This window comes from Papaver somniferum, chromosome 6 (genome assembly GCF_003573695.1).
Source record: "Papaver somniferum cultivar HN1 chromosome 6, ASM357369v1, whole genome shotgun sequence".
NCBI lineage: Eukaryota > Viridiplantae > Streptophyta > Magnoliopsida > Ranunculales > Papaveraceae > Papaver > Papaver somniferum.
Window position 1 is genome coordinate 167,869,334 of NC_039363.1, and position 72,089 is coordinate 167,941,422.

Below are 72,089 nucleotides of genomic sequence, written 5' to 3' on the forward strand. Positions count from 1 at the left end.
GGTATGCATACCAGGTATGTGTACCAACCATATACGTGAATTCATACTGCCAAGGTATGTGTACCTCAAGGTCAGGGCATTTTGCTATGCGTATTGGGTGTGTATGTTTTCCCTATTCCAGTATTTTAGTAGTAGTTCTATAGACTCTCTTTAATAAACTTGAAATATTCCCAAATGACATCCATGATGAATATAATTGCTCGGATTATTTTCAAATGATTAATCTTGACTTAAAAACTTAGTTTATAAACGATAAATTTTTCTTCACTATATTTTTCAAGAATATGAACAATAAATGCTTGTATTTCGAGATTTTAAATAAGATAAGCTTGAAATCCAAATTTCTTCTTTGCGATTTACCAAAAACATCAAGTCAACGGCATTGTTTGTTTCTTCAAACCTGAACATTTAAGAATCGTAAACAAAAATAAAGTTAGGTAATCATGAACGATACACAAGTCCATGGATCATTGGCCGCATTGGTTTGTCTTTAATTAATACTTCACCTACGAACTATTAACTCTTAGCTAATGGCGAAACATAAGAGTACAAAAACAAAAACTTTTTGATATCAATAGATCATGGCATCAAGCATATAATAATAATTGAAATCATAAATCTTGCTCAAGTTTGTAGATATTACTTTTTGTAAGAATCCATTCGTGAATCCTACGGCTTTACCAAGTGTTCAATATCTTATCCAATATGATACGTGCGCCCTAATTCTTTTGCTTCCCTCACTGAAAAGATGAGGGTACCCAAATACACCATAATCTTTAAATTATCCACCTATAAGTCTTCTTACCGAAAGTGATTGTCTCTGGACAAAATCGACACCATACTAGAAATGGGTATTCACACTTTGTGTGATTGTCTATGGATACGAGATTGAGACAATAGGACTACCAAAGTGTGATTACTTGATAATAGTTTTGGGTTTAACCAAACTCTATAGGATCAGTATCAAGTAAAGCGGAGTTAACGTTTGTGTTATTTACTTTTAATTATATAAACAAATATAATTACGGAAATAGAAAAGTAAATCACACTGCAAGATTTTTTTAACGAGGAAACCGCAGATGCAGAAAACCCTCGGGACCTAGTACAGAATTGAATACTCTCATAATTAAGTCGCTATACAAAATCTAAACTAACTTCGTACAGTTGAGACCAAGCAACTAACCCTAGTTCACTTAGTTTCCTTAGTATCCATGCGCTTCCGACTTCGATGAAAGCACGCGGAACAATTCTTTTGGATCGTATTCCAAACAGTAAAGGAAGAACAAATATATTTGGTAACAACTCTGTTGATTCTTTAAGATAACATATCTCAAGTCATATGCAAAGGCTCTTTCGTTTAAGTTAATAAACTCATTTGTTTGGTTAGATCAATTTATTCAATAACTACCAAAGTAGTCAAGATTAGATTCGTACTCAATCAAAATAAATCTTAAAGAGATATACTGAGAATGCCGATCTCACGCATCTATCAATCAAATAAATCTGATTCTATTTGGATCCCAGCCTATCAAGGTTTGCACAACACAAAGATATGAGAAACCAATAAAAAATATTCTTCGTCTTCAAATCTTCTTTAATCTTCAATTAAACATGCACAACACCACTAGAATCTCTTGTGATCAATCACGCACAGAACGGATTCTGTTAACAATATTATCACGTACAAGACGTCTTTAGAACTACAAACAGTTCTAAAGATCCCGTCGATACTTCGATCTAGTTTGACTGAATCTTATATCAGAAGAGAAGATTCTCAAGAATAAACAAAGTATGTGCAATCAAAGTTTCAATAACCGTTAGTCAATCAAATCAATTGAAAACTAATAATACTGCAATTATCAAGTTTCCTACCAATGGTACTCGTAGAGCTTCTTGATCCCACAAAAGTCTTTAAACGAGCGGTCGTAAGAGATTTTTCCTAATTAGGGTACTTTCCTCTCCGATTAGACGGCTCCACCAGAAACAAAAAAAAATGAAGTTTGCCTGACTCTTAGGATACTTTGCTAGGTATTTATAGACCAAGGAATTTTGGACACCAAGGAATTTACAAAACCAAAAGTATTCTCAAGATATGCAATAAATTCCCATTCGGTTTTCATAATTCCGGTGAATGTTTTGTCCAATATTTTCCGAAACCTCTCAATAGAAAATCTTCAATTAGTAAATGCACATTACTAATTTTTATTCTCTAGTGATATGCATTTAATTGCTAGTAATTAAAGCATATAAAACTAATAACCTTAATTAAAAGATTCTTCATTTATTTCGGAATAGGATCTCCTTGATTACTAAGGAATATCTTTGAAAAATAAAAGATAAGAGTTATTGTACTTATTCAAAGAATGTTGACATATCTTCTTTGTAAATCCTCTTTCATATTTACAATCTTGGAATCGAGTATACTACACTTCCAAACAAGTTCAGGATTGGTTCATCTGTATTCCAAGACAACTATGTGATTGATCAAATATCAAATCACATCCATGGGTTCAATCGGTTCTACCAATCACCGGATCGGTTATACCCTAATATGGAAGTACTTATGATCGGTCACACAAGTTACCAGTACCGGTTACATCAGTTACCAGGATCGGTCACATCGATTACTAGGACCGGTTACTCCAATTACAAGGATCGGTCACACCAATTACAAATATCGATCATACCATCTCAGTTGATTACTTAGGATCGGTTACACTAATTAATCAAAACTAGTCATACCAAATCATAAGTCAGGCATTGTGATTAGTTGTACCAAGATACATAACAAAGTTACGATCGGTTCTACCATCTCACACATATTGGTAATCCAAAAATTTGCAATGAATAGCCGTACCAATAAGCCTAGCGATTTCCCTTTCGATTCATAAAATTGTTTATGGTGGTTTTTAGCTCAGGGTTAAAATTATAAAATCTTACATCTGATGTGACGTCACTCTGTAAGGAAACGGAGCCATGAGTGTTAGCGTCTCCGCTGAAATATTTATTGAGCAACTCAATAATTTCTTATGAAATTTATCCAGACTGGCGCATGTAGCAACCATCCCATTTTCTGTAAATTTCGGTGCCTTGCCCATATTCATTTAGTATAAGTTTCTTTGAATTCTTTCTATGCTATGTTCCCCGGCTAAGCCTTTAATGTTGACATGGCATGACAATTTGTGTTCACTCGTAGCAGAGTAGCACGAATTTCCAAATATCAAGGATAAGGTCTTTGCATAAAGTATTCAATCAGAAAGCATGCTGCTCTCTGGCTATGAACTTAAAGAACTCTGTGTCAACACATAGAATTCAATAAATTACTTTTGCTCCTTGCGCAGTATACCAGACCTTGCTTGTCGAAAATAAGCCTAGGCAAACTAGGTAATTAATCCTCCATGGATTAATAGGTGCAAAACCTTTCCCGAAATCAGAAAACGGGGAGCCGCAACAACAAAGGGAGGCGTGGCCATGCCTTAGGCCAGCTGGCGCCACTTTCCATTGGCCATGCCCCATCCTAAACCAGCCACACTTCCCTCGACCAATCAGGTCGCCTTAAAACCGCCACGCTCACACCAGTTGCGGCTGGGTCCATACCTGCTGGCCCCAGTTTCCATCGACCAATCAGGTCGCTCTAAAACCGCCAGACTCACACCATAAGTGTATCCACGCTCATGCTTGGCCGTCCCCTCTCCTTCCTACCGACCAATCAGGTCACTTTAAAATGCGCCACGAGCAGTAGAGGTGTGCCCCCGCCTTATGTTTGGCCGACCCCTTTTCTTGACCAATCAAGTCGCTCTAAACTCGTCACCAGACATTAAAGGCCAAACGCACCCTGCCGCGCCAACGCGCCCTGCCACAACAACATATTAATTGGATTCCCAAAAGCCGCACCAACATGTCGAACGTGCCATGTTGCGCCAATAAGTTGAGTGGCACGCCAACATGCCACTCCGTCGCACCAACATGCCGAACATGCCAGTTCGTGGCAACATGCCATAAATAGCGCCCTACGTGCTAACCTACCTCTTGTTCGGGGCCAACGCCATGATAAGCTCAAATTAGGGTTTTCTAGTCAGAAGCACGACCCTACATTAACCAAAACCCTAATTTTCGCAACACAAATTATGCCACTTCGGCCCCACAACATGCCACGAGACGTGTGGGGCCCAGGAAGCCCAATGAATGGCGCCATATCATAGCCACCCACGGCAATCCTTACTCCTGTGACATTTTCCATACTACGGCCTTGCCATAGTTCCTTTGGCATAGCTATGGCCCCGTTTTCACAAAAAAGTGTCGCCATGCCACGGCCGCATGCCACACGCACCAATTAAGGTTTCGAAATGCCAAACCCTAATTTAGGCAAAGTTGTTACGCCAACCAAGCCAAGTAACGTTTCCCATAGCGTTGGGATTGATGTGGCAACAGGGCCAATGTTGCCACGCCACGTGTGGGTCCAACATCGAGGTGCCAAAGTCTAGCGGCCATGGATTGCCAGATGTTACTTTGTGCTACTGACATGTGCTAACTATGCCAGCCACGCCGCCATGCCGCAGTCATGCCGCACGTGCTAAATAGAGTTGCGATGCGCCAAACCCTAATTTGGGCTAAAAGTTTCCATGCTAACTGAGCCCAGTGACTCTCCTAAGGACTCAAGATTAACTTAGCAACAAGGCCAATGTTGCCAGAAGCCATATTTGGGTCTAACACCAATATTCCAAAATAGCCGCCACGACTACGCCACTGACATGCCGCCATGCGCCACTATGCCAATGGCGCCACTTCGCTATACAACAAGATGCGACCATAATCAATAGACATCCTTCCTCATGAGATGCAATCTCAGCCATCCAAGTTCGTCACCGAACTGATAGACTTGTGGCAAGTTTCAGACGACCAGCTGCCTAGATCTAGTGGCCATGGCTACGCCAGGTGCCACTTGTATCACCGTGGCACTGGCATGCACGAGCCATGCCATCCATGCCACACTGCCACTGGTGTATACCAAAACACCACCGCGCCATTATTAGGCGCCAACGCAAGGTAGCCATAATCAACGACTACCCTCCTTCATGAGATGCGATCTCAGCCATCGAAGTTCACCACCGAACTAACAAACCCGTGGAAAGCTTTAGACGACCATCAAGCCTAATAGCATTACATGCTATTTTTCTGTGGTAAGTCCCTTGAATTTGACTTTTCACACGTATCAAAGTGCTACATATTTTCCATGAAAACACTCGAGACATCAAACATGTCACAAATTGGGGGAAGCTCATCAGGGTATTGGTCTGGCGGTTTACAGCGTGCGGCGTGCAATGCGCCCGTTACAAGAAACTGTCATGAAGCAGGATAATTAGTGGTGGTAAAAAAGTAACAGTGTAAACGAATTAACTTCCTTCATCATGGAAGCATAATGACTGAAGGTTACACATTACTCTTTTCTTCCACCACTCAATCGTTTCCACTTCCTACAAGACCAGGGTACGTTTCAATATGACTTGTATAAATAGGCTTCACCTATTTTCACCAAACGACAAGTTTTGATCGGAAACAACACAGTATCTAGAAATCACCTGGTAGTTTTCCATTCTGCTAGCCAGCTCTACTTTCAGATACTAGTCATAAACAACCACACCTTCAGAATTAACCATTCTGGTCTCAACACTCTCTTCGCTTCCCTCCTTAAGACCAACCCTTCTCCTTCACTTTGTGAGTGAAGCAAGCCTGGAACGGCCATTTCTTGGTTTAGGCCAGGACTGTACAGATTGATCTCTCAAATCAAAAGTACTCCCGTGCAGCGCATTATTTAGGTTTTAGATTCGTTTCTCATCCACATACCCAAAATTACCAAAATCAGCAGAAACAGTTTTCACCCACAAACAATTGGCGACCACGGTGGGAGATTAATCTCTCGCTTGCAAATTCAACTCTCAATTCCATCATCCTACCAGTAAATGCAATGCTTCGAAGCGCATCGTCCAAGAAAAGATGGATCCAGGAGAATTACGTCTGGGGACTAGAGATTCTCCGCCTTACCACGGATCGACATAAAGATGTTCCACAGACAATAAAGAATGACTGCGGACTTCTCGCGGCAAGGAGGGCGTCACATAAAGACTCGGATTTACTCCCTGAATATTCAGTTTTGTTGGAAGACCCTAAAGTAAGTAAGTGTTGTCAGACAATATTTACACGATCTATTGTTTGGGTTTTCACATTTGCAATGGAAGTCGATAACCCAATCATCTCAAGATTTCATATTTTTCCTTTTCTCATGCAACATTCACGGTTTCACAATTTTCCCGAATGACTTTGCTACCTACATTCGCAATTCAGATTTTGACATATTGATTGATCGAAGGGCCATTATTCCAAAATAATCCAAAAACTCTTATAAGAAACAATCATCTATCAATCCAAAAACCAGAAAACCAAACCATAAACTAGGCGTTTCTTTTTCCTTTCAAAAAAAAAACCTAAGAAAAGGAAGTTCAGAAAATACAAGCATTCAAGGAAAATTGCCCAACAACGGCTCGTTCTTCTTGGAGAAAATGTCCTTCATGATTTGAAGAGCCTCCTGTTTCAACTTCTCGATTTCTGCCTCCTGTTGATTAATCAAATCCGCGGAAGGTTCATCAACTGCTTCAGCCTGCAACCTTTGGATCTCAGAAAGACCTTCACAGAACCAGGAGACGTTGAACTCAAAGCCTACGCATATATCCCGGTGAAACTTCCAGCTCGAGATTATATCTCCGGAAACAGTATGTCCAGTCACGTTGCACATATTATGAATTGAAGATAATGTTTCTTCCACCCGCTTAACCAACGCAAGCCGGCTGGTGATCTTTTTGGTTGTTGCGATATGACCGTACCTTTCCCATATTCTGGTATACAACTCCGCATACTTAGCTGGTACACTGAATCCTCCGATCAGCACATGATCTTCATGAGGAGTCAAAAATGGAGGGTCGAAAGTGGCGCCTGCAACTGATTCCGCGACCAACAGGGATTCCTTGGCAACAATCGCACCTGCAGCCATGGGAGCGTTTTCCATCATTTGAAACATAGCAGCATCTTCACGACGATCAATCTCGATCTTCAGATTGCTAGTAGGAACGGCTTCCATGGTTGGAGGCAAAACCACATCTTCATCACGAGGAATCTCCATCTCAGGGTTATCTTCGATGGCCTTTTCCTGTGATAACACCGATTGAGTATTTATTCCGAATAAATAAATGGCCTAAAAAAAGTGTGGCAAATTCACCGACTCTATTGTGGGCCCACTAGAAGAAGACTCGCTATTGCACTCAGAAGTGCTCCTCTCACCACTGGATCTCGAACTTTCTTCCTCCTCGGATTCTTCTTCAAGAGATTCAGTCTTGTCGTCTCCTTCCTCAAGAGGCGCCTCCTTTTGTCCGTGGGCAAGTCTAGCAAAGATATTCGAGTTTTCAAGACCCTGAGTCAAAAAAAAAAAAGGGAAGTCAGTGACGAAATGAAAATTCGTGTAATTCAGCCAAGTCAGCGAGGGAATCATACACACCTGCGTGTTGAAAGAACTGAAAGTCACAAGAGCTGTCGAATCCGATTGGAAGCCACCTGCACGATTTTTTGACCTTTGCTCCTTTTTTTGGGGACCGTATGCATCCGAGCTAGAGGATTTTCGCTTGCCTGAAGAAAGCGGTTTCAACAATTTATGCTTGGATAGAACCGCAGAGGAAGGTCTTCCACGTGGATTTGTCACAACATCCTGCACGAACTGATGAATGGAGAGAAACTCATCTTTCCAGAAGATATTATATTTGGGAGTCACCACAGGTTTTCGTTTTGAAAGCAAGAAGGGAAGACTTTTACCCGATGCAAAGACGTTGTAATCAAGAATGACGGGTAGCAATTCATCTGGAGTTGTCAGTGGGCGACGGAATGGGACCCCCTGATAAAAGCCTATATGTCGAGCAGCCATGTCAATGTTGTAAGAAACTACTCCACAAGATCCTCTGAAAAAAGATGGCACATACCCAGGTATGCAGCTTCGCAAGAACACAGTTTCTCCAATGCTCATATTCTCGTCAGCAGAACGCAATATCATTTTCGGTGCGGAAGCAAAAGTGTTTGGTTGAACTATGGAGGTGTGAACCAGATCCCAGGGACGAAAGTTAACTGCATGCGTGTTGTCAAGAAAATCAATGAGCTTTGAGGCGGGCCTTGGACGCCTATCCAACCAACGGAGTATCCTAGAGCCGCCATATGTATCCGGAAATGAGGTTTTCGGGTTAGGTGCGTAATTTTTGGAATTCTCCCACAACCATGCTTGGAGAAAGGCGACATGGATATACAAGTCTACTTTCATGTACCAATTAGATATGTATATGTCCTATACTAAATGATCCAGATGGGTGTACAAAGAGCCAAGAAACAAGTTGTCGATGGGAAGAGCAACGCCTTTCGCTAGTTTGATAACAAATTTGATGAGCTTCTGCCTTATCTCTTTTTTACCAGAACCATCGTCAAAAATGTCTCTGGATAACCACATAACTAAAAATGCAGCAACATGGAGTGTATCATCCAGCACTTGATCCAACTCCGGCTCATCAGGGAACCACTCAGACACCCACCAGTTATAGAAGCACTTTTCCTCATAATTCTTTCGTACATACCTTGTTGCTTTCGTGACCAAAGCGACATGTATTTTTTCTTCTTCCTCAGACAAAATAACGTCAAGTTTCCCAATTATTGGAAGACTCAACATAACGGCTATACTTTCCAAAGAAATAGTCATCTCACCCCATCTACATATAGCCGTGTGAGTTTCCGGACACCATCTGGAGATGAAAGTAATCAAGCCTGCAGCGTCTTTTCTGATTTGAAGTGCTGCATAAGCCATGACAGCATTCACGATTTTTGCTCCAGTCAGATTAGCTCTTACATGGTCTCGGCTCATCATGAACTTCATCCATTTGTCGTAGGAGCGCAATGGACTATGACAGATTTTGAAGTCTATGGGAGAAGCCAGATATTCTTTCTTATGAAGGCAAAACCTCATTATACGCCCTGGACAAACTGATTGGGCTTCTCCATCATTTTCTGAATCAGTCAGAAGAGTTGGAACGAATTTGGGATGGGTCCTCGTAACCGTAGGAGACTTCGTAAAAAAACTCATCATCTGTGTTCGTCTTGGAGTTGTTATCACTTCTCGATGCAGCGGCAGAACTGCTTTCAGGTGACATCTTAACAAAATTCATTATGCTTTTAAAGTAACTACAACAGAGCAAAACAGAAAAGTCATTACCTTGAAAGAAACCATACATGGAGATTTTGTCAAAAATTGGGTACAATAATCAAGAGCCGACAACAAATTTTCTACGGGAAAATTTTCCTTTGGCCACATGTCATGGCACCCACGGCTAAAAGGAATGGGGACTGATGCCTGCTCAGTGGGATGCATGTGATGCCGCGGGAGATATGCTCTTGGCCGAAACTAGACTATACCGCGGGGGACATGAAAAGCCGCGGGAAGTATGCCCTCGGCCAAGTTACGCTTGGCCACGGGAATTGTGCTCATGGAAAAAAGGAAACCCTACATCTAGGTTTTGATAGAGAAAAGAGAAAACGAAATCGTCCACCCATACATGCTTACTTAACATAATAATTGGTTTCGTTGCTATGGCTAACGCTACTACAATACTACTGGCAAAGAGGAATCATTCATATTGAAGTATTTTTATAAGCTCATGGAGGTCGTGCCTATGGCTAGGGATTACAGCAACATGGAGGAGCAAACAAAGGAAGAAACGTTGGAATACATACCTGAAATATGCTTGCTCCATCTTGATGTCGTTTTCCTCCTAATTCTCACGATCGACGCACCTTACTGCCAATATGAAGACGCACGAGCAAAGCCAACGATACAAAAATAAAGAAGCTAGACAACGCCTTTTATATGAAAAGTGATTTTGTAGTTTGAGTAGGAGGAGGTTTCCTCTTTGGGCCATGCGCCGAAGAAGGCATCTGGACCCGCAGAGGAAACGCTCCATGGCACCAACGGTCCGCGGAAAGGACAACACCAACAGTCCGTGTCCAAGCCAGTAGCCATCTCTGTCGTTCCGCGTCCATGCCCGCAACACCACGGCCTTTCCAAAGTCTGCGTACCAAGAAAGCCAGCGCCAACGCTCCATGGATCTATCCTCACTCGCTCCACAGCCAAAGCAGTGTCATCTTCATCGTTCAAAGTAGCGTCATCTCCGTTTTCTCCTACCCAGCCAAGAGCTAATTCACATCAATCCAAGCCAAGCGCCATCTCCATACGTTCCGTGCCCAAGCCAGCTAGCGCCATCCACCGATTCACGGACCAAAATCGCAGCGCCATCTCTGCCGATCAGTAGCCAGTGTTCCAGCGCTAACGCCAACGCCAGCACCCTATGGCCAAGCCGGATTTACGCAAAACCTCCAATGCAAGGATCACAAATTCCTCATGCCTTCCACCAAATATTAGTCGAATTTCCTTGGAAATCTCTTCATGTCTTGCCCCTTCGATTTTACTCTTGTCTGTCACAATCTCATGCTTACCCCGCAACAAAGCCACTATTACGTGCTAAGCAGGGGACTTAATGTTGGTGGTGGTTTTTAGCTTAGGGTTAAAATTGTAAAACCTTACATCTGATGTGACGCCACTCTGTAAGAAAACGGGACCATGAGAGTTAGCCTCTTCGCTGACATATTTATTGAGCAACTCAATATTTTCTTATGAAATTTATCTAGACTGGCGCATGTAGCAACCATCCCATTTTCTATAAATTTCGGTGCCTTTCCCATATTCATTTAATATAAGTTTCTTTGAATGTTTTATATGCTATGTTCCCGGGTTGAACCCTTAATGTTGATATGGCATGACAATTTGTGTTCACTCGCAGCAGAGTAGCACGAATTTCCAAATATCAAGGATAAGGTCTTTGCATAAAGTATTCAATCAGAAAGCATGCTGCTCTCTGGTTATGAACTTAAAGAACTCTGTGTTAACACATAGAATTCAATCAATTACTTTTGCGCCTTGCGCAGTATACCAGACCTTGCTTGTCGAGAATAAGCCTAGGAAAACTAGGTAATTAATCCGCCATGGATTAGTAGGTGCAAAACCTTGCCCGGAATCAGAAAACGGGGAGCCGCAGCAGCAAAGGGAGGTGTGACCATGCCTTAGGCCAGCTGGCACCACTTGCCATTGGCCACGCCCCATCCTAAACCGGCCCTACTTCCCTCGACCAATCAGGTCTCCTTAAAACCACCACGCTCACACCGGTTGCGGCCGGGCCCATACTTGCCGGCCCCAGTTTCCAATCAGGTCGCTCTAAATCCGCCACACTCACACCAGAAGTGTAGCCACACCCATGCTTGGTCGTCCCCTCTCATTCCTACCGACCAATCAAATCACTTTAAAATGCGCCACGAGCACTAGAGGTGTGGCCGCGCCTTATGTTTGGACGACCCCTTTTATTGACCAATCAAGTCGCTCTAAACTCGTCACCATACATTAAAGGCCAAATGCACCCTGTCGCGCCACCATACTAATTGGCAAGCCAAACGCGCCCTGCCACAACAACATATTAATTGGCTTCCCAAAAGCCGCACCAACATGCCAAACGTGCCATGTTGCACCAATTAGTTGAGCGGCACGCCAACATGCCACTCCGCCGCACCAACATGCCAAACATACCACTTTGTGGCAACATGCCATAAATAGCGCCCTACGTGCTAACCTACCTCCTGTTCGGGGACAACGCCATGATAAGCTCAAATTAAGGTTTTCTAGTCAGAAGCACGACCCTACATTAACCAAAACCCTAATTTTCGCAACACAAATTATGCCACTTCGTCCCCACAACATACCACGAGCCGTGTGGGGCCCAGGAAGCCTTAGGAATGGCGTCATATCATAGCCACCCACGAAAATCCTTACTCATGTGGCCATTTCCACACTACGGCCTTTTCATAGTTCCTTTGGCATAGCTATGGCACCGTTTTCACAAAAAAGTGTCGTCATGCCGCGGCCGCATGCCACATGCACCAATTAGGGTTTCGACATGACAAACCCTAATTTAGGCAAAGTTGCTACGCCAACCAAGCCAAGTAACGTTTCCCAGAGCGTTGGGATTGATGTGGCAACATGGCCAATGTTGCCACGCCACGTGTGGGTACAACACCGAGGTGCCAAAGTCTAGTGGCCATGGCTATGCCAGACGCTACTTCGTGCCACTGACATGTGCTAACTATGCCAGCCACGCAGTCATGTCGCACGTGCTAAATAGAGTTGCGATGCGCCAAACCCTAATTTGGGCTAGAAGTTTCCATGCTAACTGAGTCCAGTGAATCTCCTAAAGCCTCAAGATTAACTTAGCAACAAGGCCAATGTTTCCAGAAGACATATTTGGGTCTAACACCAATATGCCAAAACAGCTTCCACGGCTACGCCACTGGCATGCCGCTATGCCATGGCTCCGCCAGGCGCCATTATTCCAATGGCGCCACTTCGCTATACAACAAGATGCGGCCATAATCAACGACCATCCTTCCTTATGATATGCAATCTCATCCATCCAAGTTCGCCGCCGAACTGACAGACTTATGGCAAGTTTCAGACGACCAGCTGCCTAAATCTAGTGGCCATAGCTACGCCAGACGCCACTTGCATCACCGTTCCACTGGCATGCACGAGCCATGCCATCCATGCCACATTTCCACTGGCGTACACCAAAACACCACCGCGCCATTATCAGGCGCCAACGCAAGGTAGCCATAATCAACGGCTACCCTCCTTCATGAGATGCGATCTCAGCCATCGAAGTTCACCACCGAATTAACAAGCAAGTTTTAGGCGACCATCAAGCCTAATAGCATTATATGTTATTTTCCTGTGGTAAGTCCCTTGACTTTGACTTGCCACACGTAGCAAAGTGCTACATATTTTCCACGAAAACACTCGAGACATCAAACATGTCACAAACTGGGGGGATGCTCATCAGGGTATTGATCTGGCGGTTTACAGCGTGCGGCATGCAATGCTCCCGTTAAAATAAAGTGTCATGAAGCAGGATAATTAGTGGTGGTAAAAAAGTAACGATGTAAACGATTTCACTTCCTTCATCATGGAAGCATAATGGCTGACGGTTACACATTGCTCTTTTCTTCCACCACTTAATCGTTTCCACTTCCTACGAGACCAGGGTATGTTTCAATATGACTTGTATAAATAGGCTTCACCTATTTTCACCAAATGACTAGTTTTGGTCGGCAACAAGACAGTATCTAGAAATTACCTGGTAGCTTTTCATTTTGCTAGCCAGTTCTACTTTCAGATACAAGTCATAAACAACCACACCTTCAGAATTAACCATTATGGTCTCAACACTCTCTTCGCTTCCCTCCCTAAGACCAACCCTTCTCCTTCCCTTTGTGACCGAAGCAGTCCTGGAACGACCATTTCTTGGTTTAGGCCAGGACTGTACAGATTGATCTCTCGAATCAAAAGTACTCCCGTGCGGTGCATTGTTTAGGGTTTAGATTCGTCTCTCATCCACACACCCGAAATTACCAAAATCAGCAGAAACAGTTTTCACCCACAAACAAAAACAAGTTCATGAATTTAATTCCTTTAAACAAATGTAAAACATTATTTTCTAGGATGAAATATTCACCTTTACCCATTCACATAATCATAACAACATTCATAAGATTATGTCGATGTCATATCTACGAAGTTCAAGAGATAAGCGTCATACTTCGTAGTCTAATTCCCTAATACTATGATCATATGATCTTGTCTCACTACTAGAGTAATATATCCAATACACACCTTCGCATTTATGTTTTCAATATAGCACGACTTGAAAGATACGTTACGAATGAAACAATCCAAGTCAATATTACTAACCTCAAGAGGAAGGATGATGTCGTAGTTGTAGCTCGTTACTTCTTCACGTTCTTCAGGTCTTCGAGTGATACTTTATGTCTCAACATTCTTAGACTTTATAGTCTAACCTAAACGAAGTTGTCTTTAGTACGTAATCAAGCGACTCTTAGATGAGTTTTGACTCACTAAAATATGACAAACAAACTTGACATACCAACGCTTGGTGGGTTCAACCGAGCTATGCTCTAACACTCACCGTATTCAATAGGTCATTTCTTGGTAAGGATGCGCTTTCAACACAATCAAATTGTATTAGGGTGAACAATGAATTGCTCAACACAAGTGATTGAAACAAACTTTTTTGTATCTATGGATGTTTCACCATCTATACTTTTTGGTTTATTTAGTTTCTTCTTCCACCAATTCTTGTGTTTCACTTTAGGATTATCATGAAAGAGATCACTTTTAGATCCATTCATATCTAAATCCATTTTTCCCAACGAAATTTTAACTTCCAACATCATGGATTTTGCCGTTTTCATAGTCATGGAATTTTCTGGGAGATCATTTCTTTTTATACTCAATGCATTGTTGACTTTCTTTGGTGTCCACTTCTGAGTGCATTTAGGAACAACCGAGACCTTCTTCACATTATTATCTTTATGATTTCTCAAAACAGAATCAGATTGACATTCTTTTGCAAGTTAGTCTTTCTCCAATTGGGAGCATAGGATCTTGTCTTCATCTTTACAAAGTTATCCTTTTGATAATCATTACAATTGTGAAAAGGCTTTGTATGACGTTTATAGGAAAATCTAGGTTTCTCACAGCACTGACTCCTTTGCCTAAAGGTTGGACGTTGACAACCCGTAATGTCAAGGGTATTAGCCGTAACATATGATCTAGGTTTAATCACTTCTTATGATGCCCAAATAAGAACATCGTGAAGTTTTTCATTCCTTACAATAAAACAACATCCCCTTTGCAGGTGACCTTTATTTCCGTAATAATAGTAAACATAGGGAATTTTCTTTCCTGGATTCGTGTGTGCTGGCTTTGGAGGTTGATATAATTTGCTCTTTCGAACCTTAACTGTCAGTGTAGGTATTTCACTTTTGCTATCCGTGGAAACATTTGATTGAGAAGAATCACTAGCATTGAAATTTTTTACTTCTTAACTTGTTAATACTTGGAGCATTTATTCCCTTATTGCACAATCCTCGTGTATCATGATGATTTTTACTTGATCCTAGCATAGTGGTTAATTTGTTTGAGCTAGTATTGAACTTTTTCAAGTCCTCTTCAGACATCTTGATTTTATCAAGAGCAGCAGTTAAATCAACCTCAAGGCGTTTATCTCGAGTGAGACAAGCGCTTTCTCTGTCATCAAAACTTATTTTCTGGGCGTTAATCCTTGCTTCAGCTGCTACAAGTTTTTCTTCCAAGCGCTTTCTCTGTCATCAAATCTCTACGAAGATTATCACATTCAAGTGACCTTTTACTTAGGTCATTATCATGATCTTTGAGGATCGAAATGTAAATGGAATTCCAACCAACAAGACCTGAGTAAATTCTTCTCAATTTTTTATTTTCTCGACAGAGATGGGTCAGCAAAGGAGTGACACAAGAATTCGTCAACTTTCAACCGGTTTCAACAACTTAACATACTCTGAGAATTCCTTATCAACGTCTCTATTAATAATTGAGTCACCTTCATCAGAAAATTCATCCAACCGTTTTTCTAGGCTTGATTCCCAGTTATCCACAGTTTCTACATCAAGAGGATGTTTAGATGTTGATCTAGATGTGACAGTTACCTCAGGTGTTGGATCCAAAATTTGATCAAAATCATTTAGTTGATTCTGAACTGGTGATACGTTATTCGAGATAATACATTCTTCCATATAGTCAAATTGCTTCAAACACAGATTTATTAGGTCTTAAACATGTTTGCCTGCTCTGATACCAATTGAAAAGCGGGGTACCAAAATACACCACCAACTTTTTCTTAGGAAACCTGTATGGACAAACTTAAATATAATTCCTAGAGTTCAACTTTATGAATCTCAATCAAATAATAATATTCAGAGTTATATCTCTTTCTTTCAAAATCAGAAAGTTTACAGAGACAAGTCTGTAAACCTGATTTGCGTGTGAGAGTACTTAGACGATCCCAAAGATCAATATCCAAGTATCAATCAAGTCGTATCCAACAATCAAGGATGGATGTATCTACTTTGATTGATTAACGTACAACATGTGATATTTCAATTATAAAGATAAACAATATAATGCGGAAGAGAAATAACATAGACCCCGGAAATTTTGTTAACGAGCATCCTAGATTATTATTAACCTCATAAGTATTAAATTTATGGAATCAACAAAGTCTGAGATGAAGAGAACTTTGATGGTTTATATTTATTTTGATTGATGGAGAAAGCTCAACAATCGATCAAGATCAGAATACTCGAGTTATTAAGATAAACGATAGCTGGACCTGGCTTCACGAATCCCTACGAAGTCTTTGTAGTCGCCAAACGCTATAAGGATTTTAGGAAGAGGAAGACTCTAGTTTACAACTAGGACATACAAAAGTAGTGTCGGGATTCAAAGATCATAGTTGATTGAGGTTCCCCTTTTATAGACTTTCAAAGCATAGGTTGCTTTAGGTTTAAGCTAAGATAGCTTTGGAATCAAGCAATCAATATCCACTGTCAGATGAATCTTTGAAATGTGATTGACATACCAAGATATACACTCTGGTTAGGATGAACCGTAACCTAACCGTGTAAAAAGACAACGTTAATAAATAATTAGCTGAAACTAGCCGATTGAACTATAAGCTTAATTATTTTCATAAACACTTAAGACTTAAAGATTTAGTCACTATCATAAGTTATAATGTGATTAATCATGTCTATATCGTGTTCTTAGAGATTTATTGAAATGCTAATTATCTCGCCTGAAATAATTTTATGCGCATCTGAAAATATTCTACAGGGCAAGTACGTATACCAGGTATGTGTACTTCAGCCTTGTTCATGACTATATTTGTCATGGTGCATGTACCGGATATGCATACCCTCAAGACAAATATAAGTTCTGGAACATACAAAACTTTTCTGGTCTGTGTACCAGTATGGATACCACACCAGTTACAGAACCAACAGTTCTTTTTCGATATGCATACTAGGTATGTGTACCATTCCAGGTTCATGAGTTCATAGAATTTTTATGGTATGAATACCGGGTATGCGTACCACTAAGTCGCTTCCGAACTATAGCTACGCCGATACGTGTACTGGGTACATGTACTGCGGCTCCAGACCTATAATAGTTTTCCTAGTATGTAAAACTGGTACGCATACTGTCATGTATCCAGATTTACAGTGGTTCTATATTTCTCTCTAGATCAATTCGAAACATTCCCAAATAACATCAATGACACATATCACTGTTCCAGACTATTTTCGAATGATAGTCTTGAATCATAATTTAGATCATGAACAATAAATTTTTCTTAACCGAAATTCATCAAGTATGAAATAATGTTCATTAAGCTTAGTCATATATATTTCGAGAATTAATTATAAGATAAACTTGACTCGAAAATCTTAATTTTCGTATAATAGTCTAACTAGTTATACGACAACGTCTGATAAATTGAAAGATAAATATACTTGAGAAATAGGTGGTTCAGTTTTCACTTACCTTTTGTTAAAGAAGTCTCCAAAATTTTCGGTTGATCTTCGTCTTTCAAACGGTAGAACGCAATGATGACTGCCGTGATGTCTGTTTTTCAACTACACTTATATCCTAACCCGAGACTTAACTATTTGTAGAGTAAAAATCAAGATATAATTTTGAAAACTAAATTTGACAACAATCTTGAGATAGAAACACTTGTGAGTTTGACCGAGCAATGCTCAAAAATATGCTCAATATATAGTTTGATGAATTTTATCACTAGTATGAGTTCTGGCAAGAATAAGATTATCTTGAGCAGTAATAATAATGGGCAGCATGTCAAAATGAGACATAAGCTGACAATGCATGGATTGGAAGTATATACTAACATAACCAAAATGAGACACAAGCATATTAGAAATATCTTCTCTATCATTGTACCAAACACCATTATAATCACATAAATAATGTTATTGTCATATTAGCTCAAGTGTGAAAATAGGTGTTATTGTCCATTTCAGTGATGAATTTTTCTCTAGACTTTTATTTATAGAATTCAACTTTTATAATAAACCAATTATCCAAACTCTTAGTTATATTTACTATCCTATCATGCTAAGAATAAAAAAAAAATCATTCTGAATAGCCTCAAGTTGATTTGGCAGATTATCGATATTCATATCAATATCCCCAAATTCAATTTTGTTCCATAGGGATTGTCTTTTCCTGGCACGATATTGTTTAGAAGTAAGTTTAAAAGCATGAGAACCACTAATATCTGCATTCTAAGCAATAGTCAGCTGATTTTTAAAGACAAAATGTTTCATCCACATTGTAAAAAATTTGAAAGGTCTCCAACTATTTCTTTTAACCCCATTAATGTTAAGTTGAATGGGACAATGGTCAGTCCCAGCTTGAACTAAATGACAAAGCTTAGCTTGAGGAAAACATCTACTCCAATCATAATTTCCTATAGCCATATCTATTCTATACTTTCTACTACCAGTGTCAAAATTATTACTTGACCAAGGAAAATTCCTACCAATATATAACCAAGATCCATTAGACCATAAATATTCATTTTCTCTTGAACATACTTATCTTCAGAAGAGCAATTAGAATATTCAGTCAAACATTGCAAGTGAAAGTTAAGAATCTCCTATCACTAACCAGGGTTGTCTAATATTTTCACTAATCTCCATCATGAATTCCCATTATTCCTTCTTTGTATCAAAGTAAGTGGAACCATACATGAAGGTGACAAGTACATCAGGTTTACTAGGTTCTATCGTTGTGACCACATGTATCATATTATTAGAGACGTCTTGTATTTAACAAGAATACCATCTTTCCACATAAGAATCAATCCACTAGCCAACCCTATTCTATCAATATAAACATGGTTACAATATTTCATAGAATTGGCAACATCTATCATAATTTTGAACAGGTTCAAAACACCAATAATTTTTATGTTGATCCAGCAATCAACATTTTTATTAATAATTTATTATTCGGTATGTCACCAATATATTTTTTTTATTAATTATTTAATTAATATTTTATTGATTCAACTATCCATTGCTATGCAAAGCAATATTTCTCATGTTGATTCAGCTATCAACATTCGAGAATTTCGTACTGATCCAGCTATCAGTATCTATTGGTTCATCAACCAACATTTGGTTCGTCAGTCGAACATTATTTTAATATTATGTTCTCTTTGTCATTCAACTGACTCATGACGCATGGATTGAGATGAACCTTCTATGATCATCCAACGATTATTATTTTATGACTTTTCGTCAAACTGCTCAATGCACCAACATGGTTTATTAGGAAATCTCATTAAACCATATACATTTTAATACAATATACTCGTCGGGTCGTCTATTACAAATTATCTTATTGCTTCAACTAGCATAATACATTTTAATATTATGTTCTCTATTACAAGCATTCTCATTATTGCTTCAAATAGCATAATAGTCATTCGACTATCGTTATTGCTTCAACTAGCATTATGATATGTCATGGTCACGTAACCTAATTCAATGTCCATGGTCCGCAGAGCATGTTGTTGTTCCAGCAAACAGTTCATGCTTCATCCATCATAATCTTGAACCATGAACTCTTCAGTTCAATCAATTAAGACTCATACTCTTAGATTAAAGATTGACCGCATATGCAAAGCAAACTTTTACATGGGGGATATCACTAGGACTTTGGTCTGGCGACCTACGCCACGTGTGGTTTGAGGCACATTCACGATGCAAAATGTGGTAAGTCGTGTTGACAGTAAATGAAATAGTGGACGGTCAGTCAACCAAGTCTTCCACGCAAATTGAAAGTGGTTTTTGCATATTCTCCCACTTCTTTCAACTGTCACCACTTACAGGAGATCGATGTGAATAGGTTTCTCAACCTATGATTTGATAAGAACAACAATGACATTCGAGTAAGATTCATCGCTGTCATTATCAAACACTTACAAAGAATTTCTCTCGTCTGCACAGAGAATTCCTCTTCAAAGCAGTTCAACACATCACATCATCGATCGATCAATCTTCATTGGTCTCCACACATTCTCAGCTTCCCTCCCTATAGACCAACCCTTTTTCTTCTCTTGTGACTGAATTGAACCTGGAATGACTATTGTCTTGGTTTAGGCCAGGGCCCTATAGATTAATCTCTCGAACTCAAAGTACTCTCGTGAAATACATTTTTTTAAAGGTTCAGACGATTTGTTACTTCGAGCACTTGCGTCCTCCACCACTTTTTACCAGTCATTTTTACCCACAAAAAAATTTGCGACCACAGTGGGATATTAATCTCTCGATGGCAAGTTCAATTTCTCGAAGATGGTCGGTTTCAGATCTAGCTCAATTACCAATCCCAATCCTGAGGGTTTAACACCCAATCCCAGCATTTCAAGTTCCAGTGGTACTTCTAATAACTCTCCTCTTACCGGAAACGTCACGCCAGGTATTACCACTACTCCTTCCTGCTTCAGTACTCCAGTCACCACTCTTGTCAATACTACAGTTGGAAATACTGGCACTACCAACAATCTTCTCTCCGGTCGAAACTCTGAAGATGTCAGGAACAATCATCCTACCATAGATGATCTCATGCAAATGCAAGAAACTTTTGCAAAAACTCAAGAGGGAATGGATGTGATGCAGAAGACCTTTTTACCTATCTGGAGGCTCTGAAAAATCAACTAAAGGATAACCGACGCCGTGAAAAAGTAAAGGCTAGAGAAATAGTTGTTGATCCTGAAGTTACTCTAGTTCATGTTGTGGAAGACGATGAAACCTGGAATACTGTAGATAACTCCCAGGCAAAGGATCAGTTAAATTTCATTATCCGTGAAGATCTAGAACATTTTCTTGGATAAACATGGAAAAGACAGATCATTATCAATTCACTGTCACCAATCTCCGTACGCTCCTATTATGCAGAAAGTTCCTATTTCTAAAGGATACACTTCTCCAGCATTCACAATTTATGATGGAACTGACAATGCACAAGAACATGTTTCACAATTCATAGACTCGTTATGAGAGCATGAATACAATCATGTCATTCATCTAAAGGAATTTTTCAAGTCTCTGACAGGGAGAGCCTATACACGGTACAACAACATTGCGTCGGGAAGCATAGCCAATTGGTGTGAGATGGTCAATGCATTTTATCGGAAATATTTCTTTGTGTCCGAACAGATCACTGTCTGATCTAGGAAGAATATTTCAGAAGACCAGTGAACATCCAAATGATCATGTTAAGAGATTCGGAGTCCAGGCTTTGGATTATCGCGATCCAAATATCACAGAACAACAACTTGTGGATTTATGCATCAACGGGATGATTCATATCTGCCGAGCATTATTGTAAAATCTACATTTCCAGATTTTTTCAGAACTTCATGAAACAACTAAGCGATCAGCAACTACATCGCTTGCTTTATTGGAATGACCTAAGTCTGTCAAGATCGAGAATCCTTGTGAAGCTCGAAACAATAGGCGTCTCGTCAACATGCAGTATAACCTTGGGCCTTCTATGAATGCTGTCAATGAAGTAGGAAAAAGGAAGGTTGAAGCTTCAGATGCACATCATCCTAAGCACGGGGCACCACCACCAGCATCGACATCATCTCAACCAGCACAAGCGCCACGACGAGCTAATGAAGCCCAAAATGCACCAACATTGACTCCACGTCATCAACTGCGACAAGCAAGAGAGGCTCAAACACCTAAATTTTTTCCTCTGCCTATGGAAGAAGTAGTCAAGCTACTGTAGGTGTGGATTCAAGATGGAGCAATCAAGTTATCTCATGTTAGACATATACCTAATGAAGAAGAGATGAAATACCCTAAGTATTGCCGCTTTCATCGATTTTTCAATCATCCAACAAGTGAGTACAATGTTTTGAAACATATCTTCAAGGAAAAAGTTGAATCTGGAGAATTGAACCTGGGGACTGAAGGATTTCACAGTAACCCACTGCCGGTCAAAGCATTCACTTTACTTGAACACCCAGTTAATGAAGCATTCCAATCCATGATGAACCACTTATGCGAGTTGATTTATCTATCAAAGGCACAAAGAATGAATATCTTCGACGCTCTTATCATGTTGTACTAGGAAAGCGTTTGTCCTGCCAAAAACGACTCCTCAACCACCATCTACAGACAAGTAGTTATATGACTGGGGACTGTTAACCACAATCCATCTCAAAGGCAATGAATTCAGAAGAACTTTAATTGATTTTTGTACCTGTGTCAACACCATTCCTCTCAAGACGTTCAGAGTTGTGGAAATCATTCTTCAAGAGGCCACTTTCATTCCTATGACCATCAGGCACCATGAAGGGAAAGTCAAGAATGCTTATGGTTACATTACTCAAATGAAGGCGAAAACTACTTGGACATAAACCCAATTCCACATCATCAGAGAAGGCCCAGGATATGACATGACCCTTGAACGAGAATGGTTACATGATGAAAAGATGATTACTAGCAAGGCACCTTCATCAATGAGTTCCTATGATGAGGAAATCCCTGACCTGAAAGACTTGGTCGATGATCAATCTACAAATTATTTGTAATAACTCCTAACTTTGATGGAAATGAAGCAGGAACGCAGAGAGGATACAATATCCTATGTCAAGAGGTTTCGTGCTCAGGCAAGTCTCGTTTTACCCGTGTCTTTTTCCATTGAGTTTTCCACATGCTTTGTTATTCGGACTCAATTTTTCTAGTATGAGTACCACTACTATTACTAGATGTTACGATTGGATGACATCTCTAGTCCAGTACTTTGTTAAATGGGTAACACCAATTCCTGAATCTCAAGATGAAACATCCACTGGGATGATATCCAAGTATGTGGAAACGCATAGAGGATTTTTCCATGCGATGTTGCATGAATGCCCACATGTGCCACCAAACAATCCAAGAGAGTTTCAGAAAGGTATTCTCACTTGGAACCTGGATATTAGCACAAAGATGAAGGATAAGCTAAACCAACAGATCGACATATTCAGGGCTATGCCAATCAAACCTAATGCCTTTCATGTTGGAAATTTGGTGCTGAAAGCGACAAAGTGCAATTGTCGTTCTATGATTAAATCTGATTAGGAAGGTCCATTCATGATTGCTAACTAAACCATCGAGGTATACTACAAACTAGTTGTTGTGAATGACAAAGTAATATAAACAGGAATACATGAAAAATGTCTTAAAGCACTTAATGCTTAAAAGCACCTGAAGCTTAGAGCTCAGAGCATTTGATATTTGAGTATTTAGGATTTCTTTATTTCGTTTGTATTTTCAATTCCTCCAAAATGGATGCAATACTTGTAACTAGTAATTGAATTTCCCTTTTCAGGTAATTAATTCCAATTCATTATCTTTATCAAACCAAAAGGAAATCCTCACAATACCAAATTTCAATCACCTACCTATCCCAAATCAGTCTAGAAATCAAAACCAGGTACCAAATAAAACCTCACATCTCTCAACAGTTCAAAAATAGAGTTCATAGGGATTAAAACAGAAAGGCTAAGATAGATTAGGAAAATATGGATCTCGCTCCTTCGACAAGATCACTTGCATGCTCTGCAAGGAATTCTTCTTCAACTCCAATTCTCCAGACAGCTTTGCAATTCTCCCCCGCTTTCTCAACGACATCATTGGAGGGAGTCTTATTCTCAGTTTGAATCATATTGATCAGAACAATTCCTAAGCGAAGCCACTTAACGTTTACACCATGCTCCTCAGCAGCTTTCATGTTGAACTCCAAATCAAAGAGTACACCTTCGTTAATAACACCTCTGGATTTGCTACGTATATGTTTAACAATATGAATATCGCTTCTACCTGCATTATTAAGAAATAAGCATGCTCAGGTTTCTTAGTAGTTCAGTAGGAATGTTGAATTCTCCAACTAAATCATGAAATTTGAGTGGCTCGATGAATGGAGAATCAAAAGGAACACCTGCATTTGGATACTTGTGCAATATCATACGAGTTTTAGTCATTGGAGTATCTCTTTCGGCTCCTAGAGTAGTATCGACTTGGATTTTAGTTTCATCTATCGCTTCAAGAGTATCATTTTCATGACCCTTAATTTTAGAATGGTTCTCGACTTGGTTCACAACGTACTCGTGTTACTATCGATGACTCTACTTTCTTCAATCTCGCCATTTTACACCTAATATGACGTTTTTATGAGTAAGAGTACTTAAATTATGAAATTTAAGCATCAATCATAAAATTCAGAAGGCAAGTGAACTAAACACGTCAAGTTTCTTCAAATAGACATTCAAAGAACAAATCAATGGTCTAAAGGATCGGAAAAACATTTTTCGATAAGTCTGCCTGAAGTCGTTCTACAATGTCCTGTATAAACTGATGATCTGGGATCAGTTCGTAAAGAATCAAGGCATGAGTCGTATAAAATTCTCTTCGTATGGATGTTTCTATAACATATCCAAAATTCAAATCAACCGGATGAACGAGCTAAGAGTTGTGGGTTAAACAATGGACATCATCACCGCTGAAAAACTTTTGAAATTCTCCTGGAATTTTTTGTTTCGCCGATTTGAGACCCTAAACGAGCTCAAAACTCAAAAATCTTATATAATATGGATATGAAATTTTTTGGGTATGTAAAAGTTGGGTAGACCATCAAAAACGGACATCATACGAAGATTTAATGACGTTTTTAGTGAAGGCTAAATTTCTGAATTTCCTGAAGACGAACTATATCAAACTCCTCATTCATCCATATGCCCTTTCATTCATTTTACCACCAAGAATCAAGATTCATTCTATCATGAAATATTAAAATATAAGAACTTACTTGGGGGATTTCCAAATCATTTAGAGGATTATAATTATCGATGCTATTATTGGAATCATCATTCTTTCCAATCGATTCCATATCGTGGTGATTTATTTCCTCGTCCTCCACCGAAGATGAGTGAGTGTCATTATCATCTTGGTCATCCATTGTTATTTCCTCCTATAAACAACAACCACAAATATGAGGATTCTTTTCAAAAGATTGCAAACAATCGAGCAAAGAGAGTGCTTACATCAACTTCCTCATTTTCGGTTTCAGTTTTTTCGTCTTAAGAGGATCCAATAACCTGAGTCGACTGTCCATCTATGGAAAATCGAAGACCTTCAAGGCTATATGGGACAAAAAAATGCAATAGATTAACAAGATGATTTGTTTCGTAGTTTTAAGATGAAAAAGAAGTCGCCAGGAAACAGATATCTACAACTAACCAAAGAAGCAGGTGGAGGCTCCACGACGTTGGATAACATATTTTGTCTTTGCTTCTTTTCTCGCCGTTTTGGGGACTTATTCCAACCTCCGTAAAGTCATCACTATTTCGGGGTCTTACAACATGTTCATTCTACAATAGAAGTCAACAGAATGATTGAACTATAAGTCATTATACTTCTCTAAAGACAGTGAAGAAGATGCTTACTTGTGGGGGTTCCCGGAACGTTTTCCTCTCCTCATTACTGGGAAGCGGCTTCAATCGAGGACGATTAACTGTCATCTCTGTAGTAGGAGCACCGTGAGATGGTGGTGCTGTCACTAACACCGCAAATTCATAGAGATGCTCGTGTTGATAAATCCAGAAATTTATGTAACCCAGAGTTACATATGTGTCACGATTACGACGAAGAAAAAAGTATCTCCTACCAACCACATGTATACAATTCAAATGAGTCATGAGATAATGAACACGAGGTTTGTTGACTCGAAAAGGAGGATTGCACTGATCAATACCTATTTGTCTAGCAGATATGTCAACACTATACTCTTCTGCGAGGTATTCTTATTGCATCATGGATACAAGATGACCAGACGTATAACTCAACATGAAAGTTCTCTCACCATCAGTAAGAACTGTACCTGATGGTAATATTACATCGTCTCCTCCGACAAAGTTGGTCAATTGAGAGATATAAGGAGGAATCGGTGCCCCTGGGTGGAAATCAAACTCAGCCTCGTTATCCAGTATGTCAACAAGGCGTACTTTAGAATGCGATATTTTATTGGACCAACGCAGTATCTCGGCGTTGTTATCCTCAGGAAAGGTATGAAGAGAATCAACATCTTTATTCTTCAAAATATTACAAGGAGTATGTGCATAATTTCTCAGGTGCTCCCATAAACATGTTTGGATAAACAATGTGTTGATGTATGATTCCACTTTCATGTAACCATTGGAGATGCTACTGTCAATGGTTAAAGAGTCCAAGTGAGAATACAACGAACCATGGAATAGACTTCCGATGGGAAGTTTCTCACCTTGGTCCATCTTAACTGCAAAAGGGATTACAAACGGTTTCAACTGGGAGTTGTCGTCTTCGAACACGTCTCTAGACAACCACAATGACAAGAATGCGACAATGGTCAATATACTGTCATCAGGTCTATTTGGGTCCTTATCCATTGATCACCAGTGCTTCAACCACCGAGAGTAACAATTCCCTACACCATTGATTTTGATCATCTCATTCCTTAAAATCGTGGATATCTTGGTTTCTTCTGTTGAAAATACGATGGGAAGATTACCAGTTAAAAGAATAATAAACATCCATGTATAAGGCATGAGTTGCCCGTACAGAAATAGGGAAAATTATATTGGTGATAACTACACATCTATTAGGATAATATTGCGGTGTATCGCCCTAGCCATAGTGCTTAAATAGATATAAAGTTTGGGGAACATATCTCATACCAATCAAAAAGAAACATTCTTCCTTACATGCTAACAATAAGTAAAGATTGTAACCACTTTTCAGTCAATCGAAAGAATCACATTTTGAAGATAAGTAATTACTCCCAAAATATAGATATTAGTTGTTTCTAAAGATCCAAACCCATCCCAAAATGTAAAAGAAAACTAGTTTGTATTACATTCATATATACATATAAACATATCATATACTAGCAAAGATATGCATGACTTTCGCAATATAAATAGATTTATAAAACAGTAATGAATACAAGAGAGTTCGTTATCAATTCTCACATCTTTTGATAACAAGCCATACCTACCTCGAGATTCACAATCTACTGATTTGTCCTTTAGATCGATTGTTGTTAATTACACAAGCACTCTAAAGATTAGCTAAGAGGCTCACACAAGGCTCATAACATAATTTCATACAATTCTCTAGTTATAGGCTAAGTGATCTATCCAATGATTCTAAGCTCATTTATGACTTTACATCTTTATCATTCTCTACCTTAAGCATATCTAAGGTTTATTAATCCAATTACGTTGAATCTATAGTCCATTAGATTAGCCTTAAAAATATCTACAACTTTGTAGAAGGAACCAAAAGGTCAATTCTGACCATAAGGGGTCCAAAACATTAAACTAAGAATACATGGAACTAAGCCCAAGCCCATGAGTCTGATCCGGCACGGCCCACTATACAAGGCCTGGCACAACTAAGTTAACTAACAGTCAAAAACTGTCAACGGGGTCAATTAATAGTCCACGTCAAGTCAAAGTCCAAGGTAAGTCAACTGATCCAAGGTCGGGCCGACGAGTTAAGTCACTAAGTCAAATCAGGCCAAGCCTGGTTACGAGGTCAACTCAGTCAGATAAACTGACTCAGGCGAGTCAGACTAGACTATCAACTAGCCAGCTAAAACACAAGGCCTGAGCCATTAGCTCATGCCACAAGCTAAGGCATTACAACACATACACAACACAGACTAATCTTACATTTCTTCCTTAATTCAGTTCTTTGTTAAAGGAAGAGCAAAATGTGATCCGAGGAGAGCAAAAATCGTAGTTGACTCATTAACTAGAACCAACTCGTTACATTTTCTTAGCTCGGACTAAATTACCCATACCACTCGTATTCCTCGGAAACGCTCAACCAAAACGAAAAAGAAATGAATTTCACGAGAATGAAAAAAGGAATCAGAGAAGCGAAATTGTTAAGCTGACTTGATTTAATTAGATGTAAAGACGTAAAGACAAAACAAAAAAGGATAAAACAAAAGAGAATTAGATATTTGATCTAAATTATTAAGCGAAATTCGTCTCCATCATTGTTTTCAATTACTGCGAATACATATTTTTACTTGTATAATATTCTGATTCATGTTTTCACTTTGCACTGAAGAAAATTCTTGAAAGGGGAAATGGTAAAATATCCCTTGGATGTTGTTGACATCAAAGAGCATTGGAAATTGCGTGTTCTTAGTTAAGTGGAGAACCGTCAGTTTTAGTTTTTTTTTTTGAAGTTCCAATTTGATTACATCGATTGAAACGGGGACTGGTTAGTTGTACAATTATTATTATTATTAAAAGAATAACAAAAATAAAATTATGAAACTTGATTCTTCCCGTCAGTTTTACGGCAAAAATAGTTTTTCTAGGGTTGATAAGTTTTGTTGCGAGAAAGGAAGATGATAGAATTTTTAAACATGCAGATGAATACGTGTGATGTGTATGGGCATTTTAGTCCGAGTCTGAAAAACATAACGAGTTAGTTCTAGTCAGTGAGTTGACTTCGATTTTTACTCTCCTCGAATCACATTTTGCTCTCCCTTTAACAAAAATCAAACATTATCGTCACCATTTCCAAACCTAATTCCAATACATAATCTTGCAACTCAAAAACCATTACAATCCTGCAGTTTCAGTTCAACTAACTATTTCTTCTTCATCTCGACAACCTTGTACTCGCAACTTATTCTCCACCAGTTCAACCAAATACAATTGTAGTTCAATTCTAACCTCCATTTGAGTCATAATCTTCATACTAAATCCTGACCTCTGTTACTTTATATCCACCTACACTTCAACATCAATCATAACAACTCCAACTCATTCAAATTACATGGCGCCGGAAATCGGTCGGAAGTTCGTCGGCGGTTGGTCGACCGACAACTACTCTGACAAATATTTTTTTCCCCGTTGGTCGTCGGACATGAGAGATGAAAAAGGAAGAGGTGCTGCTACTAGGTGGTCGGTGGTTGGAAGAGAAAAATAAATAAATAAGGGTTTCACTCCCTTTTATAAGCATTATATTGGATTTCCTAATTTCGATCAAACTAGGATTCCTCTTTCAAGCAAAGCCCCTGCTCTACACGGGTCGACATGGTCTTTCCACCACCAAAATCAGCGTGTCTCATTAATTTATGCTCTCTGGACGATGCCAGTCATTCTGCAAGCACTCATATGTCTGACGATTACTCCTTCAACGATCATTCAACGCGATTGGAGCATCATTGGATCGTAATTCCTAGTAATATCTGACAACTAAGCTTGTTCATTCATTTTGCTTATGTCAGTAAAAATCACCATTTGTATGCATACTATGGAACATGACTGTTCCATACTAATCATGGGACTTAATGTTGATGGGGTATTTTTGACGAATGTCGTATTTGTAAAGTCATATTAGAAATTATGCATCTCTGGTCAGTATCAGATTCAAAAATAAATTCGTGTCTTCACCTTCCGCAAGAAAAGTGAATTCCAATTCTGTAAACTTCATGAAAATAATAATATACGGTGGCGACATTAGGGTTTTCGAGGCAAAACTTTCAATGTTCCATATACTTCATGATTAAGCTAAAAGACTCAGCATCTCTTTTGAGAATTTATCTCTGGTGTCTGACCCAGAAAATAAATATGATGCTGATCACATCATGTCTTCTCCTAGGCGTATTGAATGCTAGTATAGAGCCACTAATTAATTTTAGTCGCAGTATTCATCAGTTGAATTCCTGGAAATACATTAATATTTACTTACTCATGTCCTATGGATTTTCTTATCCGAATTCCATAGAGCAGTAATGAATAATTACCTTTCGGGCATATGGGAGACCCCCGAGTAAAAGGCACGGGTGCCTTCAAATAGTAAGAGCATCCAAAAAAATGGAAGAACAGGGTTATGGAAGTTTGATCAAAGAAGGAAAAGAAAGTGAGAGAAAATATTAATTAAAAAAAACCGTGGATGGGGCGGCTGACTAGCCGTGCGTCGGTTTATATCCCCCCACCACTCCTTTTTATTATTATTATTATTATTATTATTATTATTAGGGTTTCCTCTTTCGAGGACCTCCTGTTTCTATCAAGACGCCTTATTTCCATATATTTTCAAATATTGATCCATGGACCATATGGTTAGCAAAGCAAGTGGTCCCGCAACCACCATATCTTTCTACCATGAGAAATACTAAAATAATACTTTTTAAAATATTTTTAATGGTTGGTCTTTCAACCAAAAATAAGAGTCTCAGTTAAACTCATATTCTTCATAAAAGGATCAAATAATGCTCGAAGGATCAACATACAATACCAAAATTCTCAGAATTCGTCCATGGACAACATAATGACACGGGCATGCCACCATGACCGGTAATGGTCGGTCCTTTGGCTTGTAAAAGCCGGTCCCACTTCCTTTGATGATTTTTGACCTAATTAATCATCCAAAGTTCATATTTGGTTAAAATTCTTTCTTGCAACTAGGAAGATCACCCATTCACCATCAAATTGTCTCGTGACTATCTCGTGACTATACCAAGGGTCGATTTCATACCTTGGTCAGTCCCTCCTCTCTCCATAATTAGGTTTTACTACTTATTGCTTAGTCAAACACTATTCAGTCATTCTTTAACTAACTGGTCTGCAAAGGACTTTGGGGAATGCTCAATCGAACACCTGGACACTACATGGACGGTTCACCACCTTATGTAATTAGTCCCTCTCTCATCCATTGGTTGATTCTCGGTGGAACATCCATTGACTAATATTAGAGTTTTTAACCTAATGTTATGTCTAGCATAATTTTGAGCAAGTTCAAACACCAATAATTTTTATATTGATCCAGCAATCAACATTTTTATTAATAATTCATGTCGCCAATATTTTATTAATTATTTAATTAATATTTTATTGATTCAACTATCCATTGCTCTGCAAAGAAATATTTCTCATGTTGATTCATCTATCAGCATTTGAGAATTTCATACTGATTCAGCTATCAACATTTTGTTGGTTCATCAACCAACATTTGGTTCTTTAGTCGACCATTATCTTAATATTATGTTCTCTCTTTTTCATTCGACTGATGGATCAAGATGAACCTTCTATGATCATCCAACAATGATTATTTTATGAATTTCCGTCAAAGTGCTCAATGCACCAACATGGTTTATTAGGAAATCTCATTAAACCATAAATATCTTTGACTATCATTATTGCTTCAATTAGCATAATAGTCATTCGACTATCGTTAGTGATTCAACTAGCATTATGATATGTCATGGTCAAGTGACCTAATTCAACGTTCATGGTCCACAGAACATGTTGCTGTTCTAGCAAACACTTCATGCTTCATCCATCATGACCTTGAACCATGAACTATCGATTAAGACCCATACTCTTAGATTAAAGATTGACCGCATCTGCAAGGCATACTTTTACATGAGACATCAGTTCATGTCACATGGGGGGATATCACTAGGGTTTGTTCTAGCGGCATACGCCACTTGTGGTGTGAGGCACATCCGCGATGTGAAATATGGTAAATCGTGCTGACAGTAAATGAAATAGTGGGTGGTTAATCAACCAAGTCTTCTACGTAAAGTGGAAATGGTTTTTACATGTTCTCCCACTTCCTTCAACTGTCACCACTTACAGGAGATCAATGTACTGCAATAAATAGGTTTCTCAATCTATGATTTGATAAGAACAACAAAAACATTCAAGTAAGACTCGTCACTGTGAATTATCAAACACTTATAGAGAATTTCACTCGTCTACATAGAGAATTCCTCTTCAAAGCAGTCCAGCACATCACATCATCAATCGATCAATCTTCATTGATCTCCACACATTCTCAGCTTCCATTCATACAGACCGACCCTTCCCATTCTCTTGTGACCGAATTGAACCTGGAATGTCCGTTGTATTGGTTTAGGCCAAGGTCCTACAAATTAGTCTCTCGAACTCAAAGTAATCCCGTGCACTATATTTGTTTAAAGGTTCAGACGATTTGCTACTTCGATCACTTGCTTCATCGAGCACTTGCCTCCTCCACTACTTTTTAACAGAAAACCAACAGGTCTTTTTCACCCATAAACAACTGGTCATAGGCATAAGAATTTATTCAAATGGTTACCATTGGCAGAATGGTGGTAAAACACTAACTTTCACACTAGCCTTAAGATGAGTACATTCAAGGCATTATATGGCTATGAACCTCCTCGTCTTGTTTTTCCTTCCACAACCATTACTAGTTCAGTTGTTGAAGACTATTTACAAAAAAGGGATGCAACTCTGGGATATTTTGAAGGACACTCTCCACAAATCCCAAGAAAGGATGAAACTTTATGCTGAAAGGAAGACAGTTGACATAACTTTTGAGGTTGGTGATGTTGTGTACCTGAAACTTCAACCTCACAAACAATCTTCAATTGCTTTCAGGAGGGATTTGAAGCTCTCTGCAAAGTACGATGGTCCTTTTCAGGTCCTCCAAAAGATAGGCTTAGTGTCTTAAAAGATCCAAATACCTCTCAGCTCCAGAATACATCCAGTTTTTCATGTCTCACAACTAAAGAGGAAGAATTGGCCATGCTCATATTCCTTCTCCTCAATTGTCAGTGGTGATGATGCAGCTCAGATTGTCCTCCATCCAGCTGCTATTCTTGACACTAGAAGCATTACCAAAAACGGGATAACAATAGATCAACTTCTTATTTAGTGGACTAACTCCACATCTGAAAATGCTACTTGGGAGGATGCTACTAATGTCTCTGCACATTTTCCAAATTTCAATCCTTGAGGGCGCTGTCAGTAGTAGATGCCTTTATCTTCTGAATAAGCTGCAACGTAGCCGTTATTAATAAATGGGTATTAATTAGTAAATTCAGTTGAGTAAGTAGGATGTAGACATGTATCGAGCAGGGAGAGGGTCTTATCGAGATATGGTCTATTTAAATATGTAAGAAGTCTGATGCTTTTCGACTAAGATTAATGAATGAAAACCAAGTAGAAGTTTGTTCCAAAATCAACGAGTTCTATGAATTAGAAGATTTTTACCGTGAGGTTTGAGATTTATCTTTCAGTTTTTGTGTTTGGTAGTAGTTAAATCATAACAATTTTGAGAACATGATTTGGGCAAATTTTAATTTTTGATCAGCTTTCTAATCAAAAGAGCAATTTGAAATCTGGTCATATGAAGGATACCGTGCATAAATCCATCAAGAAACAAGTTTAGCAAACCCCATATCTTTCCCACACACTTTCCTGCAAAATTTTACTGCAAAATGGGAATATTACCGCCAATATTCTTACTTTCTGCTTCTGGGCACCCAATTAAATTCAAAATTTTGGGTTAAAATATCCTGGCGTTTTTAGGGGCCACTCGAAAGGATTTAGGGGCCAACAATAAAACAAAAAAGGTCACCCAAAGGGAAATGTAGCCAGCCCTTATCTCGCGTAATTCGTAATGGCGAAATTACCTTTATATATTCGGAGGATATGATAACATTGTTACCCTCCGAATGCAATCGAAGGCCAAAATATTTGCCAGACGTCCGATTATACGAGGTGCAGTATTTCTTGGTTCGTGTTTTGGATTCAGCGTTAATCGGGAGTTAAATATATTACAAAACCTACCGATTATAAGTTGCCGCAAATTCAAATTTTGAAAGCTACCATAATCGGTAGATATGCTAAATCCAATACCTACCGATTATTGGTTTCTCCACATTCAACTTTCGTCAAATTAGCCGTTGGAGTTTTTGGGAAAAACAAAAAGAGCCGTTGGACCCTAAACCTATATAAAGAAACTCATATCTATCACCCCAATTGCACCAAACTCTTTCCTCTCTTCAGTTTTAATTTTCATAACAAAAAACATGGATATTGATTTTGCCGAAGAAGAAGATTGTGCTATTTATAGAGCGTGGGTTGTGGTAACTACTCATGATCGTGTTCACAAGCTCCACAAATCGGAATCCGAAGAGCAGATATGGAACCGTATCTTAATGGTATTTGAGGCCTTAGATGGTAATCGAATTCGAAGATCATCCAATGACATTAAGATGAGAAAGAATGCGCTAGATAAGGAGATTGACAAACTTGAAGATGAGGAACGGTTTGTTAGGAACGCTTTTCCTTGGTGGACGTATGAAAAACGAGTAAGTATCTCTGTAACTCCAATTCACATTAACAAAAGTTAGTACTAACTTGTTATTCATTCGTAATTTCAGAGAAATCTTGCGGATCGCCGGTATGTGGACCTCTACGCGAAACGATTTGAACATGAAGGATGCTACAAAATCAAGAGGGACAATTTCTATGGTCACTGGAAGTTATGATCTGTTTTAATACTTTTATGGTCAATTAGGAGTATGGATTGAGGTGCTTTTGACGAAATTGTAAGGTTAAGGCCGTTTGAACTTTATGTAATGGATGTAATCGGAGTATTATTAATATAAAAACTAGCCGATTATACGAAATCGGTAGATTATTTTGTTAAACAACCTGCCGATTATACGAAATCGGTAGATTATTTTGTTAAACAACCTACCGATTGTAATATTCGGTTATTTTATGAGTCAACTTTCTTTCCGATTATGGTGTTGTTTGGTTCCAGGAAACAATTTGTTTTGAACTTGTAATATTCGGAGGATAATGTTTTTGTAAAGTTCCGAATGTACGATGGCCCAAAAATCAGAATTTGGAAAAACTTATACTTTTCAAATTTTGTCTTTGAAATAATCGGACGTTAAATTAGTTACCAAAACTTCCGAATATGGGATGTCTAACCTTTAATATTGGCCCTTGGAACCACCTGGAGCCATGGCGTGGTTTGTTTTGAACTTGTGATATTCGGAGGATAGGTTTTTTATAAAGTTCCGAATGTACGATGGCCCAAAAATCAGAATTTGGAAAAACTTATACTTTTCAAATTTTGTCTTTGAAATAATCGGAAGTTAAATCAGTTACCAAAACTTCCGAATTTGGGTTGTCTAACCTTCAATATGGGCCCTTGGAACCACCTGGAGCCATGGCGTGGTTTGTTTCGAACTTGTGATATTCGGAGGATAGGTTTTTTATAAAGTTCCGAATGTACGATGGCCCAAAAATCAGAATTTGGAAAAACTTATACTTTTCAAATTTTGTCTTTGAAATAATCGGACGTTAAATTAGTTACCAAAACTTCCGAATATGGGATGTCTAACCTTCAATATTGGCCCTTGGAACCACCTGGAGCCATGGCGTGGTTTGTTTTGAACTTGTGATATTCGGAGGGTAGGTTTTTTATAAAGTTCCGAATGTACGATGGCCCAAAAATCAGAATTTGGAAAAACTTATACTTTTCAAATTTTGTCTTTGAAATAATCGGACGTTAAATTAGTTACCAAAACTTCCGAATATGGGATGTCTAACCTTCAATATTGGCCTTTGGAACCACCTGGAGCCATGGGTGGTTTGTTTTGAACTTGTGATATTCGGAGGATAGTTTTTTTTATAAAGTTCCGAATGTACGATGGCCCAAAAATCAGAATTTGGAAAAACTTATACTTTTCAAATTTTGTCTTTGAAATAATCGGAAGTTAAATTAGTTACCAAAACTTCCGAATATACCACACAAATCATTGTCATTTGAACTTGTCTAACTTAGTTACCCAAACAAATTTCCGAATGTACAACAAAAATCATTGTCATTTATCTGCTCTTCTTTACTTTACGACCGTGACTACCTCCCAGTCCTGCACGACCACGGGTTTGAGCACCTTCAGTTTGAGCAGCTTCAGTTGGAGCAGCTTCAGCGCTCGATGAAGCTCGAGTTCTTTTACCCGTCTTTGATACTGCCACCTTGGGTTGATGCCTCTTCGTGACTTTCTCCCCAAACTGGGCAGCATAATCTTCGTTATCCATATTATCAACTAGATCTCTAGCCTCTTTGATCTTCTCAGCTGGCACGGGATCTCCGCTCTTCAAGCATGCAGTTAACATTTTGGAAACACGCTTGAACCTATTCACCTGTTTTTTATACGTAATGACATAACATCAAACGGTAATTACCTAAGATTTATAGGAATAATATAAAATGAACAAAAATATAAGAACACGCACCAGTCTATCATAACCAGCTGGTTTGTCTTTGATGATACAATTATAACTTGAACCCGCCGCAGTAGTGTTGGATTTGATTTCACAGATAACCAAAGGATGTGATACCTTGTTATACCAACTCATATAGTCTGGAGAATTTTCATCACCTCGGATAGTTCGTCTACCAGTGTCGATAATGAAGTCATTCCTCTTATCCCAGTTATCAAGAACAGTAGGTGGGCCTGTGTGAACAATCGTGAGATTGTCACCACTAGAAGAACACAACTCCAACTCCAATTTGTAGTAATCCCCCATTTTCTCCAGAGGTTGATGTTGTATATACCCGTGTTGTCGCATCACCCTAGAGGGGTTATACATCACATATCCTGTGGGGTGCCACAATGGTCCAAAATAAAGGGACAAGTCCGACCGAACATTTATATGCCCACTGACTCGATCTTCCTTGTATGGATCAAAGCATACATCTGAGGCCTTCAATTGGTCCAAAATCTCCCTCATGCGAATCAATTGCTGCTCCTTTGTCCTAGAACGGTTGTCTTCAAATATATACTTTTTTCCTCTAGGAGTACCTTTGCACCACCCCGGGTTCTCTCCGGCCAACTTCAGGATAGGGAAGTGGTCATAGATCCATGCCTATATACATAAGAAACAAAGTTTTAGTAAATAGATTGTGTATATTCGGTAGTAATTTCCAAACATAATTTCCGATTATATATAATCGGAAACAAAACTGAGTAGCTATCCACCGAATACACAACATTCGAAAATATATATGGATCATTTCCTACCGAATATGCGTCATTTGGAGTTCAGTAACCTATAGCTTTTCTGGCCTGTATATTCGGTTATAATATCAAAAGAATATTTCCGATTGTATATAATCGGGAAAACAATTAAGTACCTAGCCACCGAATAACCAACATTCGGAAAATAAGATGGATCAATTCCTACCGAATATGCGTCATTTGGAGTTCAGTAACCTATAGCTTTTCTGGCCTGTATATTCGGTTCTAATATCAAAAGAATATTTCCGATTGTATATAATCGGAAAACAAAGTAAGTACTTAACCACCGAATAACCAACATTCGGGAAAAGAGATGGATAATTTCCTACCGAATATGCGTCATTTGGAGTTATGGATATGCATCATATGTATTGTCTACTGAATAACTATAGAGTGAGTTATAGAGTTAAAGAAAAAACCTGCAATAGAGCCACATTCCCGGCAACTTGGAAGGTTCCTAGCCTCGAAGCCTTTCTCAACTCTTCCATCAAGAATGCTAGGCATGCCGTGCCCCAAGAATAGTCACCGACTTCATGGAGAGGATCCAAAAGTTGTATAAGGTTGGCGTCGATCCGGTTGCCAGAAGTATTGGGGAATATGACACATTGGTGTGGTTAGAAAAGACACACAAAAGACTTGCAAGTATACAAGGCCAAGTTTTAGTATAGAAGGTAAGCAAGGGGTTAGTCCACAGGGAGTGGGAGCATAAAGAAGTTAAACTATGCTGGCAGATGATGTAAAATAAAATGCAGGATCACAATGTTATAGTGGCAGTGAAACAAAGAGGGCAAATGGCATGAACCAAGGCTGTGAGCCAAGGGCAGGGGTGAGTTTGTGCACTGATTTCAGTGCACAACAACTACAAATTGCAAGAAATTAAACAAGCAAAACAGGTAAGGAGATAAACTGAACAGGAAGCAAAGCAGAACTGAAATTATAAGTGATTGTAAAGGATTTGTGGTTAAGCCAAGGCTTAGAATCCACCTTGTGTCCTAATCAAACAACATATTTCTAGGTTGAGTTGAATATCCTATGCATACATCTAGAATGGGAGGAAAACTAATTTGCTCACTAGTTTGCCCCTAGCATTGACTGTCTTTTGACAGAACAATCAATCACAGGCACTATGAGCATCAATCTCTTCCCATTGCTCAATCAAAACAGACATCAGGATAACTATCCTAGCAATTCACCATTTGACAATGCACTAGGCTTCATCTGAGCCTCAGCCTAATGCAATTTAGCTCATGCTAAACATGTAACTAGCAATAAACATCATACAGGATAATTCAAACAACACACACATAACATTCAAAATAATCAACTGTGATAAAGGGACTGAATTTGAAATTGTAATTAAAATTTCTTCAAATGTCTCCTGGCTAGTCCAGAGATGCCCCAATTTCACACCCAACACCTTCTATTTATACAAGCAAGCAAAAACCCAAAAATCCCCAAATTATCAGAAAATTAGGGTTTCACCAAAAAGTGAAATTGACTCACCTAACTCTCTGATTTCATCTCAATAGTCTCGACCCATGCTTCCTTCTCTTCTTCTCCTGCTTTTCCCATGTCTTCCATGCTGCTACGCTCCAGCTCGAGCTTCCTCTGCCTATCAACCTAGTTCATCGATTTCAAAACCCTAACAGAGAGAGGGAGTGTGAAATCAGTGAAATAGGTAGCATATGATGATGGGGGAAGAATGGGTTTTGGTTGTATTTGATGTAGGGTGGTTGTAGTGGCTGGTAGGGATGATGGCGATGGCAGAAGGTGATGGTGATGGCAGAGTTGTTCTCTGCAGAGGGTGAGGGATAAAGAGAAAAAGAAGTCGATGGAAAATGGAGTAGGGAGTGTTTGGTTCGACTGGGGTATAGGTGTGTTAGGTGTTAAACGGGATCATCAAATTTGATGTTTTGTGAAGGGAATCCGTGGGATGATAACTTCTGAAACGGATCTAACGGCGAGATGGAGACAACTTATGAGCGACCGTTGGATGCAAAAATACAACGAAACTAACGGCTCAAGATGGAGTTAGGTGCTGTAGTGTTGGTAAGGTGCATCGAAATCTGATGCATGATGACGCAGTGACCGTTGGATGATGGAATGGATCCAATCTTACGGTTAAGAAGGAAAACGGGTTTGGGTATTGAATTTTGGGTTTATGATATGGATTTGGGCTTAGGAATTGGATTTGGGCTTAGGTAATCTTGAGCCCACTTCTTCTTTAAGAACAATTTCTTCCTTTTTAAGCCTAATTTTATCCTTGAGTCTTCCATAACACATTCTTCACTTCTTTTCCGCTAGAGATTCCACCGGCTTTCTCCCGTGTCTTTGCTCTTTTGGCTCCGCAACTCATCTAGTCTTTATTTGGTACCTAAAAATACAAAATTAATTAATAAAAATATTTATTCTTGAAAACAATGAAAATACAGAATATGGGATAAAATGTAGAATTAATGCACAAAAGATGAGTTAAATGCCAAGAAAAATATATAGAAATATGCACTTTTTAGCACTCATCACACATCCCAATACACAAAGGAGATATGCGGTGACAGCGTGGTTCACTTGCTCATCAGTTAACGTTCCATTCTTTTCCTTCTCCAAGGTGCCTCGAAACATATTCATCAAAGTTGTAATGTTGATCTGTCTTGTTCTGTAACTTGCATGCCTCCTAAACTCTGCTGTTGTTGTCTCTTCATCCCAACCTAAGCACTTGTTAGTTAGAGAATAAAGTTGTGCCCAACTTAACTGCTTTGTGTAGTTAAACTTCACACCTGTGCCTTGGTCGGGAAGGTTAAGAATCTGCATAACATCATCCGGGGTGATCGTCATCTCCCCAAACGGCATATGGAAAGTATCGGTCTCAGGATACATTCTCTCCACGAACGCCGATATGGCCACACGATCATGTTCCAACAATGAATTCTCGGTGGCATTATCTAACCCCGAGTTGGCAACAATTGTCTTGAACCTTTCACATTCACCGGATAAAGGCCACACAAGCATTTTTGTTGGTGCGGCGGTAGGTTTGAGTAGACGGACCGCATCTTGATGATCCTATTAATACAAGTATTACAATATAACACATAGACAATACATTAATAAAAAAATAGTAATTTTATTACCTCGGTTTCATATATTTCTCTGGCCCATGAGTCTTTGTATCCAAATAGCAATTTTCCTCCATCCGCTGGTAGTCCAAGGATTGTGCCTGCTGGAATACCCTTCTTCTTCAAGTGCTGAGGGACAAGATGTGATGCTTTCTTAGCAATATCCTTCCTTACAACATCTTTTCCTTTTTTGGATTTTTGGGTACCACTTGGTTGTCCTTCTTCTTCTACTCTTGCCACTGGATCAACTGGTTCAACACTTAGTCCTGCACTTTGTTGAGCGGCTTGTTCAACACTTGGTCGCACCCCTTGTTCACTGCCTTGTTGTTCAACAGTTGGTTGCAATCCTTGTTGACTGCTTTGTTCTTGTTCGCTTTGTTGAGCACCTGAATTATCTTTGGCACTCCTTTCCCTCCTAGCACTAGCTGTCACTTTCTTCCTCCCTTCTCGACTTTGTATAAACAACAAAGAAAGGAACAATATTTACAAACTATACAATCGGAAGACAAAGTATGGAAATATAACCCGAATGTACACATTCGGACGTAAGAAGACACATATTGTTCCCGAATACAAAACAATCGGAAGCTAACTAAACATATTTGCAACCGAATATACATCAATTGGAGTTCAGAAGCTGTAAATTTTCATCCTACACAATCGGAAGAAAAAGTGCACCTCTATAACCCGAATGTACAAATTCGGAAGTAAGAAGACACATATTTTTTTCGAATGAAAAACAATCGGAATATAACTAAACACGTTTACAACCGAATATTCATCAACTGGAGTTCAGAAACTCTAAAATTTTATCCCACACAATCGGAGGTATAAAACATTATATTGTCTTCCGAATAAATACTGGCCCCAAAATGGGATTTTTCCTATATCATAAATTTTGAGATTTTTTCAATATATACATTCGGTAGTGAGTGTTCTTCCGAATACTTTGTGTCTACTTAAATATATTCGGTAGCCAAAAAATTCATTAAACTACCGATTATTAGCAGTTTGTATCCAGGAAGATATGGCCACCAATATTCGGCAGATAATCATCAAATCTTTCTCCCGAATACTGTCGATGTTCTTGAAAAATGAAGAACACGACTACATTCGGAAGTAAATGAGCATGCATATCGTCCGAATCTGGATAAATAACCGAAAACCCTAGAAATTTTTTTTCTCGATTCGACGAATTAAAGCGAAATAAACCCCAAAAATGATAGATTCTTACCTAATTGGGGCCATTTGAAGTTGACGAAGTGTTTGAGTCTCGGAATCGCCACCACCGACTACATTGCCGGGTACTTCTTCTTCGCGTTCTTCTTCATTTGCAGCAAGATTTTCTTTATTTCTTACTAAAATTCCAATGTTTGGATCGATACCCCGAGCAACATTTTTGGTTCTAGGTCTGTGGGTTTCATTTCTCTTATCCATTGTTTTATAATCGAATCGACGATGTTTTGATTTTACGATTCGCGGCGATGTTTCGGTTGAACGAGGAAATTTTTTTTTTCTTCCACAATCGGAAGATAATATGAAACTGGAAGAAGAAGAGTTGAAATGAGTAGAATTGTTTTTGATTTGGTTTTTATACAGTTTTACCAGAAGGGCATTTATGTAACTTCAATATCATATAGGGTACCCCTTAACTAGAGTCTTTGGCTGGGTATAAATTGATGGCCCCTAAATCCTTTGGGGTGGCCCCTAAATCCTTTGGGGTGGCCCCTAAAAACGCCAGGTAAAATATCACGACACTACAATTTCTCTCCGACAAATGTCACTTTGAAATTTTCACTTTACAACTCCTCTAGAAAAACAATAATTCACCTAAAATCCACAATCCGTATGACACCTTATAACCAATATTAGACGTTGATAACATAGCTCAATTCCTCCATCAGCCGTTGATAACAAAACTCAATCCCCCAATCCGTATGACACTTTTTAAACCATTAAAAACAGCAAATAGCTAAAAACCCATAATCCGTATGAAAATTTTCAATTCATTTTCAACCGTTGATAAAATCTCCCAATCTCGCCCAAAACATTGTTCTCTCTCTATAAATCCCCAATCCCAAATCCTTCTTCCTCACAAATCAATCTTTACATTTCTCTCTGAAACCACACTTTATCAGATCTGTGCAACTTTCATCTCCAGCAATGGCTCGTACCAAGCAAACTGCTAGGAAATCAACAGGAGGAAAAGCCCCAAGGAAGCAATTAGCAACAAAAGCAGCTCGGAAATCAGCACCAGCAACCGGAGGAGTGAAGAAACCTCACAGATTCAGGCCAGGAACTGTTGCTCTTCGTGAAATCAGGAAATACCAAAAGAGTACCGAGTTGTTAATCCGTAAACTACCGTTTCAAAGATTAGTTCGTGAAATCGCTCAAGATTTCAAAACTGATTTGAGGTTTCAGAGTTCAGCAGTTGCAGCACTACAGGAAGCAGCAGAAGCTTATCTTGTTGGTTTGTTCGAAGATACTAATTTATGTGCTATTCATGCTAAAAGGGTTACTATTATGCCTAAGGATATTCAACTTGCCAGGAGAATCAGAGGTGAACGAGCTTGATAATCTCTAATTTCTGTGTAAATGTGTTGGAGATTTAGGAACTGTGTCTTTTTATTTTGGGATGTTGGAACTCTCTATGTTCTGATTTGATTGATCTAATGGAATACATTATTCTCAGTGCTCTATTTTTTCTTAAAAATTATAATGTAGTGCAGTCTGATTTCATCCTTTTCTTGAAACCCTAATTTCGATTGAATTAACTCCCAATTTCCAATTGGATTGAATTCCTAAGTTTAATTGGATTGAAACCCTAAATCATACGTATATAATGTCTTCTTAACCTGATCTTCATTGCTTGTACATTATTACACCACGACCTGCCATTTCTGCTTGATATGCATATGCTAGACCTGTTGCTGCAATCTCTTGGCAGTTCAAGTGATTGGTAACGGGTCAGCTGAACAATGTTAAACTCTAGAATCAGAGGAGAACGTGTTGGTGGTCCATGAAAGTATGAAACCCTCTTCTCATTGCTGGTGAGGTGAATGTAATGTGCAGGACAAAAGCTTATTCCTGGTGGGGATGTGCTGCTGCTTTTCACTTTTCAATCCCAATTTACAGCATTATAGGTAACCCAACATTACCTATTGGTTTGCAAGCATAATGTATTTCATCTTTCATATCCATTGGTTTGACAGAATGTGAGCAATGGTGTTTATGGCAGTATTTGAATTACATTTTTCATCATTTTGGGTCTAGTACAATTCTTAACCAATGTCAAAATTTACTATGTTTTCATTGTCCATTTCTTTCTAAATTTATCAGCTGCTTTTTGAGTTTGTACTTGGATGTACTGTATCATCCATCCAGCTCTGAAAAAAGGCTGTGTATATGAAGTTCTAGCTTCAAAGAACCTTAGAAATAGTTCATTAATGTAGAATCTGCACTTTGAAAGAATCATGGTTATGGGTTGTTCATATGAGATGTGTTAGTAGGTAGGTCTTCTAACTTTGCTATTGCTCTAGTACAATAAGTTCCGATGCTTAAGTTCAGTACTCCAGTTTGTGCTATAATTGACTTTCAATCAACTAAAGTACTGGTAGATATAGGGAAGTTGATCTGTTTTGCTCTTCTTGTATACAGAAGTCTAGTTCTTTTATCATGATGCCAGTATACAGTATACTCATTTAGAAATTGCGCTCCATATTGGCCAAACTTCTTAGATTTTACAAGAGAAAATATACTACTCGATAAGCCCTTGATGATTTCCAGGTGATACTGCATTACCTTCGGTTACGATACATTTGCAGTCACACTATTTATCAACACCATTGGTAGCATTATAGAACCTTTTTTAGCATAAAGTGTTGAAGAACATATATCGTTTGCATACTTGCATCTGCATAAAAGCCCGAGACCGTCCAATAAATTAATCCAGGCCAGGTCGGGTGGCCCATGACGGGCCATAACAGGCTTTGGGCTACTTCGGATACAGGCGGGCTCGGGCTGGTACAGGCAGGCCGAATATTTTCGGGTATTATTTACACCCCTAGTTCTAGTAGGCTAGACGCCTGATGAGAATACTTGCTCTTTTTAGTGAGGTTTAGTAGCACCTCAGAGCAGTGTAGTCAATATCGGCCGTATCGGCCGATATATCGGGGATATTTCGGATATCGGCATTGGAGCGGTAGGATAAGCATTGTATCGGCGATACAATATCTTGACGATAATATCGTCCGATATTAGCCGTATCGGCCGATATATCGGGGATATTTCGTGATCCTATTTTTCTTGATGAGCATGATGAAAATGATGAATGGTTGGATCCACAGAACTTGGAAGACTTGGCGGTAGAAGGTGATAATGTAACTTTGGATGATTTGCAAGATATTCTTGGTGAAGAAAGTCGGCCAGTTGGTAGTAGAGGTGCATGTAGCTCTCGAAGTAAGTCTACTTATCCAACCGACTCTGAGTATGATGGATATGATACTGATGAATCGATGCTAGACACAGATTATGGACTACTTGATGGAGCTAATGGAGTTACTGAAGATGATGATATCAATAGTGGCTCGTATATATGATTTTGAATAAGACTGTAATATCCTTGTTTAATTACCATTTTAGGTAGTAAACTTTAAAGTTGTTGAAATTACTCTCCTGTTTTTGGTTTGAACTTTTAACTTGTTTAATTACCATTTTAGGCAGTAAACTTTTAAGTTGTTGAAGTTACTCTCCTTTTTCTAGTTAGAACTTGTTTATTTATCATTTTAGGTAGTGAACTTTAAAGTTATTGAAGTTACTCTTGTGTTTTTTGATAAAATTGATGGTACTATAAAATTATAGTCACTAAATTTGGAACCGATATTATACCGATATTTGAATGATAATATCCCCGATATAAAGTCGTACCAGTGTATCGGTCCTGGCCGAGATAAACCGATATCCGATATTAACTACATTGCCTCAGAGCCTGAGATAAATCAGATTAAAATACGGAAGAGATAAATCAGATGAGTTCATTTCAGTCACCAGAAAAGAAAAACAGGAAGCACAGCCTAATGCACCCTGGTGTTAAAGGGGAAACTCTCCAGCCACACTAACTCAAACTGAATGACACCATGACCAGAAACTATTCTACCAGCAGTAATGCACCATGACCAGAAACTATCAACTAAGCTAGCTTATAATATTGAGACTGTTTATTGGACGCCAGCAATTGATCTTGCATAACAGATCATTCACCGAAGTTTTAACGCGACTTCCTTATGAATTCAAGCAAAGCTTCATAGTTGCGATAAGATGACCCATCATGACTAACACTCTTACGTGCCATCTCCGCGACCTTCACTGCTGATTTCATCAACTCTTCTCTCTTATCACCCATCATCTCCCTAATCAGCTTCTCCACTGTTAGCCTGTTACAATTATCTTTCATGTCCATTCCAATTTTCCATACTTCACTTACATACCTGCTGTTTACCTGTTGATCCCCCAAATGAGGCCAGCAAACCATGGGTACACCAGCAACCATGCTTTCCAGAGTCGAATTCCATCCGCTGTGAGTAAAAAATCCACCAACAGCTGGATGATTCAACACCTCCTCTTGCGGTGCCCAACTCACCACATAACCTCTCTCTTTCGTTGCCTCAACCAGCTCCGCCTGTATCTGACTTTCCTGGCCATCTTTGGCAAGAATCCAATCAGGACGTCTAACCCACAGAAATCTATGACTGCTATTGACTAGTCCATACCATATCTCCACCCATTGCTCCGGGGTCACCATCGCAATGCTACCGAAGCTAACATAAACCACTGATTTATCTGGCTGTTTATCGAGCCAAGTCATGCAACTTCCGTCTTCCGGGTACAAACTAGCATTTGAGGATACAGGTAATGAAGAAGAAACTTTAGTAGTAGTTCTACTTCTTAGGGCATTCAACAGTGCATTAAGAGGACCAATTGCGTATAGATTTGGCCAGTAAGATCTCATTTGCGCTAGAATTGGAGCTTCAATATCGTCGAATGTGTTAACTATGTGAGCTGTAGCTCCCATTGAATGGGATGTTTCTCTATTGATAAAATCTAGACCAGGATGGTTGGCTTCTGTAGGTCTAAAGAAACTTGGTAGATCTCTACACCGGAGAAAGCTTTCCATCTCTGGGACACTCCTCACCAACCGATCCATATCTTCGACTGTAACCGATAACAAATGATCACTATGCGACAACTTTGAACAATTTTTCAAACAAAATATGCGACAGTTGTGAACAATTTTATGTACAAAAAAATGGAAACTGAATACATACCTTTGAATGGCATGTCACCATTTTCTACCAGTTTTGGGAAGCACAGATAAATCCAGATACAGCAGGCACTGACGGTACGGAATGAAATGGATGGAATTTCCAGCTCCTGAGCAACATCAATTGCAAAACCCGACATACCATCTGTTATGATACAAGAAACTGGCCCCCGAACGGCAAGCTTAAATCGATCTGAAATGAGTAATTCTCGAAAAGCTGGTCTGGTAACGTTGTGCATCCGATGAATCCCATCCTTAACGAAGTCTTGATGACTAGTGAATCCAGAAGAGTGATGTTGATCCTCAGAAAGACCGTCCGGCACTGTTTCAAAACCGAAGCCCGGAAATTGGCTGAAACGGGATTGAACATTGCCAAGAGTAAGTAGACGCGAGTGATTCTGCTGGGTGTTGACAAAGGTCACGTTGATTCCGGAGATGCAGAGAATTTCGGCTAACTTAAGCATAGAGTTGATATGGCCTTGTATAGGAAACGGGAAGATGAGTACATGAGGTGGTGTCGATGGTATCAATGGTTTACTTTCAGCCATGATTCTTGATTTTGGTTGACACTGAATTTTGAAATTTGGGTTTGATTGAAATGGTGTTCTGCGAATTGGGTCTTCCGTTGAGATTTCTATGTGATGCCCTTTGATTCTACAGTTGTGGATTTCTGTTTTGGACTACTTCTGGTGTTTCATTTCTTCTGTTCTCAAATTCTTGATTGTGTAGTGGCTTTGGGATTTAATTTTTTTTAGATAGATGGTGTAACTAACATGTGAAATTTAATAGTTCGATTTCAATGTTGTAGGTGAAGTTTCAAGGAGGGGTGCAGATCCTCTGTGCCAAAACCACCGTGTGCCCTCTGTGCCCACAAATAAAATAGCGACACATGTCTTGCCATATTAACATAAAACGAACTCTATCTATGCTTAGAGTATCTCCAATAGAGGGTAAAAAATTTATTTTCTTATGACACATAGGATTTTAGACCCTCATTTACATAAAATGTATCTCCAACAGTAGGTACTATTAATTAGGAAGGGTGTCAAAATAAATACGGAGGTCTTAGAGAAAGTCTTATCTAGATCTTGGGAATGACCTCGATGTCATCTTTTTAATTATATTTTAAATTTTTATCTTTAAATAAAATTTTCTAAACCAATAAAAAAAAGAGAATCAATTTTATTATTATTCAAAATAACAAATCTTAAAAATATGACCCCCACCATTGGAGATAGTTCATAAGCAAAGCATCACAAATTTTACCACATACGTATAACCCCATAATCAATTTTACAGATTCTCCGCATTAACTTTACATAATCTTTGCATTAAATTTCACAAGGAGACTTCGCATTATAACTTTGCTTTACAGATGAAAATATATCAAGCATCTAATGACAGACAACATAAGGTTAAGAGGCACCTTCTTTACTAAGATCAATACACATGCTAACCTTGAGTGCCAGGCTTTAGGATCTTGTTTCAGTTTCAGTCTTGTGCAGTTGACAAACACTAGATCTAATTTTTGCTCAATTGTTTTGGTGTTGTCCAGCTTTGTGTGAAATCTATTTTTTTAGACTTACATCCATACAGTAGTATGTGGAAGTCTAGACAATGTAACTTGCAACGTGACATGGAATTCGTATTAATAATGTGTGGATTACAGGCTCATCAATAACATGAGGATTACAAGGATCATCGCTGTTGTTGCCCAAACGATAGTCGAATTACCAGTCGGTATCCAAATGAGTAGCCTGGATCCTACCGGAAAAAAATTAAGCAATTGGGACAAAAATCCCTTATTACATATATGAAACCCAAGACGAGGGTTAAAAAGAAGAAAACTATTCTCTCGTATAATATACAATCAGTGGGTTGATTACTGAGATATCGAAAAATTTATGAAGCTAGATCACATTCCGAACTGCTATAACAAAATTATGAATAATTTCACAGGAAACAGAAACTATGACTTGATGACATTACTAGCTGTCCTTGCAACTGAAGAACTTAAAGATTTTAGAAGGATTGGAGATGGCTTTCTAACTGTATGGCTCAATAATATCATAAGTGTTAACAGAGTCAATGCTCCAGCTTGATGGGCAGTACCAAGTGAGACTGGAACATATGATAGAAGTGTTGATATTCCCAAAGTGACCTGCAGCAATTACCTCAATAGAATATTATAACCACTAAAATTGGCCTACTTCCGAAATTATCAACGCTATTTTAGGTTTTCTGATATATAAAATTATCAAGGCTATAACGATGGCTAATAATGGCATTTAGAGGAAGAAACCACAAAACAAACAATACAAGATCAAATAAAGATAGATAGTTACCTGAAGAGCTGCCATACCCACCGTGCTCCCAACTAATGAGCGTATAGCAGGATGCATGTCCAGTTTTCGTGTAGCCCACCATAAGCCACCAATTGATAGCAACGTTGCAGTTGCAAGAATACGGTGATCGAACTGTAAAATTTCATACAAGAAATGAATTAGAAAACAAAAAAGCAAACTTAAGACTGGTAAAAGTGTACTGTTTTTATTTTAAGAGACATCAGTGTACAATATCCTCTTTCTATTATTCACCAACACTTTCCCTGTACAATTATGTATTACACTGTTAAAGAAGAAGCTTCGAGAGTCTGTTATATCAATTGGTTCTAATAATCTATAAAAATTATACAATCAGATAGGCCTGACTCAATGTAATCAGCTCAGAAACGATATGCACAGATGAAGCACAAACAGGCAACAGAAATGACAATGTAATACAAGTATCATATTTCATGACTGACGCAAAGGAAGAGTTACCTGCACAGTAGCAGTGTTCTCAAAAAAGTTGCGCATTATTGGTTCCATACTCAAGATATCCTCTGGAATCCATGTATCGCCCATCTTGGGGAAAGTGTTAAAAGCATGACCCTGCCAAACGACAATCAAGCATGAGTTTACCCGTTTAAAACAAGCAAACAAATTGAGTAATCAGAAGTCTCAGCTGGAAAGAAGAATTTATTAAGTTGGCATGTTTTTGCAAGGCTGCTAGTAGAGGGTACCAATTTGCTTGGGGTGTACAAACCCAAAGGCAAAAAATGTTGTCTTATATGTACTTTGGTACACCCCAAGCAAATTGGTACCCCTTATGAGCAATCTCTCTCAGATTTATCCATCATACAGTTACAAATGATGGAACCAGAACATGCTACGTACCGCATCGTTCCCTGCAACAAAAGCTCCTGAAATCGCAGTAATTCCAACAACAAAGCTTACAGGGATGGCAAGTCTCCTAATTTTAGCAGCCCCACGAACCCAAGCTACAGTATCACTAGGTGGTTCAGGCATGACAACTGATAGAGCAGTCCAGAGAAGGCCACAATAAATACCAAATGCTGACGTAAGATGAGCTGCAAGGCGGTAAGGGCTCACTCGTGGATGCACATATTCAGAAGTAGGTTCCTACATAAACAGGTACAATTTGTTACTTCCACGAGCTAACAGTCAATGCCAGAACACTGATTAGCTACAACAGTAAAGGTAGTGCCAACTTATCAGTGCAACAGAAAGAAAAAAAGCAGATAAAATAAAAGACACTAAGTCACTTCAACTCTGTTCTGGATGATGCTTCTTACCTCTAAACCACTTTTAACCATCCACCAGCCAATTAATCCCTGCCCCGCACCAAGTGCAAATAGTGCTGAGAGTCTCACACCAAGTTGGACAGTCATGTATCCTTTACGAACAAAATAAGAAAATGGGAGAGCAAACATGATACCCAAACCCCTTCCCCACATACGATGGGCGTATTCCATCCAATATATAAATTTAAAATCTTCAACATTCATCCCTTTGTTTACTCTGCAGATTGTCAAACAAGAAGATATCTAATCTCTTAGTTCCACTTGACATAGTCACATAGCATGACATCCCATAGTCAATCTCGTGAAATTATACAACTCAAGAATGGATTACCCATATGTATTCTAATTTATTTTTATTAAATACAAAGCTACTTTTGACAAGAAATACTCTACATACAAATAAATAGTGGAGGGTTAAAACAAACAAAAATACAAATTTCTTTGAAGGGGAAAAAAGTATAAACGTATCAGCTGCAACTCACAGGAACAAAGGTTTCATTTGCATCGCTAGATTGAAAAAAAAAAAGAAGATAAAAAATGGCAATGGCAAGACTAACCGCTTATATTCAGGGGACTGCTTATATTTTTCAAATTCAACCAGCCATTCTTCGTCAGATATAGGAGGGAGACCACCAGTGAATTTCCAGTCAGTCATAGATAAACCGGAGCGGGTCAGTCGTGTAACCCCACCAAGTATCACCATACTAAACACCCAAGCAGCAGAGCCAAAAAGCCAAATCCCAACCATTTTCTGAGCATGAGGTCCTGCAGTTACTAGAAACTTTACTCCTTCCTTAGCTGAAGGAGAGATAGAAGCAGCTGCGCACATTCTCCTGGAAGATGGAAAAGAAAATCCCTGAAAGCACATTAATGTCTTAAAGATTTCAGAACGTCTGCTAAGAAAGTAATAAACTTGTAAAACTATGAGCGCGAGCAAGCTACTATTTTAGAACAGAACATGTTGCAACTCCTCATCCTAGAGACGGAAACCTAAGCAAGGTTAAACAGGACATATGGGTGCTATGTGAAACAGAAAGGATCAGGAGGAATGCACTGTTGTACTCTCTTAACGAGTATTTGGCTAGCATCTCTTTAAGCATGTAAGGTAAACAATACTACAAACTCAATTTAAATGTTGAAAAACACACCTATCTACAAATAACCAACGTGATTGCAGCCAAACAATGAAATTTAAAGGAACCTAGTTCATGTCAACTGTGATTTCACAATGACTAACACAGCGCTTGTGCATCAAACAAAAAAAAACCACTTTTGAAGAAAAGATAGGTATCCCGATAAAAATCTATAGGATAGTTTGCGTTGAGTACTGAGTATTTTTGATAATCTAGGTTTACGTAAAATGAAGTTGGTCCAGTTTAGTGTTTGGTTGTACTTGACTAACTACTGACCGCATTGAGCATCATAAATGACATATGGTCAAGGCTATGCAAAAGCCACAATACTGAATGTAGATTTTCTAGTGTTTGCATATTGAAGTCCATTAACCTACACAGGTGGAGCTTAAATGGTCTAATGTATGAGTGACAATAGTTAGAGTAGTATCCAGATATTAAATTAAAACCCAGACCCTAAGCACCCAATAAAAAAGAATAATTCACATCACTTGCAAATATAACAAAATCAGAATGTGTGTCCATACAGAGAAATAATTCAAACCTTGTGAAGGGATCTGAAGCCATAGAAAGCGGCATTTCTGGTGAAAGATGTACATGAGGTTTTAGATGAGAATAATAAGATGTGAGAGAGACGAAAAGGTTCATTTGACACCCTAGACGCAGAAGAGGAGGTTCCAACGTTTGAGAATGGGTTAACAGTTTTATTTCTTCGAAGAAGACAGGTCAACTTGCTCCGAAACATCTCTACACCTCTCTCTCAGAAATTTGTTGAATTTTAAGGGTTTAACTGAAGATTGTATTTTGTCTGTAGATAATTACTGAAGTAGCAGCACTTACCTGCACCTGCAATAACACTTCATTGATTAGAACAGATAAACAGACCACAACGGTGTCATTCAAAAACAAAAGCTAATTATGTAAAAATCATTGCATAAATATTTGACTAATTTGTTAACTAAGATTTAAAAAAACCCGCAGGCGATCCCTTTTTTTAGCATTTCAATATCTCATCTCTGTTAACGAAGGCCTACAACTGGTTGTAGTCATTTCCGTGTCACGTACAATTTGATTCAAAACGAGACTCACTAGCACAAGATACAGTTAAAACTCTCTCTACTTGTTTCTAAATGGATTTCTCAGTTTTTCCCTCAAATTCGCATATCCATTTTTAGAAAGGCTACCATGTTAAGTGTCAACACCCTATAGTGCTAACTTATAGGAGATATCTACTTATTTGGCAGAATAAACAAAGCGCATTCTGTATTGAATATGATGCTATGAGATGATTCTGGTGATTTCTAAATCCACGATGCTGAGATTATATAGAAAGTGCAAATGCCAGATTGATGCCATATACATCCCCCATATCAGATGAGTGTAAATGCCAGATTGACGCAATATACATCCACCATTCATCAGATGAAGACAGAGCTAACATTTAAGCATCCCATACTGTTATATAATTCACAGTGGATGATGGTGGTTATGCGAATTTGACAACAGTTTGCTCGTGACGAAGTAACATTCTTGCTTTAACTTGCCAGCGCAAGAAGTAGATCATGATCCACAGAACAGCAACCCTCAATATGGAGTCTATAACTAATTGGCAAGCTAGAGGATTAATATTTAAGAGTACCCTATCTCCTAAAGGGAACGGACAATATGGAGTCTATAACTAATTGGCAAGCTAGAGGATTAATATTTAAGAGTACCCTATCTCCTAAAGGGAACGAAACATGCAAATTCGTGATGTATGAAGCTGCATTAACACGATTAATCGTTTTTAGACTAGTTAAAAAAGAAGAAAGGAAAAAGTATCTATCTGAAATCTAACCACCAACACAGACGCCTGAACTAGACGTCCTGCCTTGTAAACCGAAACGTACTTGGACTTCTATCCATCTACGCCTGAACTAGACACACTTTCTATGTCCGCCCAACACAGACGCACCTTCCATATCCGCCCTACCCAGACGCACCTTCTATGTCCGCCCGAGTCATACGCACTTTCTATCTCCGTATGTATCAGACGCACATAACTTCTCCGTCCCAGTAGACGCACTTCCCATCGCCGTCCCATGTTAGGCGTGAACTATACCTACGCCTCAATCAGGCGCACGTAATAACTCCGTTTCATTCAGACGCATATTTTAAAGAACGCTCTGTCAAGAAACGTGAGTATAAGTTCCGTCTGCACCAAGCGTTCGTATAAGTTACGCTTCACCAAATTTTGGTCGTCCCCCATTGCGCTTGAACACCCAGAATACCAAATTTTTTTTGGCTTTTAGTCTGGCTTTTGGTATTTGGTCCGTCTCATGACTGTGGTTGCTCTAAGAGCATTAAAATTCTAAGTCAGAGAAAAATCTACCTCAACCTCAAGTAAAAAATACAATATCAAATTCTACAACTAGAAAGCCTAAACTCCTTATGTACCCAATATCATAGTACTTGATGACTCAATATATCAACAAAAGAAAAGAAAAAAAAAAGAGGACTAGTGGGATGAGTAATCAAAATCACAACCACTCAGAACAATACATTCTGAAATTACTCGTCATAATTTTTGGAATTTCGATGAGAAAAGTTGAGATGATGATTAAACTTATTTGCAATCTGAAATCATTCATCATAAATGTTGGATTAATTCGAGTGTTTATACATTGAACTCATTTCTCACAAGAACTTCAAGAAAATAAATAAATTAGCAATGGATTGCATAGAGAGGAAGAGAGATTAACATCCCTTCAGTTCAGGGTTCGATTGAAGGTCAATTGGAGGAGGAGGAGGAAGGAGTGTGAGATCAGCAACAGAGAACTGAACTTTTATAGGGTTTAACGTTTAAGCCTTCTCCAGGCTTCGTGTCGGGTTTTAGACCATTTCTTTATTCAAACTTTGGTACTGGTTTGTTGGCTCGTACGACTGAGCGATTTGACCCGGAAGACTGAATCGAGTTTGACCAAAAACCGCTGGTTTTGACCTGAACCGTCAGAGTCGTACCATAATTAAGTGAATTTCGATGACTTTTTGATTTTTTAGGGTTTAGGGGGAGAAACAAAGCAAGGCATGGCGCCTCATATCACCCGGCGCATAGGGTTTAAAGCTAGTATTAATTTTGTAAAAAACAGTTATTTTAAGGGGTAAAAATGTCATTTAAGCAGGAATGAGTCACAAGTAGGTTATAAACCCAAAAGGGAAAACACACACACACACAAGAAGAAAGACGGAAGAGTTGGTGTTGTTTCTCTCTCTCAGTATAACGACCCAACCAGTAGTAGTAACAAAATACTACTTGAGTTGAGAAGAAGAGAAGAGAGAGAGAGAGAAGCCACAGCCGAGATTTACAAACAATTTTGCAGATTTTAGGGTTTAAGGGTGGAAGTAGCAGAAGAAGCATCAGCATCAGCAGCAGCCGAGTTTTTTAGGGTTTGTTACTAAACCACACAAAATCTTTTCTGAATCTCTTAGCTTCACTTTTCAAAGTTATTTCTTATGCCGCCCTATCTGTTCATTGTATTATTGAGCGAGTCTTTGAAAATATTAGGAACAAAGACTTTCTTTGTAACTGGTATATTCTTAGATTCGGATACTAGTTTTCTTTTTTTTTTTTTTTTTTTTTTTTTTTTTTTTTCAATCTTCTACTTTTGGTGATTTAGTTGTCCATCGAAAGGTATTTACTTTACTGAACTTAGCAGAGGGACCAATTAGACTCCTGTTTGATTTCTTGGATTGTGATTTGTTGTTTTGTGGTTGAGATTTGGGGTTTTAGTGTTAATCCTGGTAGCCAGGAGCATGCTCCACTTAGTGATTTAGATCACTAAAACTTTAGGGTAAAATCTCACTTGTTTCTTGTTATTCAGTAGTTTTTATTTTGCTTAAAGGTCATAACTTTTCTCATTCATCTATTTCCTGTATAAAGCTTCTTCTGATTTGTTATTGAGGTCAGGGGCTTGAGAGTTATCTTTCTTCTTTAATTGTTCTGTGGGTCTTTCTTATCGGGTTATATTGATTGAGGTTGTTAAGAATAAGTTATGTGCTGTGAGATTTAGGTTTTTGTTAGTTTATTAAGTTGAGATATCTTGCTTCTGCTAGTATGCAGAGAAAACTGTTGTTCCTGGTTAAATGCCCTTATGATTTTCTTTTATAGTGTACTTATCTCATCTTATGTCAAGGATTTTGTATGCTTTATGCTTGACAATTCTATAGAAATTCATAACATTAAAAGGAAAGACACCTAATTGGAGAAGCATTTTCACTTAGCAAGCCCAAGAACTTGGAGTTGTTCATTGGGAGTTTCCTTTATTTACCATTAATATCAATATTGGTATCATTTCATTGAATTTCTTTATTAAGCATATGAATACTGTCCTTATCAGCGTCTCACACTCTTCTTCTTCTTGTTAGATATATTTTTATGATTAAATTTTTAGTTGGAGTGTATAACTGAAGATTTTTCTTATAAACGCAGTTGGGAGTTTGTGGGCAATTTTCGTATAAAAAGATTGGACTAGACTTGTTCGGGGGTTGAGTTTTGAGAAGGCATTGTGAAGTTGGCGGGGTTTTGTTGGGTTAGTGGACTCTACTGCAAATACAATGGTGACCCAACCGAAGCTTCGTCTTATTTGTTACTCAAATGAGCTCATTGATGGACAACCAATATATGCTTCATCAAATGCTTTTCCTGCAAAAGCCTTAAATCGTGAACCAGCAGGGCATTCATTCCATTCAGCAGCGCTTCTGCTCTGTGGTTTTGGCAAGGAGGAAAAAGAAGTACAAGCCGATGATCAGAATGTGTCCAGTGATCAAAGCGAGTCGTATTTCGCATCTTCAGAGTCATATAGCAGCAAAGGGAAAAAAAAACCTGGTAGCGGGAAGGATCAGCAGGACCACTATGCTTTGTTGGGTTTGGGGCATCTACGATTTCTAGCTACTGAAGACCAGATAAAAAAGAGTTACAGAGAGACAGCATTGAAGCATCATCCTGACAAGCAAGCTTCCCTTCTACTTGGGGAGCTAACTGAAGCTGCAAAGGAAGCAAAGAAAGATGATATAGAAAACCATTTCAAGGCTATCCAGGTAGCTTATGAAGTCTTGATGGATCCAGTCAAGAGAAGGGTTTATGACTCCACCGATGAATTTGATGATGAAGTCCCAGCTGACTGTTCTCCGCAGAACTTCTTCAAGGTATTTGGTCCAGCTTTTATGCGGAATGGTCGGTGGTCAGTTGTCCAACCAGTCCCATCCTTAGGTGAAGAAAACAGTCCCCTGAAAGAAGTGGACAGTTTTTATGATTTCTGGTACGGCTTTAAGAGCTGGAGGGAGTTCCCCCATTCAGATGAGTATGATCTCGAGGAAGCCGAGACTCGTGATGATAAGAGATGGATGGAGAGGCAAAACTCAAAACTTAGAGAGAAAGCAAGGAAGGAAGAACATGCACGTGTACGGTCTCTTGTGGACAACGCCTACAAGAAGGATCCAAGAATTGCGCGGAGAAAGGAGGAAGAAAAAGCAGAGAAACAGAAAAAGAAGGAAGCTAAGTACTTGGCGAAGAAGTTGCAGGAGGAAGAAGCAGCTAGGGCAGCTGAAGAAGAGAGACTCCGGAAAGAGGAAGAAGATAGGCAAGCTGCTCTGGCTGCTTCGAATCAGAAGAAGATAAAAGAGAAAGAAAAGAAGCTCTTGCGTAAAGAGCGTGCACGTTTACGTACTGTTTCAGCAGTAGTGGTTTCCGAACGTTCTTATAAGGTCACTGAAGATGATGTTGAGAGTCTATGCATGTCATTTGATATTGATCAGCTAAAGAGTCTTTGCAGTGAGCTTGAACAAAAATCAGAAGCGTGTGGCCGTGCCCGTCTTCTTAAAGATGCCCTTGGAAGGACTGATGAGGAGTGCATTGATGTTAAGAAAGTAGAGATGAAGAACCAGCAACCAAATGGTTATCACGAGACTGATATTAAGAAAGTAGAGGTGAAGAACCAGCTTCCAAATGGTTCAAGTGTGCAAGTCAAGGTGGAGAATCCATTACAAAGCTATGAAAAGAAAGATAAACCTTGGAGCAAAGAAGAGGTTGAACTCTTAAGGAAAGGAATTCAAAAATTCCCTAAAGGAACTTCTAGAAGATGGGAGGTTATCTCAGAGTACATTGGTACAGGGCGATCCGTCGACGAGATTCTTAAGGCAACAAAGACGGTACTTCTCCAGAAACCCGACTCAGCAAAAGCCTTCGATTCGTTCCTAGAGAAGAGAAAGGCGGCTCCATCAATTGCATCCCCACTGACAACCAGGCAAGAATCTGAAGGGATAGTGAGTAGTCCTACTAATGGTCCAGATGCTAATGGTCACAAAAGTGTTAGTCCTGAAAAGTCATCAAGTGTTAGTAATGGAGGCCAGCAAAGTTCTGAGAGTGAAATAGATTCAAATGGGGTCTCTTCCGGCGTAAATGGAGAAGCATGGTCTGCTGTTCAGGAAAGGGCTTTGGTTCAGGCTCTGAAAACGTTCACTAAAGAAACGAATCAGCGTTGGCAACGTATCTCTGCGGCAGTTCCAGGTAAGACTGTGGTTCAGTGCAAGAAGAAAGTTGCATCGATGAAAGAGAGTTTCCGGAACAACAAAAACTAGTTTGATTAGCTTGTTTTGGTTTGGTATAATGGATTGTCATCGGCACTGTGACGATCTCCTTAATACGGTATCATCAAATCTCTTTCATATTATTCTTTTCGAATTTAGATCTCCCTTCTCATGTCTGGTTTCCAGCCATTCACTATTTTGGTACCGTCTATATGTTATTTTTGCTGGAGGGGATTGCAGTTTCTATCTCCGTACAATTAACTTATCCAATTATTGTTAGACAAAGAGGGGTATAGCTTTTTCTAAGCTGAAAATATATTGAGGAAATATTAGGCAGCTTTTCGTTCTTGTCTTTCCTTCTTCTGTTTATTAGAAACCAATACATATGAATGATTAACTTGTTGGTATGATCATTATCTATAGTTTGTTGTGTTGCGTGTTTGTGTGGTTAATAGTTTCGTATGGTTCACTTAATGGCTCTTCAGTATCATTGGTGTTACCCAGAACTGAAGAAAAACGGATCACTTGTCTACTTCGTGATATCCCACTCTTTGTTAGACTTGTGTAAAATTTCGTGACTCTAATAGATGAGTTAGAGTACTATTTATTTTTCTTTGTTTGAGTGAACTATTATTACAAGTAGAGTGCACGTGCGTTGCACGCCAAACGCACTTTGACGTTCGGGTTAGACCCTTTGCTTAGCACTGTATGCAAGCACCTGCCAATTAAGAATTAAGCTTGCAGCTTAAACTTATACTGGCCTCCACTTGAATCTAAGAATTTGAAGAACAAAAATACCTGCCTAACACTAAAAAAACATAATGAAGATCTGGTCCTGAGTTTTTTTATCTAGTAATCCATCCGAAAATAAGAAGATGTTTTGTTCATTAAGACTATTGATCTCCTTACAGTAATCAAACTAATCAATCAAAATTTCACATATAAGTAGAAGACTCAAACTCGTGCCCTTTGGGTTATTAGTTCACTGCCAAACAGACAGGAAAGCTTCTTCTTCTTGCTGCTACTTTTCAATCCGCTAACTTTCCCAAGTACCAAAAACACGTTGGAACTGCAACCCAAGTAACAAATTGATGAAGTTAACCCCCCATTTTCCTGAACTAAAACACTTATTATACCCCATCCAAACAGGTCATCTTATGAATAACGGTAGGGGGAGGAGCAAAAGAACAACAATGAAAAAACAATCTCTGTGGCACATAATATCACCAAACCGAAAGAGTATTTTACAGGCTCAAAGTTGCATGTATATCTTCACAAAAACCGATTGAGTGTATGAATTTCTAGATGATCTAAATATTTCAAACAAAAGGCAATTTATACTACTTAACTGGATTCGAAATATTTATCTGTTTGCATATTGAGTCAGCTGTTTGGGAAATGTTTTATACCATTTAGATGAAAATAAGAAAAATGAAAAAAAAATCTCTCATATCCGGTGAAGCTGTAAATGAAATGTCACTTACATACGAATCGTGTCTGGGGGAAGCTAACTAAAAAGCTTATCTCTCTAAACTTAAGCTTCACACTTACATAGTCGGGTATGATGATAATAAAAAGATGCAAGTGGTAAGCTAAACAACAGAAGGAGCTAAAAGAGCAGTTAATCAACCTCAATATTAGTGGTATGTTACTAAAATCCCATGTTATTACGAAGTTTATGCATATGGGCACTTCACCAGCTTCTCATCCGGACACCTACAGCGTTTCATTTGTTAAAAAATGTCTCACACTTAAAAATTACGAAACCGAATAGTGAATCTATGAGTGACCTAAAAACCCTCTTTTGTGAAAACAATTTGGCGAATTGAATTGAATTCAGTATGATACTTTCCGATATTTATACAGTGGTACGTAAATAGAGAGTAAGATCGAATAATAAACCTTTCAAAATCATTGATAAACACATGTGAAATATAATCCCCGAAATTTACAGGAACCCTAGAATTTCAGATTACAAATATCAAACGATTTGAGAAATTTTGCAAACCTAATCAACGATGTGAAAAGCAACCGCTATTTTATGACTTGTGAAACTTAGTTGAAGATTGCAGCGATGGATTTTAGTTGTTTAGAGGAGAAAGAGAGATAAGGGAGAAGAAAACGAAGGAGAAAAAAAGCAGATGAGTGTCTTCCCCTTCAATGACGAAGTTTCCGAATCACAATTAGGAACGATGTGTTATGACTTGTAGTTGTCAAAGAGAAGGCCATTTTAAACTGAAGAAAAGTAAACTAGAACCTAACTCTACAATGGACACCTGCGTATTCGTTCGTTCTCATTGAATGCTAATGTGTAGGGTATTTAACATAATTGACATCGGATTGTGATAATGCCAAATAATTTGTGGGCATGAAAAATAGTAATCATTATCTCGTTCTAGCCTAAGCTTAATTTTGTCGTCTGCATCAACCGATGGCAGATTCATATTATTATTTGTTAATAATTACCGGCCGGAGAGACTATAATACTACCACTAGCTCGTCTTTACAGATTATTCAAGAGTAGGCGTAATACAAGTTGAGCAAAGTGTCGGAACTCAAAGTATGAGTATATTGTTTTGCACCAACAACTATTCCAATTTTTGCATCAACCGCTATTCCGCACATGTAATACTCGTACTATTTGCATAAACTAATGGAATGTTTAGACCATCTTGACTGTAATATTCCTACTATTCGCACATATACTAATCCGATTGTTTAGACTTGTCTTGACTTCACAGTCTATAAGTAAAACCCATTCCCAGATAGTATTCCATCATCACAACCACAACCAAGACATTAATCACCTCCTTTCAATTCTCATGGCTTCTTCTCCTATCATTCAATGTCTTCTTCTGTTCGCCTTTCTTTCGTTCTCCAATGCTCAAATAGAGTTACCATCTTCTGCAACTCAACCTGCCAGTATTGTCTTTGATCTCGAAAGAGATGCATCAACCCTCCAATACATGATTAAACTCAACCAAGGAACTCCTAGAACAGTTGCAAATCTAGTCCTCGACATGGGCGGGGTAGTAACCTGGCTTCGTTGCAATAAAGCTTCATCGTCGTACCAACTAGTTGACTGCAGGACACCTCAGTGCCTTCTAGGGAGCAGACCGATCACTACTACATGTGGTGATAACAATAGTGCATGTAACATGGTCACAGTTAACCCGGTAACTCGAGCTGCAGGTAACAGTGAACTCATTTCAGATCTTGTGACTGTTGTGCCCAACCCTGACAGCGACGGGATACCGCCTGTGTCTCCTAGCCGGTTCAGATTCGGTTGCGCAACAACTAGTAATATCTTCAGCGGACTTGCTAAAGGTTCTACAGGAGTGGCTAGTATTGGGCGTACATCTGTTATTTCTCTAGTGAACCAATTTTCAGTTCAACTTAAATTTTCTCGTATATTTGCTCTGGAATTATACAACTCTAGCGGTCTGATTTATTTCGGGGGTGGACCTTACATTCATTCTGACTTCTCCTCAGGAGGTATTAAAGATAGAGTTTTAGAATACACCCCACTCTTGATTAACCCGGTAAGAACGGCTGGATATTACGTTGATCTACAATCGATCCAGGTATATGGAAAAACAGTACCAATAGATGCAAAGTTGCTGTCCATCAACCAGGAAACTGGATTCGGAGGAACAAAAATCAACATTCTAGCTCCATATACTACTATGGAGACGTCAATCTACAAGGCTTTTATCAAGGTTCATACTGAATGGGCTAAGAGCAAGAATATTGCTATGGCTGCTTCGGTTGCGCCTTTTACTGCCTGTTATAAGTCATCCACAATACCTCCCGAGTTTGAAAGCGGATTACCCGTCGTGCCACCAAGTGTTGCTTTCAACTTCCCTCGTAGTCAGTGGAGGGTCGTCTGGTGGGATCTTGTACAGGTTAAAGATGGTGTCAAGTGTGTCGCATTTGTTGATGGAGGTTCAAAGCCTACGTCTTCTATTGTTATTGGTGCACATCAGATAGGTTTCGGAGAATTTGATATTTCAAGATCAAGATTTGGGTTTCAGCAACCAAATTTCAGGTTGTAAGGTTTTTCTGTTGGAGCCATGAAATAAATAAGTACACACGAAGACTCTTTAGACCACTCTTATTGTACACCATCTCTTCCTGAAACAGCATCGCTTGCTTAATCTCATTATTGTACTTTCGGTTGTATTGTAACGTTTCGTTATCTTGTTTGCTTGTATTTGCCTGACTTTTCAGTATTGATGGTCAGTTTGCTAAATCTATTATAAGTGTTATTGGAGAGTAATATGTCTTAAAGATTTTCCTTTAGAACGAACAAAATACAATTAGCCAATCACTAATCTACATGAAACATCTCTCTTGAAAGACCTTTTACAGAAGAAGAGGTAAAGAATGTTATTTGGCAGTTTGGTAGAAATAAGGTTCCAGACCCTTATGGATTCACTATGGAATTCTTTAAATGTACTTGGGAAATCATAAAATCTGATCTCATGCTTGTGGTTAAAGAATTTGAAAGTTCTTACTCTCTTGATTGAAGGCTTAATTGCACTAACCTGAAGTTGATATCTAAATGCAACGGAGCAGTTTCTCTTCATAATTTCAGGCCAATTAGGTTAATAGGGGGTGTTTATAAGATTATTTCAAAACTACTAGCCGAGAGGTTCAAGATTGTTTTCTTCTATTACTTTAGATTATCAGGGTGCTTTTGTTCATGATAGGCAGATTAATGATGGTATTTTGATTGCTGTTGAGCTCATTAATTCAAGGAAAAGAGAAGACAAACCTGGACTCGTTTGTAAGGTAGACTTTGAGAAAGCATTTGATAATATAAATTGGGGCTGTCTTGACTTGGCCTTAGAAAAGTTTGGTTTTGGCCATATTTTGGAGAAGCTGGATAAAGTGGCTTATCTACTATTATTATTGCAGAAGTTCTTTCTCTCCTATTAAAGAAGGCTGCTACAAATGGCTTGATTTCTGGATTCAATGTAGCTCATACTGAGATTGTAATACATCATTTACAGTTTGCTGATAATCTCATTATTTTCTTAGATGACTCCGTTGAACGGGTAAACAATTTAAAAAAATGTTTTATTTGCTTTTGAACTCATAGCTGGTTTAAAAGTAAATTTTAGGAAGAGTACAATTGTGGGTATTGGAAGCAATCATAATGGTGTTTTTTGTGCTGAAGCTTTTGGTTGTGGACTTACTCAATCCCCAATTAACAACCTAGGAATTCCCTTAGACAACAAATCCAAGAATAAACATATTTAGGATGACATAATCCAGAAAATTCAAGCTAGGTTGTCTACCTGGAAAAAAATATAATTGTCCAAAGGACGGAGATTGTTAATGATTAACAATGTGTTGGCCAGCTTGCCGATATATTATTTATCAATGTTTCAGATGCCAGTTTCTGTTATGAAGAAAATTGACAAGATCGTGAGAGTTTTTCTCTAGGGTTCTAATAGTAATGGAAGGAAGAAAAGTTGGGTTGCCTGGACAAAAGTTGTTCTTCCCAAGAAGAGAGGAGGCATTGGGATTAAAAAGCTTAAGCTAGTAAACAAATCATTACACTATAAGTGGTTATGGAGGTATGGGGAGGAGAAGACGGTATAATGGAGAAAAATAATCCATGAAAAATTTGAAGGTAATTATGAAGCATTTATTCCTGACTCTCATGCTAAATCTGTAGGTCATATCTTATGGCTGGGGATCCTAAAAGCTAAAGATCATATGATCAAAACTCTAAATTTCATACTCACAGTGGTAATAGGGTGCTTTTTTGGAAGGAAAAATGGATTGGTGATCAACCTATATTTTTTAAGAGGCTATACAAACAGTCAAGGAAAAAAGATGCTTCAATCAAAGAGTTTATTTCAGTCTCATCTGCTTGGGATTTTGGTTTTGCAAGGAATTTAAAAGAGCAAGAATTGGGTGATGCTGTTAGATTGACTCCGCTTCTTGGTGACCCTACTACCATCTTGGGAGATTCAGATGCAAATGATGTGAGAATATGGGATGCTACAGGAGGTGAGTTTACTGTGGATAATTGTTATACTTATTTAGATGTGGATGACCTTATTTCTTTCCCTCATAAGCAATTATGAAACAACAAAGTCCCGCTAAAAGCTTATTTTTTAGTTTGCATTTTGTGTTTTAATGGTGTTCCCACTCTTGAATTTTTGGAAAAGGATGGTAAAACCAATTCTAATATTTGCTTGTTTTTCAAAATAGAGCAAGAAACTAATATGCATCTGTTCTTGCGTTACACAGAGACTGTTAGGCTGTGGAATTATTTTTTTCACTAGCTTTGGTATAAACTGGGCTTTTGCGGATTCTGTTAGGGATACTCTTTGGGAATGACCGAATAAGAAAAGTAGAGTTATGGTTAAGAAAATTTTGGGTATGTTACCTTTTGCAGTAATCCAGTAGAAACTTCCCGGTAGGTCACCCATCTCTGGATTACTCCGCCCGAGCACGCTTAACTGCCGAGTTTTCTGCCAACTCTGGAGCCAAATGTGCTTAAAAAGTCCCGGTGTTAGGAAATTACAAACCATTATTTATATTTCATTCGTCCAACTACTGCCGAATATCTGGGTATTAAAATACCACCACCTTAAATTGGAGTCGACCTCGGCTCCGGAATATGTACAAGACCAGATCTACGACGTTCATTTCTTTCATGAGAAGCCCCTGGAAAAATCCCGTCTAGCGTTCCTTCCCACCCTCAGCAGGTGACCCATCTCCGGCTCTATTACCATATATAATGACCCGTCCCTTCACTGATACTGTCCCAACTTAGCCACTGCGGTTATCCAGCAGTGTGGGGTTTTCAACATGCATCGTTGGGGTAATCTAGCGAAAACTTCCTAGGAGGTCACCCATCCTTGGATTACTCCACTCCGAGCACGCTTTGTAATACCCGGTATTCGACAGTGGTTGGTCGGATGGAATATAGGTAGTGGTTTGTCCTTTCATAACACCGAGGACTTTGCAGCACAATTGGATCCAGATTTGTCATAAAACTCTGCACTTAAGCATGCTTAGGCAAGAGTGATCCGAGGATGAGTGGTCTCTAGGGAAGTTGTTGCTGGATAACCGCATTATTGTCGTTAAAAATCCCACACTACTGGATAATAACCGCAGTGGGTAAGTGAGAACAATATCGGTGTTAGTTGGGATACAAATAGGGGTAGTTTGTTTGTGCTTGGGTGGGGAAGTATGTTGGGCGACTATGTCAGATACTGCTCTCACAGGAGACAAGGAATATCCACATTATATCGAGGCCTTTTCAGCACAATTGGCTTCAGAGTTGGCAGGAAACTCTGCAGTTAAGCGTGCTCGGACGGGAGTAATCCAGGGATGGGTGACCTCCCGGGAAGTTGTTGTTGGATCACCGCAGAGATGCCCGTTCAAAAATCCCACACTACCGGGTAACCGTAGTGGCTAAGTGGGGACAATATCGGTGGAACGACGGGTCATTACACGCTTATCAGCAGAGTTTTCTGCCAACTTTGGAGCCAAATGTATTGAAAAGGCCTCGTTGTTAGGAAAGAAAAAACCATTACTTATATTTCACTCTGCCAACCACTGTCGAATATCGGAGTATTACATACACTATGTATAATTGGGGTATTACTATTCTCTTAGTACTCTTATTAATAACTGGGAAGTTGTTGTTAGCAATAGCAGCAGTTACCAACTTTTGTATTATTTTCTCTTTATATCGTCACCACTTTGATGACGTCTAAATTTTGATCAAATTTGCCATTTTCTTTGTCAAGAAAAAAAATCTACATGAAACATGTATTTAATACATTATTGATTTTGATTGATTAGCAATTTTTACAAGCGATCACGTTGTTTTTCATTTATTCAGTAGGTTTTGTTTTCATGGAACTCATGTAGAATCTTTTTTTCCCGGCTTAAGCAGATAGAGACAGTTGTGGGAATTTTGGAAGCTTGATTGGGTCATCTGCATTGTATTTACATAGTCTTATATATGAACATAAAGTATATGTCTGAAGAACCCTCCAACAGAACTGATTCAACTTCAGATGAACTGATCATGAATGCCGGACATTTACTCATATAGGAAACAAGTAATACAAACGACAAACATATATATACTTTCAAACTAGACTCGATTAGATGTCATTAAAGAATCACGAAGTATAAACGCTTATCTTATGGAAATTCGTAAATACGACATCAACATAATCCTTGTATTTAGTTACTTGATTATGTGTAAGATATATGTGTGATTTTATCCTATAAAACTATGTATTATTACGTTAGTTTAAGGAAGTATATGCATGAACTTGTATTATAACCGAATGGGAAATCATGATTGGTCGGGTTCTTTAATGAATATATTTTGGATGACCAATGCAATATTGATGAGTGCCAAATATTGTATATATTTATCCCTTTTTGTTGGCATTTAACTCATCTTTTATGCATTAATTCTACATTTTATCCCATATTCTGTATTTTCATTGTTTTCAAGAATAAATATTTTTCTTACTTAATTTTGCAATTTTAGGTAATAAATAAAGTCTGGATGACTTGCGGAGCAAAAAGAGCAGAAAAGTAGTGAAAAGCAGGGAGAAATCACGCAAGGAAGCCGCGAAGAATGGTGCGCACAACCTCATTTTCTACACACAAAAACGCCTCCGTTCTCAGCCATCAGATCAGTTCTCAGAAGCATCCGATGGTCGCTCCTTCATAGAGCATCAAAATCTGAAGTCTCTGCCAAGCACCACAGCGCTGAAATTCCAAGCCTTCAGATTAGATGGTAGTTGAATCCAACGGTTGCTCCCTTGCTGTTCATCAAAGTTTGATATCTCCGCCTTACACTACAGCACCTAACCTAATCTAGCACCGTTCGTTTCGTTGTATCCCTTCATCCGACGGTCGCTCCTCGCTTGCCTCCGCATCACCGTCCGATCTACCTACCATCTTCGCATCCCGCAGCTCAGAGTCACAAAACATTAAAATTTGATGCGCCCGCTCAACACACTAGTACCTAATATCTATACCCCAAAACAAACGATCCCTAACCCAAATCGTTTTCTCCTCCTTCTTTCTTCTTCTTTCTCCCGACCCTCGTCTGCAACTCCATCATCATCCCTGCCACCACCTGCTCCACCATCTCTACCACCTCACCTCTGCAGCGCCATCACTTCTTCACCATCATCACCCGACACCACACCATCCCCCTAGCCGAGTTGCTTTAACTCCTCTCACCAACTGACCTAGGTGAGGGTTGATAAAACACCTCGAATTAGGGAGAAATTGACGCAATTGGAGGCAGAGAAGGACCGAGAGAGAAGAGAAGAAGCATGGGTCGACATTTTGAAGCTGTTTTGTCACGTCAATTAGGTGAAGTTTCAAACCCTAGAAAAATTAGGGTTTTCAAAATTAGGGTTCTGCTTACATTTTTTTTGTATAAATAGAAGAGATGGGTATGGTGTAGAAGGTGTTCTTGGGCTAGCCAAGTTACCAATTAGGTTTAATTTTAGTTTGTAAATTTTTAATTTCAAAATCAATTTAGGGTTTATGTTTCAATTTAATTTTCAAAATCAATTTCCTGCTTCAATTTCAAATTCTGTCACTTTTTATTGCAATTTGTGTTTTAATTTTAAGTTCCTGTTAATGTGCTTGTTTTAGTTTCATGTTTTAATTTCCTTTTTTCATATCCTGTGTGTCTCCTGTTAAATGTGCTCCTGTTAAAATTGTTGCTCCTGTTTAATCATGTGTTCTGTTAATGTGTGTTGTTACTGTTAGATGTTGTTTACATGTGTCCTGTTTAATGTTAATGCATGTTTAGTTCCATGTAATGTTAATATACCTGTTTTGTGATACATGTGAAGTGATAGAATGCTAGGCTAGAAACCTTTGAAGCACTGAATTGATTGAGTAATGGAAGAAATCAGTGCTCATAGCAAGCTGATTATCTTGCCATTCCATTTTTGTATGCTTAGGTTGCACTGATTTGATTGAGCATTGGGAGAAATTAGTGCTCATAGCAAGCTAATTCTCTTCCCATTCTTTTTGAATGCCTTAGCTTTGCTTTGTTACTTCTTCTCCACATCCCTGCCCTTGGCCTTAGGCCTTGGTTCATTTATCTTGTTCACACTGTTTTCTTCATTGTCATCTTTCTTTTGCTGTTTAGTTTTTAGTCTGTTTAATCTTTGCTGTTTTTGCCATTCTTTTGTTCTTTGGTTTGCTTCCAATTTGGCCTAGAGCCACTGTTTACACTCCTCTTTTGCTACTAAGCCAGAAGCACTTGTGCTGTTGCTTTTGCCCTGTTGTTGCTTCCCTACCCTGCTACTCAGTGCTTGTGCAGCTGCTTTCTTTGCATTGCTGCTGCTGTTGCTGCTGTTTTCTCCAGCTTTGCTGCTGCAGTACTGCTGCTTTCCTTCTTCACTGCCTTGTGCTTCTGCTCCACTGCTGCTGCCTGTTCCCTGTCTGCTGATGCTCCAAAGCTCATAAGTTACAAATCCCAAGTTCAATTCAGTGAAACCAAAGGCTAAAAGCCCAGGTTTAATCCCAAGTCCCATCCAACTGAGCCCAAAGCTCAGCTCATTCCAAAAAGCTAAGGCCCAATTCACTGTGAAAGCCCAGTGCCTTCAAGGCTAATTTCAGTTCACTGAGCCCAAGCCTAAGTTTAAGGCCAAAGCCCATTTACACTTCAAAGACCAACTGAGCCCAAGCTCAGTTCATTTCATTGTTAAAAACAAACCCATTAGGCCCAATTTACTCAAAGGGTATTCAAAGCCCAACAATAGCAATTTAGAGCCCAAATAGCTAGAACACTACAAAACACTCCCAATCTCTGTGGATCGACCCGTACTTGCACGAGCTACAACTGACGACCGTGCACTTGCGGTATTACTGTAGGCCCCCGCGTTTCATTGCGCTTCATTTTATACATATCTCCGGGCCCACCAAGTTTTTCCGGGGATAATTTTTAGGACCTTTTAGAAGCCTACCAAGTTTTTGGCGCCGCTGCCGGGGATTGGTGTTGTGTTTTTCTTGTGTTTTTCTTTAGCTATTTTGTATTTCATTTCATAGCATTTGCATCTGCATCTGCTTCACTTCATTTGCTGTTGGACCTGCTGTTCTGAACCTGTTTTTCCTCTGCTGGGACGCCACCAAGGAAAAGAACCAAAACCCAACTGGGTTTTTGCAACAATATCAGAGCAGCTGGGCTGTGCTAAAAAGGTAAGCCTAAACCCATTCCATTGAGAGAACCCAACCTGTGGGCTTCCAAATTTCTTTAATTGTGGGCTTGTAATAATTAACCCAATTTTTTGGGCTTTTTATTTTTCCTATTTTGGGTTTGTAATTAATTATTTTTGGGCTTGTTGTTTAATTTGTGGGCTTGTATTTATTTTGTGTGGGCTTGTTTAAATTCTTCCATTGGACTTGTATTTTGTATTTTGGGTTTAAACCCAGCTGAGCTTATAACTGATTGTGGACCTGTATTCCACTCAAAAGTGGACCTCGAAACCAAAGTTTTAAAACAAACGTCGGGCCTTAACCAACTGGGCCAAATTAAACTTTCAAAATTAAAACTTAGTGTTTCGTGGGCCGCAGCCTTCCTTCCATTTCATTAGAGGCTTGCACAGTGGGCTTGCTCCCATTCAAAAACCAAATTTTATTTTCTTTTTTTAAAAAAAAAAAAAAAAAAAAAAAAAAATTTGTTCCCAATTTTAAAACCAAATTTCTACTTTGCTCCCATTTTTAAACCAAATTTTCAAATGTCTCCCACCAAAACCAAATTTTTCCCAAAAATCCAAACCCTTTAAAAAACCAAATTTTGGGCTTTGTAACATAGTTACTTAGCTTTTGAGCCAATCATGTCTGGATTTTGGTCTGCTCCTGGGGATGGAAATAAAACTCTTAGAGAACTTGCTTATGGGAATGTGCCACGTTATGAACCTTCCACGGACCATGATGTCAATAGTCATAGGAATTATTATGGACATTTTCAAAGTCCCGAGCCGCAATACATGAACCCTAATGACTATTCATACATGCATCATTCATCGCAACGTGAAAATGAACATTTTGCTAGTGCCTCACTCACACAATCATCACTTATGGATCAAATAGAAGCTCGAATCACAGCTTTAGAAATGCAATCACATGAGGAATCTCACATCTAATTTTTCTTAGGCAACCTGAAATCTATGCATGTCCCGCATGTGGTAGTTTAGACCACCCTGTTGAGCATTGTCATATTTTGCATAATTTTAGGCAATCTAGAGAAAATCCAATGTATGAAATGCCCATAAATTGTGAGAATGGTAGTCATTGGGACCATAATCAATCCTTTGAGGGTTGCGATCAATATTTTGTAAACCCTAATGACCATGCACACATGTACCATTCACCATAATTTGAACATGAAGAATTTTGTACTCCCATGAATTTAGACTCCACCACAGAAGCTTTAAGACTCTGTAAGCAAGACTATGATAGATCTACAGCACGAATTCATGCACATTTAGATCAGATTTTGCTTCACCGACAAAAGGAGGAAATTCATGAGGAAATGTATGTTGTCCCTAATGAAGTGTCTAGTCCCATTCATGTAAATAATGTTGAATATGAACCTAATTTAGAGGAACATGAATCGACTAATGACACCACCACTGTTAATGAGGACCAATATGCATGCTACCATGATGATGATTATGATGATATGTTAGAAGAACATGAAAATATTGTGGAACCTGTTGGTTCAAAAACATATGGCTTCTCGCCCTCGACCTTCATGAATGTTGTTCTTTCTAATACTCATTGTAATTCATATGATTTTGATATTGACATGGGATTCGTACAATTATTCTGTGAAGATGAGCATGACATAGGAATAGTTGAATCTTCTGTAGACACTAATATGCATGAAAATATATTTGATGTGTCTGATTCTCTACCTAGGTCACATTGTGATATTTCTCCTGATTTGCCGATGCATGAGAATAAATTTTTTGATGATGTTGATGACTCCGATTGTGATCTTGCCAATTTGATTGATGATTGTGAGCATGATGTGACATGTGTAGATGATTTAGGAGATTTTGATTTGATTAATAATGACGCACCTATTCTCCTACATGAGTCACAATCTGTTGGCCTTCCACCCAACCTAGATTTGGTTTGTACCAATATAGTCAAACCGATTTTTCTGAAAATTCCTAATCTAGGATTGGAACTGTATGCTTCCCAAGTCCTCTTGGACTATTTTGCTTCTAAGTATAATACATCTGAGGAACCACAGTTGGAATTAGCATGTTTGCCCGTCCCTAGCACAGTTCATTTCGAGCTAGACCTTTTGCATGATGAACCCCCGAAACTGCGCGATTTTGTTTTCAAAATTATATCTTCTGTAAAATCCAGGTTTGGGGGTAGCTCATTTTGTTTCACAGTTTCACTTGCGTTTCTATCATATTATTATTGTGTGAAGCTGTTGAAATGTCTACACTTTGTCTTTTGGGTTGATCCTCAACTCTTTAGATTGTTAGTGTATGGTGAATTTTTGTATATAATCCAGTAGATAAAATTTCTTAAAAACCCTTTTGTTCCTTTTGTATATATTTTGCTAATCCAATATGATCTCGGCTGAAATATGTTGGAATTTTTTTGCCTTGAATAACGGAGTTTTAAGTCTGCTTTCGCCGAAATCGGGTATTCTCTCTCCTTTTACTCTACTCAGCATGTCCCTTTCCATATGTTGTTTTATAATTCTTTCCATATTTTGAAACATTGAGGACAATGTTTAGTTTAGGTTTGGGGGTATAGAGTAGATACCATGATAATTTGCCATAATTGAAAACGAACTCCTTCTTCTTTTTGAAAAAATTGAAAAATTCCAAAAAAATTGAAAAATCAAAATTGAAAAAAAAATAAAAAATTCAAAAAAATTAAAAAATGAAAAATGAAAAATCATAAAAAAAATGGAGCTCATTTACCTTGAAATGTTGACTCTTGTGCAAATATGTATTTTTATTAGGAGTCTTAGTCTAGATATTTAGGCACCCTGATTCTAGCACAATTCACATAGTGATAAGAAATTTGCACGCGCACGATCTACCAATACATGTATGGCCTCGATCTTCAAGGTGTTTGATAGGAAGTTACGATTGCCAATCACTTTAGAATACTGAACGAAACTTGACTAGCTTGTTCTTTGGTTGGTTGGGATAGAAGGTGGAGGTTACATTAAGAAAGACAACCATCGAATTTAACTGGGTGCATCAAAAAGGGCTACCTC

The 72,089-nt window shown here is 38.7% G+C and overlaps 4 protein-coding genes across 5 annotated transcripts; 2 read left to right on the forward strand and 2 right to left on the reverse strand.

Annotated features, from left to right (window-relative positions):
- Nucleotides 1–42,225: 42,225 nt before the first annotated feature.
- On the forward strand, nucleotides 42,226–42,854 carry LOC113290053 (histone H3.2). The gene has a single exon (XM_026539557.1). The coding sequence runs from the start codon at nucleotides 42,310–42,312 to the stop codon at nucleotides 42,718–42,720; it is 411 nt and encodes a 136-aa protein (XP_026395342.1). The 5' UTR covers nucleotides 42,226–42,309; the 3' UTR covers nucleotides 42,721–42,854.
- A 2,206-nt stretch (nucleotides 42,855–45,060) lies between these two features.
- LOC113286391 (7-deoxyloganetic acid glucosyltransferase-like) lies at nucleotides 45,061–47,198 on the reverse strand. Its single transcript, XM_026535026.1, has 2 exons — nucleotides 46,470–47,198; nucleotides 45,061–46,356 (listed from the first exon to the last, which is right to left on the reverse strand). Exons 1-2 carry the CDS (start codon nucleotides 47,011–47,013, stop codon nucleotides 45,413–45,415), a joined length of 1,488 nt encoding a protein of 495 aa, XP_026390811.1. The 5' UTR covers nucleotides 47,014–47,198; the 3' UTR covers nucleotides 45,061–45,412.
- A 901-nt stretch (nucleotides 47,199–48,099) lies between these two features.
- On the reverse strand, nucleotides 48,100–52,084 carry LOC113286392 (cytochrome c oxidase assembly protein COX15-like). Of its 2 annotated transcripts, none has more exons than XM_026535027.1 (7): nucleotides 51,789–52,084; nucleotides 50,669–50,967; nucleotides 50,103–50,328; nucleotides 49,684–49,929; nucleotides 49,288–49,398; nucleotides 48,811–48,942; nucleotides 48,100–48,626 (listed from the first exon to the last, which is right to left on the reverse strand). In XM_026535027.1, the coding sequence occupies exons 1-7, from the start codon at nucleotides 51,987–51,989 to the stop codon at nucleotides 48,435–48,437; spliced, it is 1,407 nt and encodes a 468-aa protein (XP_026390812.1). In that variant the 5' UTR covers nucleotides 51,990–52,084; the 3' UTR covers nucleotides 48,100–48,434. The 2 variants fall into 2 exon arrangements, with proteins under 2 accessions (XP_026390812.1, XP_026390813.1); XM_026535028.1 differs by having other exon boundaries at nucleotides 50,669–50,944; nucleotides 51,789–51,821.
- A 2,380-nt stretch (nucleotides 52,085–54,464) lies between these two features.
- Nucleotides 54,465–58,221, forward strand: LOC113290056 (dnaJ homolog subfamily C member 2-like). The gene is made up of 2 exons (XM_026539558.1): nucleotides 54,465–54,670; nucleotides 55,713–58,221. Exon 2 carries the CDS (start codon nucleotides 55,838–55,840, stop codon nucleotides 57,857–57,859), a length of 2,022 nt encoding a protein of 673 aa, XP_026395343.1. The 5' UTR covers nucleotides 54,465–54,670; nucleotides 55,713–55,837; the 3' UTR covers nucleotides 57,860–58,221.
- Nucleotides 58,222–72,089: the final 13,868 nt, after the last annotated feature.

Bases quoted from the DNA above. Each gene is read 5' to 3' on its own strand.
- LOC113290053 (XM_026539557.1), top strand. From the start codon at position 42,310: ATGGCTCGTACCAAGCAAACTGCTAGGAAATCAACAGGAGGAAAAGCC.
- LOC113286391 (XM_026535026.1), bottom strand. From the start codon at position 47,013: ATGGCTGAAAGTAAACCATTGATACCATCGACACCACCTCATGTACTC. The intron at 46,357-46,469 runs GTATGTATTCAG...TATCGGTTACAG, and splicing joins TGGTGACATGCCATTCAAAG to TCGAAGATATGGATCGGTTG.
- LOC113286392 (XM_026535027.1), bottom strand. From the start codon at position 51,989: ATGTTTCGGAGCAAGTTGACCTGTCTTCTTCGAAGAAATAAAACTGTT. The intron at 49,930-50,102 runs GTAAGAAGCATC...CTGTTTATGTAG, and splicing joins TGGTTAAAAGTGGTTTAGAG to GAACCTACTTCTGAATATGT. The intron at 48,943-49,287 runs GTAACTCTTCCT...GAAATTTTACAG, and splicing joins AGAACACTGCTACTGTGCAG to TTCGATCACCGTATTCTTGC.
- LOC113290056 (XM_026539558.1), top strand. From the start codon at position 55,838: ATGGTGACCCAACCGAAGCTTCGTCTTATTTGTTACTCAAATGAGCTC.